The following is a 70143-nucleotide window of genomic DNA, read 5'->3' on the forward strand; positions in this document are numbered from 1 at the left end:
AAAACGGGTTAGGGGCGCCTGGGTGGCTCAGTGGGTCAAGCGTCCAACTCTTGATTTCGACTCAGGTCATGCATGATCTTAGCGTTGTGAGATCGAGCCCCGAGCCCCGCGTGGACGGACTCTGTGCTCAGTGGGGAGCCTGCTTGAGATTCTCAATCTCTCTCTCTCTCCCTCTGCCCCTCTCTCCCACTCTCTCTCTCTCTCAAGTAAATAAATCCTTGAAAAATAAAAAATAAATAAAAATGGTTAAAGCAGTCAATTTTATAGTAGGTATATTTGACCATAATGAACAATTTAGAGGCAGCAGATAGCCAGTGGGGTGGGGTGCTCCCATTAACATTGCCCGCCCCCAAAGGTGAAAGCCTGGCTCTGGAAGGACAGAGGAGACGAAGCACAGGTTCTGGAGGGAGGCTCCCTCAGACCCTGCCCTGTCGGAGTGCGCCAAGGCCTCTGCCTGGGTTCCGGTTCCGGTTTCCCCACACGCCAGATCGACCAAGTCACTTTCCTCCTTGAGCCTCAGTTTCCTCCCAGGTAAAATGGGGAGACTGGCCAGGCTTACCTTAGGGGGTCACACTGTTGTGCGGCACATGCTGCCATGTGTCTCGAGTGCTGGGGGCAGCCCTGGGCACGCGAAAAATACACAGGAAGGGTGACTCCTATCATGGCCTGACAGTCAGGCGGTACAAGGGAGGGGGCTAGACCATTCACCCCAATATGTTCACCTGCAATAAGGTTTGAGGAGGGGGTGCTTTGTGACCGGGAACTGGGATTCCAGTCCCTCAGGAGAGTCAGTGAATAGTAACTTCCGTGTGGGGAGTCCTGTCACAAGGTATGGGGCTCTAAGCCCCTGGAGCCCCAGTGCCTGGTGAGCCACCACCCAGAAACACACGTCTCAGGACTCTAAGGCCAAAGTCCTATGTGTGCTCAAGTTCTGTTTGTTGCCCAGCTCACTCTTGAGATTGACTCAGAAGGCAGAAATTCCAGGAATCCCTGTTCCTCCTGCCCCTTGGCACCCTCCTCATCCTCCTCCCTCCCCAACCCCCACTCATCCAATCCTCGGGCCCCTCTTTCATCTGCTGGACAAGTAGCCAATTGTCTCTGGGATCTTTACATCCCCTGGTGTCGGCCACACTGGGGCCAGATGGGGCTGTCGTAGGCACTGAACAGTGGGTCTAAATGAGGCCTTCCGGGGTTGCTTAGAGCAGCCAGGGGCTGAGGGAGGCTAGGGGAGGCAGGCTGGGGGAAAGGCTCCTGTGGGAGCCCCGTGTTCAGGCAATGCGGGAGGGGAGGCCAATTATCATGGGTGCCCAACTCCAGAATGGAGCAGGTCCCACAAACAGCAGGCAGGACGTAGGGGAGTTCCAAAAATTGTGACAGTCCCCCAAACCACAAAGCTCCCAACCCCTTCACACCTCCTGAGCCCTCCCTGCCTCTCACTGCCACTGTTCCTACCTTCCTTCTGGTCCCCACTGTCTCTCCCCACCCCCACCCCTGCCCCCGGCTCTGTTACTGCCCCCACTTTCTCAAGGACATAACTGATATCAAAACACTATTATCAAAATATTCTTTAAAGATAAACATTGTGTATAGGAATATATGTGCTTTTTCATTAACACATTATAAGTTACAGCAATGGGGCTAATGACATAATTTTGGAAACAATGTTTTGAGATACCTACTGCCACTTCATGGGGTCTGAAAATATGATATCTGTTGGTGACTATCTCTTGGTGACGAAGTCTCAGGTGCTGCTAATGCTACTGTGTTTATCACCTGCAGTTATTACTGAAGGTGACCTTAAGTTTCAGATGGAGAGGAGCACCTGGGTGGTTCAGTCGGTTAAGCGGCTGGTTTTTGATTTCAGCCCAGGTCATGATCTCTGGGTCCTGGGATCGAGCCCTGCGGCGGGCTTCCCACTCAGTGGGGGCTCTGCTTGAGGATTCTCTCTCACCCTCTCCCTCTGCCCCTCCCCCTGCTCATTCTCTCTCAAATGAATAAATCTTTAAAAAAAAATTCCAGATGGAGATTAGTGCAAATAAAGATATAAAATGTCTCTACATCCAAGTTCATGGAGCCTCTCAATTTTATCCATGGACCTCTTTACTACAGGTTAGAACCCCTTGTCATGACACCCCCTCCCCCTCCCCTGTGCTCTTCAGTGTATGTGCACATGCGTGTACACACACACACACACACACACACACACACACACACACACCCCGTCTTTGTAGCCCTGGGACTTGGTCTCTGGCTACCCCTCCCCTGAGCGCTAGTCTTGCTGAGTCTCCTGCAGCTGCTCAGCCCACCTCCTTGCTTTCTGCCTTCACGAAATTTCTCGCTTCTCCCCCCACCCAGTCCACCTGGTGAACTCTTACCTAGCTTCTAAAATGTCTATCAAGATCAGCTCCTCTTTGAAGTCACTCTTGACTCTATCCAGATGGAACTGATTCCCACGCCCACTTCTGTAATCCTTGGCTTCCCAACCCTAGGTGGACTTTTACTGCCCTTTTGTCTCCTGGTCATTCAAAGGCCCTTTGGGACAAAGATGGGGCCACATTACGCTGGAGCCTGGCACATAGTATTTGCTCAAAAAAACACGGAAGAGGGACACCTGTGTGGCTCAGTCCGTTAAACGTCTGCCTTCGGCTCAGGTCATGATCCCAGGGTCCTGGGATTGAGTCCCACATCGGGCTCCCTGCTCAGTGGGGAGCCTGCTTCTCCCTCTGCCTGCCACTCCCCCTGCTTGTGCTCCTTCTCTCTCTCAAATAAATAAATAAAATCTTTAAAAAAACATGGAAGAATGGATGAATGAATAAATAAATGCATGAATATGAGACATTATAAACAGTTGCCCAAAGACACTGGCAAGGTCAGCATGGGAGTCTCATCTCTACCTGCAGAAAACAGTTGATTCCACTGACAACTTCTTTCCAAAGCCCTTCTCTGTGTTCAGGGTGACCAGCAAAGGGAGCAGGCTGTAAGAGACCAGCAGGGACAGCCCACAATATCCAAAAGAAATCCTGCAGGCTACACAGGAGGTTGCTCACCGCAGGACAGAGACAAGAGAGGTAGCCCCACAGGCTGCCAGGTGCACCCAGTCATTCCCACAGTGAGCTGGGGAGGGCCTAGGCCAGCAGGGTGAAGATGCACAGTACAGAAGGAAACCAGGAGGCTTCAGGGGGAGCCAGAGGAGGCCATGGAAAGGGGGGATGGCGACAGCATGTGCTCAGGTCAGTGGGGACAAGCAGCCATGGACTCCGGACTCAGGTCACCCTGTACAAGATACCTCAAGCAAGTTACTTAACCTCTTTGAGCCTCAGCTTCCTCGTATGTAAAATGGGCTAATAACCCCCTGTAGTGTTATTGCAACGATTAAATGAGATAATAATAATAATAGTATGTTTTATTTATCTGCATTACCTCATTTAGTGTTTATTAAATATCTAGCACATAGGGAACACATAAAAAGTGCCTTATTATTATTGTTATAGGCAAATTTGTAAAGATATGTCAAATTTGCCCTGGTGCCCTACCCCGTTTCCGTTCTTCTTTCTTTCTTTCTTTCTTTCTTTCTTTCTTTCTTTCTTTCTTTCTTTCTTTCTTTCTTTCTTTTTCTTTCTTTCTTTCTTTCTTTCTTTAAAGATTATATTTATTTATTTGTCAGAGAGAGAGAGAGAGAGAGCACAAGCAGGGGGAGTGGCAGGCAGTGGGAGAAGCAGGCTCCCGGCCAAGCAGGGAGCCCAATGCTGTACTCGATCCCAGGACCCTGGGATCATGACCTGAGCCAAAAGCAGATGCTTAACCGACTGAGCCACCCAGGCATCCCTCCATTCACCAATTTTTCTTCTTCTATCCTCCTCATCAAACAGCTCTGCTCAGTCCCCCAAAACTCCCTGCCCAAGGAGTCGATGGAGTAGGCTAGCCAGGGGCAACTGTGGTGGGAGGTGAGGATGGGGTGTCCCTCTGAAACCACCAGAACTTGTGTAAAAATTTTGGTGGGTCTGTGCATGGGTGCATTTTTCCGAGGAAATCATAGATACTTGGGATGCCTGAGTGGCTCAGTTGTTAAGCGTCTGCCTTCAGCTCAGGTCATGATCCCGGGGTCCTGGGATCGAGCCCCGCGTCGGGCTCCCTGCTCAGCGGGAAGCCTGCTTCTCCCTCTCCCACTCCCCCTGCTTGTGCTCCCTCTCTCGCTGTGTCTCTGTCAAATAAATAAATAAAATCTTTAAAAAAAAAAAAAAGAAACTCTTTGGGAAAAAAAAACATAGATACTCAAAGTCGTGAAAACAAAACAAAAAAAGGTTAAGATCCACAGAAGTAAACTGTTAGAGTCTTAATGCCATCCCCCTTTCGTGGAGTTAAAAAGAGGTCTTAGGAAGAAGGCAATGTGTAACAGAAAGGCATGAGTCTCCAATATGGGTTTCAGGCATCAATGACAATTGGAGAGAAAGATTTGGGGTAAGTCCCAGAACTCACACCCTGCTGTGTCAACTCTAAAAATGACCCAGTCTAAAGAACAGCTCTGGGTGACCTCTGAACTGGCCAGACTGGGGGCTTCTTAACGAATTGTTTTTCCTGGCCATAGACATTTCAGATATTGTCCCACAACAGTGTAATTCTCATATTGCCATGCCCCCTTTTTAAGGAAAAGATTTTGAAATGGCTACAGAGATCTATCTGAAATCTTCCAGGACCAAAAATTCAGCATTGGTGCTTGAGGTCTGTTCTTAACTTACAAGGTTATGTTTCTCCACAGCTTTACAAGCTCTCAGAATGATGGACATGGAGCTTCAGTATTAAGAGTAACTGAAACCCTGCTGGAGGTTAATTACTGACTAATTCCCGCCACTTAGCCCTGTCACTCTCCTCAATGCCTGGCTAATCCTTGTAACTTCAAATATCTTACCTTGAATTTACAAGTTCAATTTTCACTAATTTTCACTGTGTGTGTGTCTGTGTGTGTTTACGTTAAACTTAACGTGTAATATAAAATCTACCATCTTTACCATTTTCAAGTGGACCCCACAGGAGTTGTCAATTACATGCACCTTATTCTGCAGCAAATCCTCTAGAAGTTTTTCATCTTAGGAAACTGGAACTCTATAACCATTGAGCAGCTCTTCCCGTCCCACCCCCACTCCCTGGCAACTTCTATTCTATTTTCTGTTTCTAAGAGTTCGGCCACTTTAAGATGCCTCAAATAAACGGAATCTTGCAGTATTTGTCTTCTTTGCGACTGGCTTATTTCACTTAGCGTTATGTCCTCATGGTCCATCCATGTTGTAGCATGTGTCAGAAATTCCTTTTTTTTTTTTATAAAGAGAACTTTAGTTCACTTTTTTTTTAAAGATTTTATTTATTTATTTGTCAGAGAGAGCACACGCACAGGCAGGGGTAGCAGCAGGCAGAGGGAGAAGCGGGCTCCCCGACAAGCAAGAAGCCCAACGCAGGACTGGATTCCAGGCCCCTAGGATCATGACATGAGCCAAAGGTAGACGCTTAACGGACTGAGCCACCCAGGTGTCCCAGAAGTTCCTTCTTTTTAAAGGCTGAATAATATTCCACTATACTTACACACCATTTTCACTACAACTTTATTGCTCTGTGATTTTATTTTGTTTTCCCTAGGATAAAACATGAAGGTTGTCATATCGGGTATATTGAATTTACTACTCAGACCCTTTCTAACTGAAGAGCCAAAGGATTAGTAGACATGAAAATTTAATAGATATTAAAGTAATTGACAATCTTTCATAATGCAAGCCATTTTATAAGGCATTTAAAACTGTCTATCCTTCAAGCAGCATGACAGGAACAAAAACGAAAATAAAACCTTTTGAACTTCTGAATTGACAGCTACAAAGTTTTTTCTAAAGAAACAAGGTTTTCAAGTGATTGTGTTGTTGAACCACTCGATGTTCTTAATGGCTTTTTATATGTCTCCTTAGATAATATGTGAATTTCAGAGGGGAATTATTCCCCTTGAAATCCCTAAAGAGAATATAAACAAATATTCCTAAAAAGAAATAAAGCAGTAAGTGTTATGAAAGGACTATCAGGGATGCCTGGGTGGCCCAGTGGGTTAAGCATCTGCCATTGGCTCAGGTCATGATCCCAGAGTCCTGGGATCGAGTACCACATTGGGCTCCCTGCTTGGCCGGGAGCCTGCTTCTCCGACTGCCTGCCCCTCCCCCTGCTTGTGCTCTCTCTCTCTCTGACAAATAAATAAATAAAATCTTAAAAAAAAAGATAATCAAAGATTCATTCACCAAGAGGATAACTCCTTCACCTAACTGAACCAAGGAAGAAAAAAGGTAAGTGTGGATCCTTCTGTGGCCAGAGCATGACTTGAAGGGAAACAACTGATCTGCTCTGTCAGTTTCTCCTAGGGGGGGACCCATGTAAATCTAGTGACCTGTTGCTATCAATGTGAAATTCAACTCCATTCTCAAAGCTGATTGCCTTTCAAAAGATGGCACTCTGAAATGATTATTAGCCGTGAGCATTGTATCAGTCAGTGTAGGGGCCAAGGGAAGGCCACCCCAAGATGGGCCACTTTACACAAAATCGTGAAGATTATTTTGAGTTAAAAAGCAATCAAAACCCAGCAGATTCAGGAAAGGCTCTTTACCTTCCCCCATCAACTGCCTAAAAAGAATTCAGATAGAGGATCTGTTCCAGGAAGAGAGCTATCACCACAGATATCTACATTACACTATGAACTAGCTATGGTAGACAGAGGAATCTGGCAAGGCCTGTTTGATCAAAGTCCTCTATGTCTCATTGTTTCTGAGTGACCTAGCAAACATTTGTTTACCAAACATTTACTCTTTTTCATCTTCCTGTGAATTGCAATCCTTCCCTTTGAAGTCCCAGACCCCTACCCCCTTCTTCTTAGTTCAAAATGACATGTGTACCTCATTTTGCCCAACTGTCTTTGGAATTTCCATGTCTGTGTGGACTTCCTGCAAATATGAAATTAAATTTGATTTTCTCCTCTTAATCTGTCTCATGTCAATTTGATTTTCTTAGTCCAGCTAGAAGGATCCAGAAGGGTACAGGAAATTCTTGCTTCCCAACATCAGCTTGTGTAAGAAAATATCCCTCCCCCACCTTTTACCTACTTTTACTTTTCCATCCTCGAGACTCAAGCAGTCTAATACTCATTGGTTCCAGCACAGTTATATTTCCAAAAGCACCCACTGGCTGTTGTGCAGAGAATGGCCATAGCTTCTGATCTCCATCAGAAATTGTTGACCCAAATGTGTGGATGGGGTCTGGGAGGGTGGAGGAAGTGAGGGGAGAGGAGAAGAAGTACAATCACTCTAGAAGGAGCCTGGGCAAGGGGAGAGAGGCACGAGAATGGAGAGCAAGTCAAGAGGTTTGGGAAGACACAGGAAGGTAAGGAACGGGACCATAGAAGGAGAGATGAGGAGAGAGTGAGCACCACACTGAGGGCAAGAGGGGAGTTGGGAAATGGAGAAATAGATAAAGTGGAAAGATAGAGAAACTGGAAGTTATAAAAACTTTGAATAAAACCTGATTCATCCCAAAGTATTCTGCAGTGTTTTTGTGAGACAGTGAAACTGAAATAGGAAGAGGCCCTTTATTTTCTTAGGAAAAGAACGCAGACCGGAGGTGGGAGAGGAACAGCGAAGAATTTTCCAAACAGAGAGAGAGCCTGTGGCCTCTCAAACTGCCCCCACCCCCGCTGGATGAACTGTTCACACCACAGTCCTTGACTTTCTTTCCAGACACAGGGGGTCTGGGACAGAAGCCTGGACTCCTTGTGGGCTGAGGGCTGAAGGGTGGGACTGCAGAGCTTGGGTGCAGGGTGGGTAGGAGGCAGACAGGAGTTACAGAAGAGGGATCTGCCTGGGGTAGGGCCTAGGCCTGGCTGGGGAGTGGGTGGGATCCAGAGGGAGCAACTTAGACGCCTTGTTGAGGGGACTTGCCTCCCTAAGTCCCCAGGGACACCGAATTAGGAAACACAGGGATTCCTGCCCCGGCCTCCTGGAGACACACACATGGTGCCATAAAGGAGAGACAGAAACATCCACAAACTCAGATCAATCCTTCAAACCTGTATCCCTAGACCCTCTGCTCCTGCCCAATTCAGACACATCACAGATACCTTCCCCCCCGCCCCCGCCCCACCACCCAGTAAAAACTGTCCTAACTCTTGACACCTGAGCAAAGTCCCTCACCTTCCCCATGTGGGGCGGGGAATAAAAGGCCTTGGCTAAAGGCCATGCACCAATTTGGCTCACTGCTGCCCTTACCCCCACAGAGGGTCCGGGCCAGCCCTTGGTACCAAGTGCCGGAATGTGCCACTCCAACTTCTGGCTGTTGCTGGTTGGAAATTTTGAACAAACTAATCCAACACAGCTTCAGTTTCCTCACTGCAAGGCTGTTATAATTAGAGACCCAGCTCATGATGCATAGAAAGAATGTGGTACTCCCTGAGGTTTATAGACGGCGCTAGATGAGCGAGAAACATCCTCAGTGTCTGTTTTTGACAAATTCATTCACTCTTTCATTGCACAAATGTTTATTGAGTGTCTACTATGTAAAGGTCTGAGGATATGTCATTGAACAGTCCAGATTCCCTACCCCCCAGCCGTCATTTTACTGTTATATATAGTACATTAGAGTTATATCGAATGCAGGAAGAAAATATTTCCCAACAAGGGGGATGAGTGCCCGTGTGTGGGTGTAGGTGAGAGTTGCAGTGTAGGCTTGGGAATATGGAGAGGTTGGGTATTTTCTGGAGAGTTATAGGGTGTGTGGCTGAGACGCGTCTACAACAGGACAGCCTCAACTGCTCCTTCCCGATGTGGGGTTCTGTCTCACCAGGGCAGGTGAGAATGGGGCAAGAGGGGAGAGTCTCGCCTTTGCGGCTGGATCCTGATATCCCGATTCTCTACAACCTCTCCAGTCCCCTTCTAATCTTACACTTTCCCCTGGTTTACAGGAGGGTGTAAGAGAAAGAGACTGACAGAATCAAGCTTTCCTGGCAGAAACGTCAGTGGATGAAAATTGAATTACAGTGAAAATAATAATAGTACTAACTTCCCGACCCTGGTCATTAGGTACACGCTCATCTTAGTTAATACCACCAGCACTAATAACAAACGCGAGTCCCGAAGACCCCAACCCCTCTGGCAGCGCGGGGCGCGCAGCCTCCCCTGGCGGCAGCCGGAGAAGTGCACGCAGCACCGAATTCCTCAGCGCGCACCTCTCGGCTACTATCCGGTCAGCCGCGGGGCCTACGCGGGGCGGGGCCTGCGCGGGGGCGGTGCAGGCGAGAGGGCGGGGCCTGCGCGGGCCCCTCCCCCGCGGGACCGGGCGCGGGAGGGCGCGCGCGAGGCGCTGGTTAAAGAGGCGCGCGGAGGCGGGCGCGGCGCACACTGCCGTGGCTCGCGGAGGACGGCCCACGTGTCTCTCCAGAGTCCGGCCTTGAGTTCCCCCAGCTCCTTTTACCCCCGCAAGCCAGGGCGCCCCCTTGCCCCCCGCTTGGTGTCCGCCCTCCCCCCGCCCCCCGCCTGCGGGAGCAAAGCTTCGTCCAGTTACCCGCGCTCGGTGGGCCAATTTGAAGGAGCAACTTTGTCCGGGGAGCGGCGCCGGCGGGTGGGGGGAATAGGGCACTGCGCATGCGGAGCTCCAAATTCAAACAGCTGTTTCCAGAGGCTGGAGGGCGCGTGGACCGGGAGCCGCTGGGGCTAGGGGAGGCTCTCTCCAGGAGGCGGCCGCTCAGGAGCCATGGTGGACCGGGGCCCACTGCTCACCTCGGCCATCATCTTCTACCTGGCCATCGGGGCAGCGATCTTCGAGGTGCTCGAGGAGCCGCACTGGAAAGAGGCCAAGAAAAACTACTATACACAGAAACTGCATCTGCTCAAGGAGTTCCCGTGCCTGGGCCAGGAGGGCCTGGACAAGATCTTACAGGTGAGCCGCCATCCGTGCCCCTACAGACACTTGAAGCTGGCCAGAGCGTTAGGAGTGCTGAAGGGAAGCCCTTCACAGCTTTGGATAACTCACAGTCCCCGTGGGTAGTCCTGGGGGGTGGCAGGAAAGGATGTCTCTCATGGGTCTGGCTGCTGGGATCTGTGGTTCACCCGTAGACACCGGAGTCACCCACGCACGGAGACTCTTTGGGAACCCAGTTTGTCCAGAGAGAAGAAGTTGGGGTTGACCCCGCAGTGAACCAGGCCCCGCGGTGGCTCGGTGTGAGTGTGCGGGTACCTCCCTGGTTAGAAGGGGGCTGGAGGGCGGATAAAGGCGTTTATCTTTACTTGGAGACGCTCCCGGAGTTCGGGAGTCGAGCCGGGCGCCACCCCTTCGCATCTCCACCTCCCAGCTCCAGGCCAGTGCCGCGCCCGCCCGGTTTTTTTCGCGAACGTGAGCCCAGCGGAGTTGCTGGAGGGTCCCCCAGCCCCAACCTGAGCAAAGCCTCCCCTCCCCCGCACCCGCTGGGCTCAGGAAGTGGATAGGGGGCTCTGTCCCGCCAGAGCTCCCGGGATGGGGGCCGATGGCTGGAATGCTGGGGACGCGCTCACGCTTCCGGCAGGGCTTATCTCGCGGAGACAGTCCCCCTCCTCCCCCAGGGCTTGGACTTAAAAGTTTGTGAAAGTAGCAGGTTGAACAAAGGAACAAAACCCTGGGCATCCTTTTTAGGGGGAAGGAGAGGTTGATTAGAATGGAAGGTGTTAGGGGGTAGTTTCTCCTCCGTGTTGGCATTGGGAGCCTCTTCTCCTTCCTGCTCTATGGATGGCTTTGACCTCACTCGGATAAACTAGGGCTGACTTTGGTGGTTGGGACCTTGGGTCCGTTTGGGGACCAGGGCCCTCTGCTCCAGTTTCTCAGAGGCTCTTAGCCTTAACCACCCACCCTCTTGGACTGCATTAATGGCCTCCCTCCAGTGGAAGGACCGGGACCTGGGTATAAGAGCTGGTGAAGGTTCTAGATTGTGGGGTGGACTTGGGATAGATTGTCCAAGGTGTTACATTTCTCTTGGGGCAAAAAATGCCAGAAAGGAGGTTTGATGAGGAACAGCACTTAATCTACAGCAGAATCCCAACATTTTATGGTTGTCTAGTTGTCTCTCATTTGACCCATCTCAAGTCTCCCCATGTGTGAAATGAGAACGAACCTGTCTTCATCTGTCTTCCCTGCCCTGGACTGTTGGAAAGTTGAAAGCTTTGGAATACGTGAGGAGGCCTTTCCTTTGCTACCTCCTTTTTGTCCTGAAATCAATGGACATTCACACACATGAGCATATAGGTACTTACCAGCAGCTGGGCAAGTAAAGACTTGACCTCTCAGAGGCCAGCAGAGGGGAGGTTGGGCAGGTTGGGTGTTGGATTTTAGTGGGGAGAGTCTCTGGACCTGCAGCCGTCCCCAGAGTGGGGGCCCAGGAGAGGTGAGGTTTGGTGGGGAGGATGAGCTTCAGAGGGCAATTGGGTGGTTTTGCCCCCGATAGCCGGAGCTCCTTTGGATGAGTGTCTGCCCTGTATGTGCGCATTGGGGAGTGGTCACTTTATAATTTCCCTTGAGGAAACAATTCCCCCGGAGAACTAGTTGCTGTTTAGTTTCTTCCAGGGCTTTGTTTAGAGGGGGAAGAGGGCAGGCGCGGGTGATGAAGAATCAAGCTGCCCTCGAAGTGTTTCCCTCTTTGCCACAGCAGGGGAAGGAAGGAAAGAATTCAAGGCTGAATGTGGGAAAATAAACTTCAAAACCCGAGGAGAGGGGAAGGGGGGTTGTCGGGGTAAGGCAGCCGGGTACAGCTGGTGGTAGTAGCTTTGGAAGTTAGACAGCTTTCTTAAGGTGTTCGAGCAAACAAAATGCCTCTTGTTTGGAGGTCCTCTTAAACCCGCCAATGATTGCCCCCCAAAAGTGGGCAGGTAATTTTTAGACTTGGGCATCAGGCCAGTCTGATTTGGAGATGATTATAGACAGCACTGTTCCTCATCCCTGGCCAGAAAACTCTCAAACCTTCTCCAAAAGGGCGAGTCCCCTCCCATCATAGGAAAAACCCAAGAAACGAAAACGGACCAGGGGAAGCATTTTTGCTAGCATTACTTTTTAGTCTGCAGAAATCTGCCTGGCTCTGCTTGTTGTTCTGCAACTTGAAGCATTGCCTTCAGCCCTAGGAAGTTGGCTTAAGGAAAAACGACGAAGACTCCATCTTTGAAAACTCAAACTTCTTTCCCATCTGGCCCTCCACTCGCACCTGAGGTTCTGTGTTTTGTCAGGTTCTGAATCACCTTTGTAATCCTAAAGAAGTCCCACCCTAGGAATTCCTGGGGTTGGGGTGGGCTCTTGGGAGGGGCTGTTAGAAGGGAGGGTGGGTGCAGTCTGGGCTAGGGTTTTTCTTACCCTGGAAATCCGCACGTGCTTTCCAAGGCACACGAAGGGAGTTAACGCAACACACCCCTCACCTTTTGTTAGATCTTCGGAAATAGGCCCCAAGTTGTCAGGTGCTTCCTACCTGTTCAAGCTGTGGTTTGAACTGAGGTGGAGGCCAACTTTCAAACCTCAAACCTCCCCACCCCCACTGGCCTCTGACCACATGGTCGCCCTCCTTCCTGCCTTCAGAACCACCTTGGAGCCTTGCTCCCAAGCCTTGCTCTCCCCCAGCCTCTCCCTAAATGCAGCGGTTCCCACAAAGGGCAGTTAGCATTGACTGAATGCCCCGTGCATTGGGCATTGTGGGTGGCATGTGCATTTTATGAGAGAGGGCACAGGCTGGTTTTGCCATCTGCCTTGGCCATTTACCCATCAGGCCATCTAACTTTGCCTCTTTCCCCCCTCTGCAAAATGAGGGGACAGTGAAGATCAGGTCTAGTAGAAGCGTTAGGCAAGGTGTGTACAGGTGTGGCTTGGGAGAGCCGGCTCGGCACGCCTCCCCCTGTTAGCATTTATCGAGCACACATTGACCAGGTGCTTTACCTGCCTTAGTTACTTCTTACAGCAACCTTACATATTCAGATAAGGAAACCGAAGCTCAGGGCAGTTGGGGTGGCCTTGGTGACGCAGGATTGCACAGTCTGCCTCCAGAGCCTGCTCCTTGTACACCTTTGCCCTCCTTGGGCATGTGAAGCTCTTGACTGGTTCGTCTGTAAGTGAGCTCAGTGAATTGGTTCAGGTGGACTCTGGCCGGCTGGGGAATTCTGTTTTCTCCTTCTGCTAGAACAGGCATTGGCACGCAGGCCTTCTGTGTGGGGCCTGGCCAAGCTAGCACCTCCTCTGTGGCTTCGGTAAGCATCAGTCCACCCCTCCCTTGGCAGCACAAGAAAGCAAAGGGTTGGGGTGAAGGGGAGCAGTGAACCTTCCTCAGCCTTCACCTCCTGTGTGCAGTGATCATAAACAGGAAGGATTTGAGAACTCACTGTGCACCAGAGCTTCCAATAACCACTTTATAGACATTCTTATTTTAATTTAATCTTGGTGACCAACCCCTTTTTATAGATGAGGACAGTGATATAACTTGCCCAGGATTATATGGCGCAAAGTCAGGTTTCACACTGTGTTGTTCCGGAGTACATGAGAATTAGTCGGCAAGCGTCTATTAAGTGCCCACTGTGTGCCAGGCACTAGGCAAGGCTCTGGAAGTGCAAAGATGGATTAAGACACCCACCAGGCTTGAACTGGCTGCTGGGAAGAAGGATGAATAAGCTCACCAGGACAGGGAGGCTCGTGAGGACCCCCAGGACCAGCCTGAGGGGTCAGGGAGGGCTCTCTGGAGGCGATGACTTCAAGTAGGGTCTTGGAATTAGGAGGGTTTGAGAGGGAGGAAAAGGGGCTCTTGAGATTCCCATGTCTCCTAGGGGTGAGGTAGGGATGGCTCTAGGCCCTGCCCTCCACTGGGATGCCCCATCCCTAATTCTGGGTTTTGCTAGACTGCTCACAAGCAGACCAGTTCCCAGAAGCCTTTTGGATCCTGCTGGCCTCCTCACAAGCTTCAAACTGCATTATCCTATTTGGAGATTTTCCATGTGTGTCAGACCCCTCTCCTTTTATTTACTGGAACCTTCCTACTCTATACCTGTTTCCGTCTATACCAGTCAAGCGGATGCCAGTTTTAAAGGTCTGACCTTAAGTCACTAATACCAATCCTCCTCCTGAAATTTGAAAGTATAACGAGGGATTATGTGCTAAAATTACATCTGACCAAAATGCTGAGAATGGAGCACATTAATTGAATTTTTTTGAGAATTGAGGGTTAACATGAAAACCTCTTTTGTTTCAAGCCTTGTTGGAAATTATAAAGCACACTGGTCCACTTAACTGCCTTTGTAAGTAAAGGGAACACAATAGATCTTTTGATTGTCCAAGATCACGGAGGCCTCCCCGTCATTAGCGTGAACTTGAATCCTCACCGTCTGGAACTGCAGAAGCACAAAGTAGAGAAGTCAGGTTTTTGAGAGGAGATGGAAGAAAGAGGTCCTCTCCTCACGGCTTGTCTGTTGATGTTCCCCTCAAAGTTGAGGGCAGCCAAAAAAAATAAGAATTCTTAAGTCAATAAATGTGCCTCAGTTAATTGCTCTAGTTAGAGTTTCAACAGTTAAAGTGAATTTTCATTGAATCATTTGGGAGGTTTTACTGGCGCCCTTAGGATGATTACAGATGGCATGGTATTAGAGACTTACCAGAGGGTGGGAATTAGCAAGTGTTACAAGGTTCTAGTCGGGGTCGGGAGAGTTCTATAGGAGGGGGTGCAAGGGAGGTGAGGACTGTTGCTTCTAAGTATTTCCTTGGGGTTTTGCCCTATTTATAGTCTGGTGTTTTGTTTTTTTTTTTTAAGATTTTATTTATTTATTTGACAGAGAGAGACACAGCGAGAGAGGGAAAACAAGCAGGGGGAGTGGGGAAGGGAGAAGCAGGCTTCCTGCGGAGGAGGGAGCCCAATGCGGGGCATCGATCCCAGGACCCTGGGATCATGACCTGAGCCGAAGGCAGACGCTTAACAACTGAGCCACCCAGGCGCCCCTAGTCTGGCGTTTAAAAGAAACAATCCTCCAGTTTTGGATGCTGTGCTTGGCTGGCCAAGGGCTTTCATCTTGAACTTGGCTGTATGCTGTTAGATTGGGCTCAGCCTCTGAACTCTATGTGTGGTGGGAGTGGGGAACAGGGAAGTATAAGGCTTTGGGGAACAGAGGAGCCATACTCCTGAGACAACCCCCAAGGGAGTCTTTCCACAAATTGGGGTGCTAAATCCAACCGGTGCTGAAGAACTACTTGGCCAGAACCGGGTGATACAAAGAGGCCAAGTGTGCTGGGTACTACAAGAAAGCATGTGACATAGGTTTGCCTCCTTCCTGTGTTCCTTTTGGGGAATGGAGCAGGTCGAGGTGAGTGTCCTTGGAGATTTCACTGAGAGTTCCCTGGGACTCTTTAAATAGGGCAGAGGAGGCCTGGCCTGTCCATCCTCCCCAAGGATGGGATGACATGGATAGAGGACAGTCAGCCCACCAACTGTGGGGCCCTTGCTCTTGCCGAAAGAGCCCCATCCATGCAGCTTGTGTGATGGTCATGGGCTGGCCTCTGAAGGCATGCCATGATAGCACCCTCGTTGTTTGCCTAGACCAGTGCGGGGCCCTTAGTGCTCATTAAGTGTTAGGTCCACTGCCACCGCTACTCTCCCTAGACACCCCTGCCCTGGGACGGGGCTGCCCACACAAGTCTGGCTCACACAGGATCAGGGGGACCTTCCTGAAGCAGAAGAAATGTCAAACTTTTTTTTTTTAATTGTGGTGAAAAACACATAACAGCGTTTACCATCTTATCCATTATTTATTCTGTCTTAACCACTTTTAAGAGTACAGTTCATTCGTGTTAAGTATATTCACAGTGTTGTGAAACAGACCTCCAGAACTTTTTCATCTTGCAAAACAGATTCTATCTCCGTTCAACAACTCCCCTTTCCCCTGGTAATGAGCAATCTACGTTCTGTTCCTGTGATTTTGACTACTTTAAATACCTTTCAAGTGGAATCATATAATATTTGTCTCTTTGAGTAAAACGGTGCAACCACTATGGAAAACAGTGTTGAGGTTCCTCAGGAAGTTAAAAGTGGAACCATATGATCCAGATTCCCTCTTCTGGGTGTGTATCAACCAGATTTTTAAAGAGCTAAACAAATAAAGGGGGATGGTGGATCTTTCTTGCCCACAGCCCTCAGGGAGGAGTAAAACTGCCTGATGGTCCTGGGCTGCCGCCACAGGGCTGAGAGGTGAGGGTCAGATGATGAAGCCCTCTGGGTTTAGCCAAGGAATTTGAACTCACCAAATTTTTGCAATTTTCAAGTAAGGGAGTGAACAGCATTTCAGAAAGCTCCCTCTTCCTTCACAGGCGTTGCAACTTAAAAAAAGTGGAGTATTCGACTCGAAATTAACAGCATTTCTGTGGGCTGATCCCTTCACCCCATGGGTGTTCTGATAAGGGTGGTTCCTCCCTTCCTCCTTCTGATGTGATGGAGTATGGGTTTTTCCACCAAAGCCCACAGAGGCCACAGCACCCCCCCCAAAACCCAACTTTCAGTTAGGGCACCTTCTCCCCTTACCATGAGCCCCTTGGGGATGATCAGGTCTGGGTCCCTACCAAAGCCACCCCCCATTTGATGACCTTTCCAAATTATGCCTTAGTTGTCCCTTCATGCAAAAGTGAGGGTGGTATATTCCAGATCTCTACAGCTGCCTGAGGCCTCTGGGTTTTTGGTGAGGAATTAATCTGGTCCCTAAATTTCGGAGATGTGGACAAAAGAAGGGGTGGGCTCACAGAGGGGCCTCCCTGCTGGCCAGCATTTTGGTGTGCGCTGAAGCCTCAGAAACCAGATAGGGACCTTAGCCCTCGGGAGTTCAGCCTCACTAGGGAGAGAAACGGTCACTGTGGTGAAATGAGGGGAAATGCGGTCCTGGTGCTGAGTGATGGGTTGCAGATGGTAGAGGCTGGAGAGATGGACGAGGGTCACAGGGCCTCAGAGGTTTCGGTTCCTGTTTCCTGAGGCCTGTAGCGCCCCTTGGCCTGCAGGGGCTCTGGCTCTGAACAACACATAACCCCTGCCCTCAGGGAGCCCCCAGTCTAGAGGAAGAAAAGTAAAGGACCTATCACTGGGTTGACATTGGTAAATGCACCTGGAGGTTCTAAGTGTGAACCATTGAGAGATTAATCTCCACTCTTGAATTTAAAGAAACAGGAATTTAAGGCAGGCTGGAAAGATGAGTGGTGTGGGTAGCAGCCCCTGTGAGCATCCTGCTGAATTCTTACTGCATGCCAGGCATTGGGCTGGGTCTTTAACCGTGTCTCCTGAAAACAGTCCAGTGGGTTAAATGTTACTGCTATGCCCATTTTCTAGGAAAATGGAGGCCAAGGGATTTGCCCGGGTCTACATGGCTAACTAGAGGCTGAGACTTAACCTGCCCTGTTGACTTCAGAGCCAGGAGTGGAGAAAGAACCTGGAGGTTAGAGTATGGGGGTGGGGGGTGGGGTGCAAGCTGAGCGCTTGCTTAGCCACAGGCTGTGTGAACTGTTTGGGGCTTCATCTCCTGAATCCATATGCAGCAGCCCTTTGCTGTAGGTACTCTTACCAGCGCTCCATCCTGGTAGGAGCCACAGAATGGACCACAGAAGTTCATCCTAGAGGTTGTACGTCTAGGAAGTGGAAGAATGAAGATTTGAACCTAGAGTCCACACTCTGGACCTTTCTGTTCTGTGTGGGGTGGAAAAACAAGGAGCAGAGGCCTGGAGGCAGGGAAGGGCAAGGCTTGCGTGGTATCTTCAGAGCCTTAGGGATGTGGGACGGCTTTCAGGATGCTCACCTAGCTGCGTGACCTTTGAGCAGGTCAGTCTCTTCACCTGCGAAATGGGACAGCAGTACAGTTTCTCCCTCATGTCCACAGAGTCCACATAAACGCACTTGGCAGAGTGCCTGGCACATGCAGTGGGTGACTTGCTGCCTGTTAGCTGCTGATCCTGTGCCCTGTCTCTCGGGGGGTGTGGGGGGAGGGCCTGTTTCTGATGCCTGCTTCAGGCCGCACCATGGGCTGAGCTGATCTGGTGATACCGATGATAAAGCCCACCAGATTCCTCCTAGTGGAGTTACCCACCATTTCCCATTTCTTTCAAGTTCACCCATAACCCTCCCCTCAAAAGAATTAATGGTCCACATCTAAACATACAGAAAGTTGACCCCCTCTTCCCTTCCAGCAGGGCCCTGGTTCCTGCTCTGGGGAAAGGTGGCAAGGTTTCTCTGCTCAGTCCTGGCTCGTCACAGGCCCCAGTCGAACCTTTTGCATTCTAGAGGATTCCAGGTGCAGATGGCCTCACGTGTATCCTCCCTGGGTGGTGATCGCGTAGGATCCCGGGTCTGAGTTGTACCCTCGTAGGGGGCAGGCACCCCCCCCCACTTCCCCTCTCAGAGGGCCCTTGGTAGACAAGTCCCTTTGACTGGCTTTTGAAATGTACATTCTGTTTTTCTATTTTTCCTCTTCTCCATCTAAATATTTGGGTTTCCTGCCGAAATATTTAGGCAGGATTGTGTACTGTGGCTGTTGTCACCTCCCATGTCCCAGTGTAATCTGGGTGCCGAAGCTTAGCTAGGCTCTTCCTGGGAGGGAGAAGCTTCCACTCCCCGCCCTTCCCCGGGCCCCAGGAGAAAAGCCCAGCAGGGTGCTTGATGGCCAAGCCAGTACCCTGTTGAAAGCCCCTCCCTTTGTCTGTGTAGACCTGTACTTGAGGCTGGGGCTGACAGACTTGGATCTGAATCACTTTGTGGGAAATAGCTGATTCTAACCTGGTTCCAATCCTGCCTACACTCCTGGTATGTGCTGTGTGACCCTGGCCAAATTTCACTTCTCAGGACTCCACTTCCTTCAAGTAAATTCATCCATTCACTCAAGAAGGCTTGGAGTGCCTATTAAATTAGGCCAAGCTAGACTGTAGGAGCCCTACCTGGGCAGGGACCTGTGTCCGCCCCCTCCCCCGCCCCCCGGCCCTAGTCCATAGACATGTGCAGTTTAATTGCACACTGCTGTGCCCCCAATGTCTGTTGGCCCCTAGATGCCCAGTGGTGAGTCTGGCTCTGAGGGGGACACTGAAAGCCCCATGGACCTTCCGTTTCCATGTCCAGTTGGGAGGCTGGGCTTCTTCAAGATCAAGGCACTTGTCTAGGTGAATTGAGCAGGCCCAGACGCTGGCCCCTGGTCTCATAGGCTGGGAATTGTGGAGAGGAAGAGGAGGGGGAATGCCATTATCAAAACGTGCTCCCACTTTCCCCTTCAAGCCTCATGAGGTGGGGCCACGTTGCCTAGTGGTCAAGGACAGGCTTTTCAAGTCACAGCACCTTTGCAAGCTGTATGACCCTGAGTGCGCCGCTCCGTCGGAAAGCGGGAGCAGTGTTACCCATCTCGGTGGGACGAAGATCGCAGGACGTCATAGGAGAATGGGAGCATGGAGGTCACTCACTGCGGCAGGGCTGCCAGCTCCAAGTTAACCTTTAGATTCAGTTTATTGCCGTCTCGTCCTCTTCGAGGAACTTGGAATGGCTCTCCCTCTCTGGGTCTTTATCTCTGGGAACCCCCTTCCCTGCTTCTACTCCCCATCCCTTATCTTATAAACTTTTCCTAAACTTTCTCCTGGGATTAACGAGGCCAATCTGTCCCCGCCCCGCCCCCCCCCCCCCCCGCTTCCCCCGGGCCAGGGGGCCAGGCTCGCTGTGGTTGCTGCTTTGAAGGAACTTCAGGCAGAGCAAATGGCCATCCAGTCCTTCCTTCAGCAGATCTTTACTAAGCACATACTATGTGCCCAAACCTGTTTGAGACCTGCTGCAGAGAGAACGAGCCCCATCCCTGCCTTTTGGGGAATGCCTTTGGACCATGGACTGTGGAAACCCAAGAGGGCAAGTGGGCACGCTGGGGGAGGGAAGCAGCACCCCCTGCCCCTCCCTCGTGGAGACGGTTCGAGGCCTTCAGAGCCTGCTGAGGAGGAACAGGAGCAAGGCTGGGCTGTTCCTGACCTGATCACTCTGGCTCGGCTGGAGCGCCCCCCTCACAGGGCAGCCCTCCACAGCGGACCAAGGGTGTCAACCCCAGGGAAGGGAGCAGGAGTGTTGCACAGTGTTGCCTGCAGCACCCAGAGGACCCCTGAGAAGCTTGCAGATACCCAGGCTTTGCACCCTTCCCAGATTTCACCCAGGGCCTTGCCTTGGGTCTTGCAGACCCGTTGATCTGAGGTGCTTTCCTGTGACCTCTCTGGGCCCGACTGAGGTGTGGCAGTGAAACACCATCCCATTTGCTAGGTAGGCCTGGTGAGGAGCTGAGTGGTGACAGACTGTTTGTGGAACTAAGCTCAGGGTACAGTGGCTCTGCTTGCCCAGGTCCAGAGCCTTTCTCCACCAAGCCATTTTTTATCCTGCCTCGAATCGCCTTTTTAAATGGCCTTGACATCAAAATCATGATGGGGTTTTGGGGTGCAGAGAACTAATCCTACGTACACTAACCTGGCCTGCCTGATTTCCTAGCCTGCCCAGGACACCCCTTCCTGGGACCTTGAGTCCCAGCTTCCCCACCCTAACTAGTGAGTTTTTTTGGGACAAGAAGCAGTTGAGATGGTGGTAACTGGAGGCTCTGAAAGGAGGATGTTTTTCGGGGCCATCCAGAGCCTGGAGCAGAAAGGATCTGATGCCTCCCAGGGAGTTGTCCTATCACAGGACCCTGTGCCCCAAGTGTTTGTGCCCAAGGAGCTGTTGTTGGCTGGTTTCTCCAGAGCCTGGAGCCCCCCCCCCCCCCCTTGGAGGCTGGCAGGGGTGGCTGATGGGGGAGGAGGATCAGGCCCTGGGCACCTCTCTTGGCAGTGAATCATAAATTGTGAGGCTGGAGGGAGCCTATGGTTACCTAACTGGCCTCCCAGTACGGCCCTGGAGCCAAGGCCCAATCCTTAGGAGGTTATGTAACTTTCCCCAGGTTACTGTGCTCACCAGGGGCAGGGAAGTACAGTGAAGGAGTAATTAGAGCTAAGTGGAGCAATTAGGGAAGGTTTCTTGGAAGCCGTGTCCCCAAGAGGTAGGTCGAAAGGTGACCGCCACACCTCCTAATAGCTGTCCTGGCAGTGTCACGGCAGTCAGGGGTCTTCATAGACTCAGGTCATGACCCCCAACTCAGAAAACCCTCAGTGGCTTCTCCCTCATCCAAGCCAGCATTCTTGCCATGGCCCATGTGATTTGGACTCTGCCGTAGCTGCGTGGTCTCGGCCTCTTTCTGGACCCTTCCCCTTGATCTCAGTCGGCCTCCATATAGACAGAAGGCCATCTCATGAGGGTGGAGAGACATTCTAAAATGCTGTAGACCCATCGCAAGTTTTCAGTTCTTACCAAGAACTCGAGGTGTGTGTCCGCCAATGACGTAAGTCACTCTGGGGAAGGGTGGCAGCGAGGGCAGGACCACAGTCACACCACAAGAGTAACAGTGGCCGGCACTTGGTGAGGGGAAGGGCTCCACAGGCCGGGGGAGGACCATCGCCACATCGCATCGACCCCCCAGCAATGGCAAGATAGGTGCTGTAGGGAACCTCATTTTGCAGATAAGTCATCTGAAGCAGAGAAATTAAATGACATAACCAAGTCAGCCACCTGGGCTTTCTGTGTCCAGAGCTCTGCAGAGGGGCCTCTCATTTAGACTGTGGTGTTCTAAATCGGTGCCAGTCCTACCCATCTTGCTAGGCTACCAGCCACTCCTTGGGGCTGGACTTTCTCCTTGGGGCCCATTGGCTCCTAGCACCCCAAAAGCACTCCATGCCTGCTTGCTGGCCTTTGCTGAGCACTGCATTCTGCAGCCTTGTGAGTTCTGACACCACTGTTTTCCTGACCACATTGACCATATATAGGTTTATTTGCCATTTTCAGCATGAAAAGTTTTAAAGCAGGAAATCTTGGGTCCTGTAAGTGGATGCCACGGTCCAGAGTCAGGGCTGTCAACTCCTTTCCTGCCCTCAGCCCCTTTCCTCCAGCATCCTTACAGACCTAACAGGCCCTGACCCTTCACTGCAGAATTTGTGGGTCGGGGGACCCAGAGACCGAGCCTTCAAGAAAGAATCAAGGAGCTGGAGGGAGGACGTGCAACTGCTTGTCAGCGGTGGGGTTTCCCATCTGAGTCCCCATATTACCTGCTACCTGCTCAGCCGCTAAACCTGTACTTGTGACCTGTTCCCCCATTTGGCTTCCCCAAGGAAAAGCCCCAGCAGGACTCTGGTCCGCATCTTGGAAGGGAATAGTTTTAGTCTTGCCATTCTCCTGGAGTAGAAATGCCACCCAGATCCTGCCTGCCTGGCTGATGACAGAGATCGGTGATCCTGCAGCATGCTAAGGACCCCAGAAGGGGGCCCTTCGTGGCCTTGAATGGTTATTTGGGCCTGGGTGTCCCTTGTGTCTAGTGCAACTTCCTTGGTCCTCCCACGTCCTGGGTGCAGGATGGCACCTGTTCACAGACCCTCCAGAGGAGAAAGAAAAGCAGCCCCAGACCTTCCCCGTCTCTGCTGTTCAAATAAAACTCTTGCCTCCCGGGGTGTGGAATGCATCCTGACAGTGTTAGCTTTGGAAGGCTGCCCTTCCCTTCTCAGCATCCCGGCCCCCTGGAGCAGTGGGTAGAAGGGCTGCCTCTCACTGAGGGATAAGTGCTGAGTGGGCTAAGTGGAGCAGGCTAATGCGGTAGTGTCTTGTCAGCACCCCCTGGGGAGCAGGAAAAGGGAGGGTGTCCTGATTATCAGCTTTTCAACACCCAGTCTCTCCCATCCCCCGGACGCTAGCCTTAGCCCAGAGATCTACTTAGGAGTGGCCCAGTGAGCTGGGGACTAGAGGGTCCCGGGGCTTGCTCAGCTGACTTACACTGCAACTGGACCAGGTTACTGCCCCTCTGTGAACGAAGGACTTGCTCACTAAGGCCAATTAGATAATTAGTGAGCACCTGCTGTACACCCAGTGCTGGCTTAAGTGTTGTGGAAATTTTGGGAAGGCTTAGACATTATCCCTGCTTTTGAGGTTGGGGCAGGGCCATGCAGTATATATTGAGGATTATTAAGTAGCAATGTGGCACATTGTGGGGGCCTCAAGGGCCCCAAGGTAGAAAAGTTGCTATAGGCTGTGGCTGTCAGGGAAGGCTCCCCATCCTTCTCAGGGCACCACCTCCCCTCAGAGCATGTTGCTGTGGGGGTTCTGCCTTGTCTGCACTCGTCCCCCGCTCTGCAAGGCCCTCAGCCTGTGCCCCATCACACTGCAAACCTAGCACCGTGTGAGGATTAATTATTAATGAACACCCTGAACCATGAGGCTGTATTTCTCTCTCCCTTGGCTTGTCTTCCACCAGCCCCCAAATCCCAGAGGCAGGACCCTCACAGCCCTCCTTTGCCTTCCAGTTAGGCCCACCTCTAGTCTGGAAAACCGTCCCTTGCCCTCCCTGTGGGGGTCTTGCCTGTCCGGATTCCGCATCCACCCAGCAGGCGCCGTGGGACCACCCACACCCCTGCGATCCTCCTGTGCACACTGCCCTCTTGGGACAGGTTGGTAGGTTGCCCAGCAAAGTGTCAGCATCTCCCTGGGTGTGTGCTGCATCCAGACCCAGGGCAGGCTCTGCGGTTCTGGGGCATGGCAATGTCAGGGTCATGGGGGGCACTTTTGGGTCCTGCTCTAGAAGGTTGCCCTCTGCACCAAGCCTGCTGAGGCTTCAGAATTCACAGACCTCTGTTTTGGCATGCCCTGTCTTGGAATCTTCCAGGGCTGAGAGCTACACGTGGTCAAACCCCCTGGCTTCCCTGCCTGCTCTGTGTCGGGTCATCATGTACAGGCCTTAAAAAAATCTCCCCTCCTGACACTGGCCTTGTGTCTGTGGACACAGCCCTCCACACCTCTCCCCCCCACTGCTCTGCACACATAGTGTGGTCCTTCCTTCTCGCCAGGCTGGGGCTGCGTGGCCTGTGGGTGGGATCCCCTCAGACAGACTGGCACAGGGATGCCTGGCGCAGGGGCTCCCCAGGCCCTGGGGTGGGGGTGGTCTCCCAGGGCTTCAGTTGGTGTTCCAAAGTGGGACTGAGCTGTAAGCCAGACTTCAAGTTAGGCAAAAACAAGACTGGGGGTGAGAGCAGCCAGGACGCCCAAGTTAGCAAGTGTGGTTCTGTTCGCATTGAGTCATAGAAACTCGACGTAAAAACAGAAAGCAGTTAGTGCTGAGCTGGAGGCAGGATGATTGCTGCCTTTTTCTTTCTCTGACTCCCCAGTTTTCTGAAATGCTGTTGAATTGCCTTTAAAAACAGACACTGAATTTATATCATTAGCCACTTCTAGACTCGCTATTTTTAACATCTGAGGAACACCAAGCACAGAGCCAAACAGGGTTTTAACAGAACACACTCTGAAACCTGGTATCAGTCCTGTGATTGCTGAACAGTCTTGTTATTACTTTTAAATTTAGCTGCCGAAGTGACTTCCGGGCATCAGTGCTGTTGAATACTTGGAGGGGAAGGCTTTCAAAGACTGGGGACACCAGCTGGGCCTTTGGTCTGCAGACCAAGCTGTTGGAGACTGGACTCATGTGAGTTGGCAGTCTCCAAGAAGAGAGCGTGGTTCCCCAAGAGATGCCTGGCAGACCCCAGGGGGAGCCCCAGCGGCTGGACCCAGTGCTGGGGTCCGCGTCCCCTACAAGGGGCGGTGTCTTCCAGAGGCCCACGGACCAGTGTTATGTTGCGTCCAGCTCCGGCAAGCCCCACAGGGCCACAGGGAGACCTTGCCCTGCCTTACCAATGAACAAAAAGGACAAGTCAGCAAGATTTGGGTCAGCATGCACATAATTCAGAATCAGGAGAGTGCTGCAGACTACAGCCTGAGGCTTGGGGTGAACCTGAGGGTCCAGGGGAAGGCACACCCTGCCTAGGAGAGAATTTGGGTAGGATCAGTATGGTAACCACTACCCACATGCTGCTAATTAATTTTATTTTAACGTGATATCATTAAATATCGTGGCTGTTTAATTTTAAATTAAAATTTAGTTCCTCGGTCACCCTGGCCACATTTCAAAGGCTTGGTAGCCACATGGGACTGCTCAGATATAGAACATTCCATCAGCACAGAGAGTTCTCTTGGACAGCACTGGCATGTTGATAGGAATCTGTGGAGGTTTCTAATGGCCCACTGGCTTCTCTCAGTGTCTAGTCAAATTCCATTCCTGCTCTGGGGTGGGAGAGGGGAGAGCTGGCCTGGCCTGGCCGCCTCGGAGCAGCGTGGAGTGTGATGTGCCGAGAACCTGCAAGGAGGTGGTTTCCCTGTCCCACCCACTGGAGACTTGCAAGCTCTTTTGAGGTGAGCACAACCCCCCTCACACCCCAGAAAGCACGAGATTGCAGAGAGCTGTGGACCTCCTTGCCCTCTGAGCCACATCAGACTCAGATGAGTGTGTATTTGGTGGGAGGGTCATTCCTGTTGTTGTTGGTCAGGCTCAGTTCAGGGGAGGTGGGGACCAGGCTGTGGAAATTTAGTCTTTTTTTTTTTTAAGATTTTATTTATTAGAGAGAGAGAGAACAAGCAGGGGGAGGGGCAGAGGGAGAAGCAGACATCCCGCTGAGCAGGGGGCCTGATGTGCGGCCCGAACCTGGGACTCTGGGATTATGACCTGAGCCGACGGCAGATGCTTAACTGACTGAGCCACCCAGGTGCCCCAAGTTAGTCGTTTTTCATGGATCTCCAGTTGTTGCTTCAGGGTCTCAATTCCTTCTGATCGCCAGCTCCACCCCCTTCCCTTCAGCCTGCCCATCTCCCATAAAGCATCAACTCTTCCCTGGTCCTTGGGAGGGAAGCCTGTACTTAAGGTTCAGGTTCACCACTTAGGTGAATCTTCCGGCTACAGAGGCACATCTTCCCCTTGGGATGAGACCTGTGAACATATCTTCCATCACAAATCTGGAAAAAATGAAAGAAGGGGTGACTGATGGAACTTGTAGGGGTTTTCCAGTATCCTTCTGGGGTCCGGCTCAGGGAAAGGTGGAGGACCCCGGCGGCGGGGGCAGGGTGAGGGGCGGGCCGGGAGTAGGGACAGGCAGTTTTCAGAGCTGGGGGTCGCGTCTGACTGAGAGATTGCTCTGCTGTAGTCATTTGTGTCTTGTGAGCCTCCATTTCCCCATCTGTGTTTGGACTTCTTGTCCTGCTTTGTGCTCAGTTGCTGGGACTTGGACAAGGGCATGGCTCGAGCCCTAGGGCTTGTCTTGGCCTCGACATTTGTCCACTGCTTTGTTGTGGTATCTCCTACCATCGAGTAACTTCCTATCTGCCTGCCTGTCTCTGGTGAGGACAGCGAGTCCTCCGAGGCAGGGCCTGTGCCTTGCACTTCGCTTGTTTGGCTCACAGAATCAGGGCATGTGGCCAATGTTCAGCAAATACCTAACCAGTAGACCCAGCTTTTAGCTGCACAGTGCATGGTCATCCATGCTTCTGGCCCCATCTTTCCTTGGGTTAAGTGAGGCTCCACATGGGGCTTGGGGCTGATGCCTGGCCAGATGTGGGCTTCATGGCAGGCACAGCTGCCCTCTTGCCCCTCCAAGGAGGGGCACACCCCAGGGCCCCCGGGGCGTGAGGGGGAAGGGAACCCTGTCCCCATCTTACCATCTTGTCTCGCCACTTTTCCTGGGAGGTGACGGGCTGTGTCCTGGAAGCCTACTGTTGGATCACTTGTTTGGCCCTCAGTGGCACAGGACAGACAGCCGTCTTCAGCAGGCTTGAGGGTAAACAGACCTCCCTGGACCAGCCTCCCACGTAGAGTGTTTCGTGGGAAACTGAGTTCTGCTGGGGGACAGGATGCAGCCACATGAGGAGCGGGTTTTGCTCTCCCGCCTGACCCCTGGGTGACTTGGAAATCTGGTGCCACTTCCCGTCCTGCCTTTGGGCCTTCCCTGGCCACACACAATGTACCGGGAGTCTGAAAGCAAGCCTATTCCAGCAACACTAGGTGTTTAGAAACTGTAAGTTTCTAAGCCAGGAGCATCTCTAGCTTTGCCTGTGCACCCGCTTCACGTCCACGTCCATGGAGCCTTTGGACCCAGAACCCTGAGACTTGGTAGGGAGGTGGTGTTATTCCCATTTTACAGGTGAAGAAATGGAGGTCATGACCTCTAGGGCGGGGGATAGCTGATCTTGTGCAGGCCTGAGTGCTCACTATTCCTGCACTTGGCTAAGAAGATTGAGGGCTGTCAGAGCCTGGGCTGGGGGCTGAGGGGTTAAGGAGACTTGAGAAATGCTTTTGCTTAAAATCACAGTCCTCGTGTAGGAGCGAGCGAGTGAACCGTAGTCCTGATACGTTCCGCCTCATGGGTTTCGTAATGGGGCTGTCTCCCAGGCACGATTCTCCTGCTGTGCCATCCTGGAGAGTTTCCATTTCCTGTCACCCAGCCTGTGCCTGGTCCTGGGCCCCAGGTCTGGGCCCGGGAGGCTTTTCCAGCCCCCACACCACTGCTCACCTCACCCAGCCTCTCTGCGTGAGGAGGGCCTGGCTGTACTTTTCCGTACCTTCAGCACAAAACGGCTTTCTGTTTCTTCACCCCGGTCATGTCCACACCCCAGTCGGCTGGGGATGGGAGGTGGGCCGGGGGGCCGTCCGTCCCTGCCAGGCAGAGAAGGCTGAGGCGGCTTTGCTGGGTCTGGCCCTGTGCTTTCATGACCTACGTGGGTAGGGGTGGCACTGGGGGTGGGGAGGGGCACTGGTTGCATATATCTGGCTCCTGTTCCTAGCCCCACACCGTTTGGGGATCCTGTTCGTATCTCACCTCTGTGATCTCCAAATAAGGGGCTTGTCGGCCAGAGCCCCTGATGCAACTGGTGTGTGAAATCCAGGGAGTCTGCCCTTTAGGACAGATCTCCCCTTGTATCTGGCCCAGGGATTCTCACAGTCGCCGCCAAGGCACTGCGGTCTTGACCCTTGTCTCTAACTGGGACTCTGTCTTCTGGTGGGATTTGATTTGGGCTTTGGGGGCCATGGAGGCAGAAGCTGCCTCCCACCCGCCCCCACCTCCCCACAGTGGGGGTTGTACCATCCACCCCAAAGTGCCCGTGCCACTTGGCCGGTAGTTTCTGGTACAATTTATTCCAGGGAGGATGGAGGCCAGCTGTTGTTCTTCTCCAGCTGGAGACTAAACCAGAGGAAATGGGCTTGGAGTGCAGCCGGAGGGATTTAGGTTAGAGTCCGACAAGAAGGAAGGATTTTGTGACAGGTGGTTGGCCCTCAGGAGGATCCCGCAGGGGGCTTTGTGCAGGGGCAGGTGGGATTATGCTCAGAGGTGGTGGGGCCAGGATTGGGTGCTGGGGGTGTGTGTGGAAGAAGCAGGTGGGGGGGGTTCCTACATAGTGGAGAAACTCAAACTGCCTGCTCCTCATGCAGAATTCCTGCCACCCACCCCCCAAGACCCCTCTGGGCTTTTTTTTTTTTTTTTTAATTAGTGAAGGGGTTTACAGTTTAACCATCTAAGCATCTTAAACAAATTATAATAAATGGGTAAGCTTAATAATTCCTTATCATCAGAACCCTAGGCTTCAAGGGTGGGTAGTTACTTATTACCCAGAGCCACCGGCCGCGGGTGAAGCAAGAGGGAAAGGAGGAAGGAGCAGGTGGAGGGGCTGCCCTTGAGGCCCCTGGGTGCAGAGGAGTGTGCCGGTGGTCTGGTGTGCTCTGCCGGACGACGAGAGGTGGGCGGTGTCAGCCACAGCTCTTCTCTCAAGGGTGTGGGTGTAACCAAGAGGCAGGAATGTGGCTGGTCTCATCGGGACAGGTTTTGTCTTTGCCCCATGGAGGCAAGAGTCCGGGGGTGCCAGTGGTGGGGAAACTCGTCCTCAGGATCCCAGCACGGGAGCCTCGGGAAGTGGGCAGCTGTGTCCAGAGGGACAGGGCTGGCAGCCACCAGGGCTCAAGAGAGCTTCGTGGAACAGAACGTCCTGTCCCCCCGCTGGGGTAGCGGGAAAGCAGGGTCATGCATGGGAAGACCTGTGGCCCTCACCCTGATGTGCCTCCTGGGCTCCCACCTTTCCCCACCCACCTGCCTCCTTCCTCTAAAATCCTGGTGGTTCCAGAGTCCGCAGGGCAGCTGACTCACCAGGGCTAGGACCTCTGGGGGCTTTGGCCTCGAAGACAGGTGGGGTGCGGTGACTCAGGGCAAAGGCAGTGGGGCAGGGAAAGAGCCATCAACGCGGGCTGCCCGCACCTACCGGGACTGCCCTCCTCATCCAGTGGAGCCAGAACCACCCTAAATACACCGGCACTGCTCCGTGTGCCCTGGAAGGGCTGGTTGTGAAAGACGTACGTCTCAGACACTCAGTTACTCATTAATATTGAGTGATTACTAGTGCCAGGTTCTGTTCTAGGGGTACGAGATGAGTGAGATCTGCCTTCTGAGCTCACAGTCATTTGGGGGAGATAAATGGGGGGCCAGATAACAGGTACCTTAGGAGAATGTCTGTAGCCATAAGTACTGTTCCAAGCCCTGATCTTCCAGGTGGTGGTAGCCAGGAAGGAAGGCATTGCTGTTGACAGCCCGTCTCTCATGTCCACAGCTCCGGAGGCCCCGTCCAGCAGGTGTATACCCCCAGAGTGGAGGTGGCCTGCCCATCCCCCCTGTTCTTCCCACGTTCACTTTTCTACCTCTAGTACCTGTCTCGGGAGCACCGCTTGTATGCCCAGCCGTGCATTGTTTTACGTAACCTGCACCCCAACCCAATGAAGTCTTGGCACCCCCACTTGCCAGATACGGAAAGTGAAGTTCAGAGAGGGGAGAGGACATGCCCTAGCTGACCCTCTGGTGAATAGGAGAGCCCAGATTTGAATCCAGGCATGTCTGCTTCAAAGCCCAGGCCTTTCCTGCTCTGTCCCCGTGCTGTTCGTGGAGGGTCCCAAACATGATCTTTATGATTTTGAAGTGGATTGGCCATCCCAGTTTGTGTTGTCCAGGCCAGCGTGCAGACCTGAGCTCTGGAGGATGGGAAGCAAGCTGGCAGTGTGGAGCGGGCGGGGGGTTCACCCCCACTGATGGTGAACTAGATCTCCCTCAGGTCATCAGCCCTGGATGGGGAGATGGCAAGTCAGCAGTTCCTGTGACCTCCTTTGTGGCCTGCTCCAAGGCTGTTTTTAGAAACCTTGCATGGATGGTGACTTCCCGTGTTTGCTCCTTCCACCCCGCTGCAAGGTCGGGGTAAATCCAAGAAGCATCCTGGGAGTTGGGGACAGGGAGTGTCAGCATACGCTCGTCCCAGATGACATCAAAAGTGGATCTGTGCAACACTTTCATAGCTCTTCACCACCAGTTACCTGTGCCTACCTGTCTGTTGTCCCCCTCCCTGTTCCACTTTGGTTGGCATTTCGCAGCCCAGTCCTGGGATGGGTGGTGGATGGTCTGGTTTTGGGTGGAGAGGGCCCTCAACTGGGAGTCGGGGGATTCTGGCTGTCTCTGCCCAGTGCTTTGCCATCACCTTGCTGTGTGACTTCTCACTAGCCCTCTCTGATCGATTTCCTCAGCTACAAAATGGGAATAGGACTATTTTGCCTTCCGACTGTCCATTTTGCCTTCCTTTCCTCCAGGGTCTCCGTCTTAAATGGCTTTGGGGCTAGAGGAGTTCTAGGTGGGAGAGGTGCCTGATGATTGTGGGTTTGGGCGAGGAGGAGGGAGACACCATCTCAGCGCCCTTCCTGGCTTCCTTGTTAGAGCCGTTGAGTGGGGCTCAACAGAGAGGTCTGCTGGCTTGCTTGGGGAGGACAAGCCAGAAGCTGAACACGGTGCAGGGTCCTCTTACTCTCTAGCCCCCACGTCCCTGTGGGGGAGGCAGGGCACTGTTCTGCCCCTCTGGCGTGCTGGAGTGGTCCTGGCTGAACAGTTTTCTCTGCATCTGTCAAGGCAGATGTCAGACACTCCCAGGATTTGGATTCTGGGGGCAGGGAAGGAGCGAAGTCATGACCCCAGGCCCCAGGGCACAGCATCCCAGGTAGGGAGCAGATAGCACAGGGCCACGGGCACCCCCAGCAGGACAGTGGGTGTGAACTGGTGGGTAGAGAAGCTGAGGTGGCTAAAGGGTGTCCCTCTTGTCATTAGGTGTCTCGGGACATCTTTCGGAAGATGAAGCTGGAGGTGGATTTTGAGGATATGGCTGCAGAGGGTCATCTTTGTGTGTGGGTGGGTGGGAGGAAACGCTTTCCTAGCCCCATGGCCAGCTCTCAGTTGGCAGTGCTGTGGGACCCGAACCACACCAGAGAGCTCCCCTGCGCCTGCACACGCAGGCATTTCCAGTCTTATGCATCTGCTGAGCCCTCCAGGTGCCTGAGAACACTTGCTGACGTCCCATCCTGAGCTCAACCCCCACCAGCCCTTCACTGTTTGCTTTAGCCAAACCTGCAGCCCTCCCAGGTCAGCCAGTCCCTGGGCTCAGCTCTCATGGGAGGGGCTCCCAGCTGCTGGGGGGTTACTGTCCCAGGCAGAGAACAATGGGGGCAGGGTCACCTGCCTTGTTTGTATTGTCCCTCCTGAGTACAGACAGGGCTCCCGGGCCTGAGAAAGTCGGAAACCCAGAGATTTCTGCTGAAAACGTGTTCACCTCTGGCATGGGCTTGCCCCCGTGAGCGTGAGATTGAGCAGTGCCTCTGCACTTCGCAAAGGCCACTGAGAGATGGTTCAGGAGTGCGTGTGAGGGGGAGGCCGGCGGCAGACTGGAGGCCAGCCGTCCTTCCAGGCCTGCTGCCCTGGAGCCAGGCTGGACTCCGGCCTCCTAACAGGAGGGAGGAGGATTTGGGTCTGGGGCAGTGGCTTTGAAATTGGCTGTATATATTAGAGTCACCTGGGGCTGCTTTAAGCATCCTGGTTCCATGCCCCAGACCATGTCTGGCTGATTCCTTGAGGTTAGGACCCAGGCAGGAGGACTTTCCCGAGCTCCCGCCAGACAATCTCTACGTGTAGTCCGGGTGAAGCAGTAGTTTAGTGACCCCTAAATGTGCACTGAGGGTGGGGTGGTGGGCCACTTGCCACTTTGCCTAATGAGGTTGCGTGGGTTTCTGTAGGTGTGACCAACACTGCAGGGGATTGTGTTTTGTACACAGCCCCACCCGAGACACCTGGGCTGTGGGAGGACAGCTCGGACCAGCACTGGCAGTTTACTTTAAGGACCAGAGAGGAGGGGAGGCAGTGAGGCGCCTTCTCCGTCCTGTAGTGGATCCAGGGGATGCGAGGAAAGAAGTGTGATTGAGGAGCAGGGCTCACTCCTGACATGGGCGGCCTGACTTGCTGGTGGCTCGGGAGGAACTGGAGCTGGTGGCCAGTGAGCTGAGTCTTGAGAATGAGAATGTATTTTCTCGAATGTGCTGTGGATGGGGGCGCTTCGGAAGGGCTGAATTGGGCTCAGAAGTCACGGTTCTGGGCAGAGGAAAATATGACATGTACAGACAGGGGGACCCCAGCAGTCTTAGGCCAGCCTCATTTTACGAGAAGGAAGCAGGCAGAGGTCAAGCGTTCCTGGAGAATCTCGGCAAGTGACTGGCAGAGCGGAGCTGAACCTGGGTCTTCAGCCATGCGTTGCCGTCCTAGCATACCTCCAACAGTTTGTCTTTCCTTCTTCTAAAAACATTATAATTACTCCAGGTAGGCACTGAAGCAAAGCTGAAAGTTGCAGATAAGCAAAAAAGAAGTTAACAAAGTCCACACCACAGTAGCTGAGGTCTGGTCTCAACTGAGACGCGGTGCGGCCCAGCCCCCTTGGGTTCTGGCACCTGCCACAGACACCTGCTCCTTCCCCGGGAGCGACAGGGCCTGGTGAGCCAGGTTTCAGGGTGGCACCACCTGGCCCTTGCCAGTCCCCTGCTCCTAAGGCACGCCTGCCCTCCCAGCCACACCCTGGTCACCTGGGCTGAGGTGAGAGGTCGGCGGGAATGCTCAGGACAGGGAGGTGGCAGCTTGGAGCCCCGTGGACACACCCGTCACCCTGCATGAGGCAGTGAGGGGCCACCCATCAGAACCCCCGGTGGAGCTTGTTCTCTGCCCAGGGCAGCTGCCGAGGACATCTGCCGGGGCGGCCCAGGCACCACAGACATGTAAACTCCCCGGTGGTTCTGTTGGGCAGCCTGGACTGAGAGCCACTGCCTCGAGACCTGTGTGGTATCTCAGTCCCTGAGCCTCAGTTTCCTCATCTGATAACAAGCCCAGGAGCCCCCTCCCCCACCCCATCCCCAGTGAGGGAAAGCTAGAGAAAGCTGAGCAGTGCAGAGAGAGAGAGGGTGGAGTTCAGGGAGGGTTTCACTAACAGTCTTCAAGTCTCATTAGTCTTAGGAATAAGATCATTAACGAGTGCTCACCTTTGGGCCAAGATACTTGTGATCTGCCAGTAGTCCGAGAAAGGACTAGCCCGGCAGCTGGACAGACTCGCCCCCAACACGTCCACTCCCGCTTCTCAAACTGCTCTAGGGGGTCCCCACACAGGCTCTGGGGTCCTCCTCCCCTCCTCCTTTATCTGTTCATTAGTTCAGGTGTTAAAGGATTTGAAAAACATTGTTCTAAACAAGCCCAAACTGCAAATACTTGCTTGGAAAGCACCCGAGATAGGTTTACTAACCTCTACTTCCGTCTGTCCTGTTCAGAACACCCCACCCATGGCCCCCTGTTCTGAGGGGTTCTTTGTTAGACTAGATGGATATAGGGACAACACGGACATGCAGGGAGAACCCAGCAGGGGCCGGGTGGTAGGTGGACATCGTGAAGCTGGGGGCAGTGGGGCGGCGAGCTGGGACTGGGGCTCAGACAGGCTCGGCCCCTCCTGGCAGGCACAGTGTCGGGGGTCATAGCGTGTGGCATTGTTTCCTTCCCAGCCTGCCTGCCTTGCTTGGCTGTTCGGGAAACCAGCCAGGGTGCCTGGGAGCCTCTGGGTGGCAGAGACCAGGAGAGATGGGCCTCCGGAGGGAGGAAACAGGACATCTTGGGTGGCGCTTCTGCTTCCTCCAGGGAGAGCTTTAACACACACCTGCGCCCCCAGCCCCTCTGACTCCAACTGATCCCCTGTCCCCCTCTTGAGTTGTTTTGGTCCCCATCGATGTCGGAGAAGTCACCCTGTGCCCCAAGGGAGCAGACTGATCAGACTGAGGAAGGGCAGCTTTCACTCTTAGAACAGAAAGGTGGGAAAAGGTGGCAGCTGTGAGGAAGCTTGGGGACAGTGTCCTGTTCTCATCCAGGCCTGCCCTCCAGGTGCAGGGGAGTTAACTCCTCACCTTTTGATGTAACCTTGGGGACGTGTGGTCTTTCCCGCCGGGTCTCAGGTCCTCACAGGGTCTGGTCTCCTGATGGACACACGTACCAAGTCATAGCACTGACTGCAGATCCATTCATTCAGTGCTGACGATGATGTCCTGCCTACTTTCCGTATGCTCAGGGTGGGTGTTATTCTTGGCAGATGGAGAAACTGAGGCTGATAGGCTACGTTACTTACCCAGAGACTTGCTGTTAGCAATTGGGAGCTCCCCTAGATTCACTGCCAGGTCAGTGCCACAGAGCGGGCATGAGAGCCGTCTGCCTTCTTAGATGCAAGGCTCAGGCTGAGCTGCAGAGGGGCTTTGTAAGCGTTCCCTGAGAAAGGTATGGGCTTCTTACTAAAGTATTGCTACCAGGGATGACTTAGATTCCTTTTTCTCCTCCCTGCTCACCTGCTGCCCACAGGACAGTTTGCCCAGGGGACCACCTCCCCTTCCCGCAGAAAAGACAGTCCTTCAAGTCTCCCCAAGGACTCTCCCAGCCCCACTGCCACTTGGTCTGTCATCTTGGCCTTGGCCGAGGGGGCTTTCACCTGCCTCCCTCACCCCACCCCTTCCCCAGCCCTTTGCCCCTCTCCAAGTCTAGCAACTGCTCCCTCCCACCCCGCCCTCAGTTCCACTTTGTGGCGGGTGGTTTCTGTGGCCCCTGTAGCCAGCCCTCAACCCCACCAGCCCCTACTCTTGCTGGGGTCTGCTTCTGCTTCCCGCTCTCCTGCTGGATAAAGACCTCCACCTTGTCGCTAATGAATTTAGTTAAACCCAGCTGCAGAATGATGCTGGGAAAGTGTTGAAGGAAGGACACCGGAGATAAGTTAGTCTAGGCCAGAGAACATGCACCCATTTCAGTTAATTTCCTCACCCACGCTCAAGTATTTGTTGAGCATCTACTATGTGCCAGGCAGTGTTCTAGGCACTGGGAATACAGCAGCAGAAAACAGATCAAAAAGCCCTGCCCTCGTGACGCTTACATTCTAGGGGAGTCTGCATTCCTGCAGACATTTCTCTCGCAGTTGCTTGGGAAATTGTGTTCTCGAGACCCGGCTCCACTCCTTGTAGCTAAGAAGCACCCCCCCTGCATCCCCTGCACCCCCTCTCCCCATCCGTAGGTGGTACGGGGGGCTGAGAGCCAGACCACCCCAGTTCACTCCCCAGTTCCACCGCTGACGAGCTGTGTGACCTTGGGCACACTACTTCATTAGCCTGTGTGCCTCATTGTCCTCATCTGTAATTGAGGGTAACGGCCCCCACGTTTTAGGGTTGTAAAGATTCAGTGAGCTAAGTGATTTTAGATGCTTGGGTGGTATCTGTCATTTCAGTGCTCAAAATCAGCTGCTATTCAAATATCAACTATTCTATCTATGAAATAAAGATTAATAAGCGTTTGCCCTGCCCACCTCAAGGCGGTGCCAGGAGGGCCGGGGGGGGGAGGAATGATAAAAGTCCTTTCTGGCTTGCCGAGCACCTTGCCAGTGCGTGGACCTCAGGGTGAAATGCAGCCAGGGACGGGTAAAGGTTGGTCGGCTTGCACCCCCTCCACAGCCTGTGGGTCCAGGGGAGGTTGGCATCGAGGAGGCTCCTTACGGCTGCATCCCGCATAGCAGGAAAGAGCTCTGTGGCCCATACGGGATGTCTGCCTGGAAGCTGGAGGCAAGGTGGGGAGTAGCTCCCTGGGTGCCAGTTAGCTGCCATCGCCAGCCCGGCTGCCACCCCAACTCCGGTGCCCCGTCCCCGTGCGCCCCGGGTGGATGAGGGGAGAGGCCTGACCTCAGCCCCACCTGCCCGGGTCTGAAGGTGGGCTTCAGCCCTGGGACTGCGCACTCGTCAGGCTGAGTCTCTCCAGGAAGGGGAGGCCTGGCAGCTGCCTCTGCCTGAGAAACTCCGGATCCCCGGGGGGTGCAGAGCTGTCCGGGAACCCGTGTTTCGCAGACAGTGAGAGCCCAGGAGGGTGGGGTCAGGGCAGCTGGTTGCCTGAAGCCAAGGCAAGGGCATGTTGCCTCCCTGGAGGCCTGGCCAGAAATGCTGAGCTTGGGTCAGAGTGCATGGACTGGTTTTAGGGCACTGTTTTCTCAGCTGGTGCAGAGGGATGGAAGTGTGCACTGGCCTCCTTCCTGTGGCCTTTGTGGGAAGGGGCGGCAGGGGAGTGGAGGCAGGATAACCGCATCTAGTCAGGGCTTTGAGCATTCTGACGTTAGGCTACTTACTTAACCTAAGGCTTAAATTTTCATTTGCAAAATGGAAAAAATTATGGTTTCTTCCCAGCAGGATTCTGTCCTCATTGAACGCGCTGAAGGCAGTAAAAGGTGTTAGCACCCAACACTTGGTGCATAGAAAGCCCTCAATAAATCACAGCTACTTGATGATGAGGGTGACCCAGGAGGGCACTCTGTTCCTCCCCCGAACAAGAGCTGGGCCCGGGCTGTGTGCAGTACCCTCTTCTCCCAACACTCTCCTGGGTTCTGTGGCAAAGGAAAATATTGTCTCGTGTGAATTTGGGAGCCAAGTTAAAGAATCCTGTGAGCGAACAGGGGCCACCGCCTCCTGTGAGAGCTATTTCCCTAACCCTGGGGACAGGGTTGGTCTGGCTCCCCCGTGCCACTCTCCATAACCCAGGGATGACCTCAGTCCTGGGTCACTTTCCTCACCTGCCGAGTGACACCTGGCAGGATCACAGGAAGAGCCAGTTAGGTGACGTGTGTATATACACCCCAGCAAGGGGTGTCCACCATTCAGGAGCACAAAAATCCTACTTCATGCCCCAGCATTGGGATGGAGCCAGGCTGATTCCCAGGCTAGCTGCTGGGTGCCCGTGGGCAGAGAGGAGGCAACAGCAGGGGGTGTTGGGCGTGTCCAGGGGACAGCTGGAGCCGTGAAGGGAGGCGGGGGGAGCCCCACTGACTTACAACCAGACAGTCCAGAAACTAGCCCGGTTCTGCCATGTAACCTCTCTGAGCCTGTTTTGTGACCTGACCAGTGGGCAGAACTGCCACAGGATTGTTGTAAGGGCTGGTGGTGCGTCTAACCCTGGGGACACTGGGACCCTTCTGAGTGCCCTTCTCTGGATGACCGTGGAGAGGTAACAGAGGTCCTGGGGAAAGCACATGGGACTGTGGCCCCCTGATAACCCAGGGCCAGAGGCTGAGGCTGCAGGCTGTGCCCCAAAGGGCATAGCATTGGCGGGGGGGAAGGCAAGAGACCCAGCTTGTCTACCGCAGGGCCCCCAACCGTAATGCCCTCTTTGGTTACCCTGTTTTGCCACTCTTCCGTTTGTGGTGTCTCCTCAGCACTTACTAACTGATCCCCAAGTCACAGATTGCCTTTGGGCAGGCTGTGTTTCTCAGCGGGGGCAGTGTCAGCACCGTGGGTTGGGCTGTCTTGTGCGTCCGGGGGCGTCCGGCGCCATCACCTGGCATAGATGGGTGGGAGGACAGGGATCTCATCTCCTCGCAGTGCCTCCAAGGTGCCTGTGGCAGCGTCTCACACAGACACCCCTCCCCACTCAGCATTTCCAGACACTCCCAGAGGGGGCTGCCACCCCACTGAGCACCCCTGGGTCCAGTCACACCTTCAGCATCCCTGTTGTGCTGTGCTCTAAACACTATTACCGGAAGTGGGGCACTGCCCAGAGCCGTGCATTCTCAGGTAGCTCGTTATCCAAAAACGCCACCCCGGCTCCCTCTCGGTTAGCAGATCATGTGAGGTCCGACACCCAGAGGGGAGCACAGGTCCCCGTGTGTGGCCCAGCCCTCAAGGGAGAAGGTGTTGACACTGCCTGAGATTTTATTTACTTTTCTAGTGTTTGCTAGTTTGTGGTCAGCTGAAACCCAAGGACTTCTCCTGTGGATCCTAGACTGACCTTTTCTAACCCAAAGTGTATGACATGAAAATAGTAAAAGAGAATGCTGTCTTGTTAGTTCGGGCCCATCTTCCCCAGGCGAGCTGGTTTTGAGTTCAAACTGCTGTTGCCGCGTGTTCGCTCTCTCCCCCATCCCAGCCTCGTCCCCAGCTTTGCATCCCTTGCCGATTAGACTGGTCAGCCCTCCACGTATGTCTTTTCTGTGTTGTTGATTAAAATATGGAAGAGGCCAGGCCTTTAGCCTGATCGTGGAGGCCTCAGGCCAGGTTGATAAAGATCAGTACCTCTTGGTTGTTTATTTGCCTTTGAAGGGGCCCAAATTAATCCCAGCTCCACCCTGCATCTCTCTGTCTTGTCCACATGAAATATCTGCAAGCCCATCTGTTCAGCTGCCTTGCTGAAATCTAGATTTACTGCATTCCACCCAATTTCAAGGGTTTGCAACCCCTTTGGAGCGGGAGATGCACTTAGCTGAGCATGACGGGTTCTTGACGAACCTGTGCTCACTTCTAGTGCCCACCAGTTCCTCTTTTGAATGTGCCAAACATTCTGCTATCCCCATTTAGACATCTGTGAGGACTCTGGTTTGAGTTTCTAGAATACACCCCTTTCGTCTGTGTGAGAAGAGGGACAGCGCTCATGTCGCCGAGACTCCATGGGGAGGACCAGACTCAGTGCCCCATATGCATCGTCCTCTGCTCAGTGGTGCAGCTTCCCTTTAAATGTTACTTTCGTCTGTCAGGCTGAGCTCCCCTTCGTCTGTCATTTTGCACTCTACCCTCTCCACCCTACAACGGGCAGCTGAGATGACAAAGGGCCAAAGGGAGCCACCATCTGTTTAACATTAAGACATGGGACCCTGCTCCTGCTCATTTTCCTGCCTCGGACATAGGTTTAATTTTTTTAGAAAACCTTTCAGATGGACCCAGAGGCCCCTTGGCATCTAGATGTGCTGGCGCTCGCCCCTGGAAGTGGCCCGGCTGGCTAGACAGCCAGCTCTCTGAGGGGAGGGCTGCAGGGAGACCGCTCCCTGGCCTGCAGGGAGATATTCTGGAAACGCCGCGAGGAGGCCGGGCAGCGGGTGGTGTGATTTGATGGCCTGTCAGATGAGCATGTCATCATGGAAAATTCTTTATGGAATCTGCAGATCCGTTTACACGGGTCTGCTGCTGCTGGGGCAAACTGCTCGTGCCTTCAGAACAGCCCCAGCCCCTCCCTTGTTTCCCACTGGACTTCAGTCGCACCGCGGAGGGTTAGAATTGCGGGCTTTCTGTCTCCCTCTTCCATCCCTCGCCCTTCTGTCTTCCCTCAGTCCCAGGCTTCAGTTTTGTAGAGAATTGGACTGAGTCTCCTGATGTCTGGATTGGGTGGCCCACCCTAGGGTCCCCCTCAGGGGCAGAACTGGAACTCCTAGCTTAAATCCCGGGCCCTGTTGGGGTCCATGCCCTGCCATCTGCAGGTTGCAGTGAACGGTGGCAGGACTGAAGGTTGGGGAGGGTAGAGGCTGTTCTCAGCAGGTTGAAGCAGGTTTGGCAGCTATTAAAGTTCCTGGAATAGATAAGGTTTCTTCTGGGGCCACCAGTGGACTTCCCCAGGTGGCCTCTCACCTGCTGCCCACAGTTGCTGGGAGCCCTGTGGGGACTGAACTGATCGCATGATTTTGAGTCACCCTGAAATGTACACACCACTTCTGGTGATCTGTCCTGGCCTACACCTTGAAATTGCTTGGCCCAGGGCAGAGAGGGGGATCCAGACAAGAGAGGGAAGGGGGAGCTTGTAGGGAAAGAGGGTAGAGTCCCAAGCACGGGGAAAAGGAAGCCAGCTGATGCAGTGCGTACTCCCTCAGAAGACAGATCCAGGAGGGCACTGAGCTGGGGCGAGGGGTGATAGGGGTCCCTCCCAGGTCTGTCCCGCGGTAGAAGACTTCTCTGTGGAGGACTGGATAGGGCATAGGCATCCCGTGTTTCTGAATCACATGTGCCTTCTTTGAGGCAGAACCGTCTAGAACAGTGGTTCTCAAAGTGTGGTCACTGGCCCAGTAGCAGCAGCAGCATCACCTGGAAACTCATTAGAAATGCAAATTCTCTGACCCCTTCCCAGACCTGCTGAATCAGACTCTGGAGGTGGGGCCCAGCAGTCTGTATTTAACAAGCTCTCTGGGTGACGCTGGTACATGCTAGTAAGTTTGAGAAGCACTGACTCCGTGAGAGAATGGACTTTAGGGACAGAGTGCCTGAGTTCACATTCTTACCAGCTGTGTGACCCTGGGCAAATCACTTAACCTCTCTGATTCTCTATAAAATGTTTCATCATCTATAAACTGGAGACAGTAATTGCCACCTTGTTATTGTGATAATTCAATAAGAATGCTCATATGGAGTTGCATCCACTGCTGGCACTTTGAAATCACTTCGCCACTTTGTGTCTCTTGTTCTAGGTAGTATCTGATGCTGCAGGACAGGGCGTGGCCATTACGGGGAATCAGACGTTCAACAACTGGAATTGGCCTAATGCAATGATTTTTGCCGCCACGGTCATCACTACCATTGGTAAGTCTTCAGGGACCTCAGGACACCCATGTCCATGCCCTCGCTCCACAGAACCTTGTAAGAGTCCAGCTCTGGTCCCATGGCCTTCAGTTGCATTGTGTTCTTTGAACACTTTGCTGGGGATTTAGTAAGTTCTTGGCGACTGGCCACGCTTGGGAGACTTCTCCAGGAGTGCTCACCTGGGCTGTTGGAGCAGAAATGACACAGCCTGATAGCCCGAGCCATGCAGGGGGTTGAGCAGGTTGCGCACTGCACCACTCCAGCCCATGCTTGCTCACTGGGCTGGGTGTCTCTTTTGGTTATCTATGGCTGCATGACCAACCACCCCAGACTTAGTGGCTTTTAAAACACAACTTATTATCTTCCGCCGCTCTGTGGCTTGGCTGGGTTCAGCCGGTTGGTTCTTCCTGGAGGTCAGTAATGGCAGTGGCAGTCCTGTGTCTGAGGCTGGAGTCAGCCAAAAGCACTACTGGCTAGACATCTAGGACTGCTTCTTCCATCACACGTTTGACAGTGGACCGTGGCTGTTGGCTGAGAGCACGGCTGGGGGTGAAAACACAGTGACTCGGGCAGCTTGCAGTATGGCAGCTGGGTCCAAGTGGGGAATTCCCAGAGAGAACCTTCCAGGCCATCCCGGAGAGAAGCAACAGGGCTTGTTAGACCTAGCCTATCCAGCACCATTGCGCCACGTCTGCTGGCCAGGCCGGCCACTGCAGCCCAGCTTCTGACGCCGGCCTGGCCTGAGCAGCAACATGCTCTCACAGGAAGGGATGGGATTAAGAATGGCCATCTTTAGAGACCACCTCCCGTGGTGCCTCTAGGGTGTCTCCCCAGAGAGGGCTCTTGGTAATTTGCACAGTGGTGCCATATAGACTAGTGGAAGGCTTGCTAATGATGAAAGCTTTGTCCAGCAGGAAGCTCCCAGTCTGATGGAGGAGACATAGCCCATGCCATCCTACTTGCTTTATAAATGATCACAACCAAAGTGTAATGAAGTGAAATTTCATTTCTTAAGGAGTGATACTAGATCAATAGCAAGTAATCGTCAAGAACGTGGCTGTGTGGATGTGGGTGTAGGTATGGGTGCATAGTGGAGGCAGGGTGAATCTGGGTGCATCACCCCCGCTGTGACTTTCTGTGCCTCACTCTCTTCTTCTTCCTCAGGCTATGGCAATGTGGCCCCCAAGACCCCTGCTGGGCGCCTCTTCTGTGTCTTCTATGGTCTCTTTGGGGTGCCGCTCTGCCTGACGTGGATCAGTGCCCTGGGCAAGTTCTTCGGGGGACGTGCCAAGAGGCTGGGCCAGTTCCTCACCAAGAGAGGCGTGAGCCTGGTATGTCCCCAAACCCTGGGGGCTGGGCAGTGCTGGGGGGACCCTGGCAGGTGATGGGAGGATGGGAAAGATTCGAGAATGGACAGAGGTGCTAGAGTGGGGACGGGAGGGCAGTTTCGGGGCCCCCCGGCCCCTGGGTGAGGCTGGGAATGGTGCTCCTCGCCCTTTGCTAGGCGGGTGAGCCTCCTCCTGGGCCTGGTGCCAGCTGGCCTCCTGCCTGGCTGCCTCCCCGGCCTTCCGGGCGCCCCTGCCATGCCCCGGGTCCCTGCCGTGGCTCTGACTTGGTCTCCCCACCCCCACCCCATCAGCGGCAGGCGCAGATCACATGCACAGCCATCTTCATTGTATGGGGCGTCCTGGTCCACCTTGTGATCCCACCCTTCGTGTTCATGGTGACCGAGGAGTGGGACTACATCGAGGGCCTCTACTACTCCTTCATCACCATCTCCACCATCGGCTTCGGGGACTTCGTGGCTGGTGAGTCCTGCCCTCCTCCCCGTGCCTCTGCCTCTCCGCCTTCTCTTTCTCTGCTTCTCCACGTGCAGTTCAGCTGACCTTAATGAGACCCCAGCAGGTGCTCAGTGTCCTGGGCAGCAACCCTCCCCCCGCCCCCGAGGGGTCTTCTGTTTCCCTTTCTTTCTTGGGTCATAGCTTTTCCTGCTTCTCCCTCTGTTCTCCCCTGTCTCCTAGGCCTAGGTTCACTAGGGGCTGGGGATAGGTCCTTCCCCACCCCCTGAAGGGTTTGAGCCTGTTACCCAGAAAGCCCCGGAGCCAAGCCAGGGGCCCCCTTCCTGTCCCAGAGTTGCCGGCCTTACCTCCCGTCACAGGAGCGGAGGGAGCTGGTCTAGAGGTTTGGCTCACAGGCCTGAAACTTTACTCTTGCCACAGGCAGTTTAGAGACAAGAGAGGCCTTCTCCTAAACTGCCCCACCCTCTGGGGGCTGGGGCAGCCCCTCCCACTCCTCCCCTACTTAATCCAGGCAGGTGATAAAATTCTTTGGCCCCAGCCTCTCCGAGACTTGTGCCTGTGGCCTGCCCTGCATCTTGGCCCTTCATCGTTTTGACCCCTGTTTGGCTGCATTGACCCAGTGTTCTCTCAGTGCCTCCTGCCCAGCCGATCCCAACCTTTGCTCCAGGGGCCTCCGGTCCCCCTACCCCCCCCCTCGGCCAGGGGCAGGCGCAGGTCACTATCCTTCTCATTGTAAGGGGAGACTCCAAATGTGAGGAGGGGCGGCTGAGTGGTGCGGGGAACAGGAAAGAGGCCCAAACACTCTCCTGACCTCGGCAGATCAAGGCCTGCTGTCTTGGGAGATAAAGTTAGACAGAGGCACAGCCCTGCCATTGTCTGAGGGACCCTGCGCGAACAAGGAGAAGCCTTTGCACTGGAGAAGTGGGGTGTATTTTAGCCATACTTTCTCAGCTCCAGCAAGACCTCAGACCTCTCCCTGTTTCCTCATCTCTAAGCTTGGTTTAAAAAGAACAGCTCCTACCTAACAGGGTGGTAGAAGATCAAATGAGTGCTAAGGATAGGGCCCAGCTATGCTAGCATGCGCCCTGCTTATCATCACACCCTGCCTGTGACCAAGAGCCCCGAGCATTCCTCAGAGACACCTCTTGTCTCCAGGGGCAAACACAGCACCTGTCTTCAAGGGACCTCTCATTTTATGAGGGTGGTATAGTCCCTGCCCTGCGGGAGCCCCCTTCTGGAAGAAGCCCCCTTCCCCTAGTCCCTTTTCCAGACTGCTCCCAGTTGAAAGGTGGGGTGGGGGCAGGATATATAATAACGCAGATTAGTGTGCCTAGAAATGTAAAGTTAAGCTAGAAATCTCATAATGCTGGAGTGTAGGAGGTCAGTCAGAGCTGTGCAGGGTGACCCGGGAGGACTCCCTGGAGCAGGTGTTGGGAGCCTGGCCCCAGAGGAGGAGGAGGTGGAGTGGCAGAGCCCTCTAGACCACGGGAAGGGCCAGCCTGAAGAGGACAGAAACAGGAAGTCAGGGGGCAGCCAGACCCCACCGAAGGAGAATCAAGGCTTTCCAGAATAGTATATGCTGGGACCGGTGCACACAGACCTCTTGGCCCAACCACCAGCCCAATTCATATTAAAGCAGTGAGTCCATCCCCAGCAGTGAAGATGCCAGCCACTCACTCACTTAATTTCCATCCTGGTTTTAACTGAACTATAACATATATGCCCCCGAAAGTGCACAAAACAGCTAGATGTGGTACAGTGAATAATCGAAAGGCAAACATGCATGAACAATTGTCTGACCTGTGTGTTGGCTGCATTAACAACCTCCCCATCGCCTTGGACCTGGAACCTACCTTACCCTAAGGAACCACTCTCCTGACTTCTGACAGTTGAGGACACTGAGGCTCAGGCAGGTTGGGGACTAAGATAGGGACATGAATGACTGGACCGTCAGGATGATAGAACAGTCTGGTTTCTAGTCCTTTCTTTCACCGTGCATCCCATTCTGTGTTCTGACGCTGTGCCTGCTCTCAGAGAACCTGGCTTTGGCCTTGACATGCATCCAGGTCCCTGCTGACCTTCTTCTGACCCTCGGGGCTTCCTGTCCCATCTGCAGGTGTGAACCCCAGCGCCAACTACCACGCCCTGTACCGCTACTTTGTGGAGCTCTGGATCTACCTGGGGCTGGCCTGGCTTTCCCTCTTCGTCAACTGGAAGGTGAGCATGTTCGTGGAGGTCCACAAGGCCATCAAAAAGCGGCGGCGGCGGCGGAAGGAGTCCTTTGAGAGCTCCCCACACTCCAAAAAGGCTCTGCAGATGACTGGGAGTACAGCGTCCAAGGACGTCAACATCTTCAGCTTTCTGTCCAAGAAGGAGGAGACCTACAATGACCTCATCAAGCAGATCGGGAAGAAGGCAATGAAGACGAGCGGGGCTGGGGAGAGGGTCCCAGCACCGGGGCTGGGGCCTCAGGGGGGTGGGCTGCCAGCCCTCCCCACTTCCCTGTCCCCTCTGGTGGTTTACTCCAAGAACCGGGTGCCCAGCTTGGAAGAGGTGTCTCAGACGCTGAAGAGCAAAGGCCATGTGTCGCGGCCCCCCAGCGATGAGGCCGGGGCAGGGGCCCCCAAGGAAGGCTCCCCGACCTCCGAGGTGTTCATTAACCAGCTGGACCGAATCAGCGAGGAGGGTGAGCCATGGGACGCCCAGGACTACCACCCGCTCATCTTCCAGAACGTCAGCATCACCTTTGCGGACGAGGAGGCTGGCCTCTCGGACGAAGAGACATCCAAGTCCTCCATAGAGGACAACCTGGCTGGGGAGGAGAGGCCCCAGGAGGGGGCCGAAGCTGAGGTGCCCCTGAACCTGGGCGAGTTCCCCTCATCGGACGAGTCCACCTTCACCAGCACCGAGTCTGAGCTCTCTGTGCCTTACGAACAGCTTATGAACGAGTACAGTCCGTCCGACTGCCCCAGGGGCACGTGAGGCGGGGCCGGCTCCCCACCCCACCTCCGATGGCTTCTGTCCCCCTCATCCTGGGGCGTCCTACCATGGCTGGGACCTCCGGCCCCTGGTGGGGGGCAGCCCTGGAACTGGGAGTGGGGGGCCAGGGGCCTTCCTCACCTTCCATCCCCTCCGGCTAGATGCTGTGGGTCAAACTCAGCGTGCACCCAGGACAGTGCCTCAGTTCTCTGGCTGAGTGGGCACCCTGGCGGTGGGAGGCATCTGGCCTGAGCACGGCTGGTGTATTTGATGGTTCAGAGACATGTATGGGCTGGCAGGTGACCCTCTGGGAGGCCTGCACCTGCATGGGTCTTCAGACGTCCTTCGGCTGAGCATGTCACACGGTTCTCTGAGGCTCGGGGCCCCAGCCATTTGAGTTCACCAGTATTAATGAGTTCCTCTGTGCCCAGCACAGAGCTAGCTATTTCAGAAAGAGAGGAAGCGGGGGGCACTGTGAGCCCTGGGTCCTGCCTTTGCAGGAGGTACAGCAATGGTATGGGGGCACTGAGCACTTCAGCTCCTCAGCAAATAGCAGGGTGCTGTGTGGGGTGCATGTATAAGCATCCCCCAACCCCACCTTATCTGCCTATCAGGCCCTACTGCAAAGCTCAGTAGGGAAGAGGCGCCCAGGGGAAGGGAAAGGGGAGAGATCCTGGGCAGACACTGAAACACTCCTATCCTAATACACAGGACCCCGAGCAAGCTCTGAGTTGGCCCGGGGTTCTAGGCCTTCTGGTTCTGCTCAGACCAAGCCACCCGGAGCCCAGTTCCCTGACTCACCCTTTGGCCAGGTGATGGCAGATGCAGGCTTTCTCCCTCCCTGAGAACGCTGTGGGAAGAGAGGGTATCAGTAGCCAGGGAGCTGCAGGAGGAAGCTCGGCTCTGGCGCTTTCTGTCCCCAGCCTCCCCTGTGCCCTGAACAAGGACCTCATGGCTCCCTGGCCCTCGTGGCCCCCATGGTGGGGGAGGCCGAGTCCCTCTTGGCTTACACGTGGGATGGGCCAAAGATGTGAATCAGCTCCCTTGCTGCAGCCACGGTTTGGCATTTGTGTGCGTGGGTGCACATGTGTGTTTAAGAAAAGACAGGGACACGGGGAGCAAATGATAATGTGAAACTGTATACAGACTGTTTCTGGTGAGGGGCTGGCAGAGTTCTCGGGGTCTCCGCGATACGCACCCTTAGGGCTGGCCCTCTCTGCCCTGTATGTTTTGTTATTTTTTAAATAAACTGCTGTTTTGATATACCTGGCATCCATTGTTGGCCTCAGAGCCAGAGGGGAGAGGAGGCAAAAGAGCCGGCCCCCAAGGAATGGATTGTTACGTGTTCGCCCTCCCACCCCCAGCTCTGCTGGGCCTTTCTTGGTGAGCTCAGCCAGAGTCACGCTGTCAAGAGCCCCCACATAGAGCGGGGGTGAAGGCACCGAGAAGTGAGTGTGCACGGTTGGGGCGAGGCATCCCTCACAGGTGACTGACGCCGGCCAGGAGGCGAGTGATCACCCTCTCTGCCTCTCAGCCCCCTCCCCAGGACTGTGGGGCCGGACCCCACCCCAGCCCCTCCCCCCGACATGTGAAGACAGTGATGGGCGTGTGTGTCCACACCTGCGTTCATCCTGTGACCCAGGGCTGTGCTGGGTTTCCTTGCCCCACCTTGCTGGCGTGTTGCTGGCCGTCCTGGACTCACACACTGTATGTACATACTGGCAATGATGTCAAATGTAATTTATTTTAACATTTTTACAATAAAGCCTTGAAGATGGACAGGCCAGCCTGGCGTGTGCTGTGTGGGGGCAGTCTGGGAGAATTGGGGGTAGGGAGAACAGACGACGGTGCGAGGGTCACAGTGAGGATTGGTCCGGAAGGGAAAGAAAAAAAAAAAAAGAGGCAAGGAGGTGGGGGAGGGGCCAGCTAGTTAAGATGAGGTGGTCAGGATGGGCTTCTTGGGGCAGGTGACAGCTAACCAGTCTAAATGCGGATGGGGAGGAGCCTTGCGGGAAGGATCCTAGAACCGGGAAGGAGTCAGAAGCCAGGGGAGAGTGATGGGTTGGGGGTGGGTTGGGGGTAGTGGTGGGGATCGTGCAAACTGTCCGCAGTCTGCTTTATGCTCATGCTCCACAAATGAGCTCCTTTGATCTTGCAACAGAGCCATGCGGTAGGTGTATGTGCCCATTTTACAGGCCAGGAAATAAGGCTCGGAGAAGTGACGGGCAAGAGCTCAAGAGACAGCCTGGATTCAAACTCACGCAGCCACACTCCTGCATCTGTCCCCAGCCACTGGGATGGGAGGAGGAAGTGAGCCTGTGCTTTGTGGCCACTGACATGCCCTGGAAGGGCTCCTGTCTTGGAAGGTGGGCCAGAGAATAACTCGACGATGGACCAGGCTTGAGTTCGAGGGGTGGACCCTGGGGACCAGAAAGAATGTGAACGAAGGACTGACCAGGCTCAGCTGGACATGTCTGCATTCATTTAAAGGGAGGTTCGGCCAGGCTTCGTTGTCTCAACTGGTTGGAGATTGGTCTCTTCTGTGGTTCCAGGGCCGCCTGACCAGGACCAAACAGGACATTTGTTAAAAGTTGGAGTCTGTTGGGTGCCTGGGTGGCTCAGTTGGTTAAGTGACTGCCTTCGGCTCAGGTCATGATCCTGGAGTCCTGGGATGGAGTCCCGCATCGGGCTCCCTGCTCAGCAGGGAGTCTGCTTCTCCCTCTGACCCTCTTCCCTCTCGTGCTCTCTCTCTCTCTCTCTCTCTCTCTCAAATAAATAAAATTAAAAAAAAAAGTTGGAGTCTGTTGGAAAAATGTAAAATTCTGTGGTTTCAGGAGTGAGTCACAGTTTTCACTCAGGCATGGATGTGTTTACAAAGGGTCCTATGTGTTTAACATACCAACCAATTCTAGAGCTACTTGATATCATCCCTACCTCTGCCAAAACATCTCTCCACCTCTCTCCCTCTCCTCCCTTCCCTGCACCCCCCCCTCCTGCCCCCACACACAGGTCCAAGATTCTCTGATTTTGCTTTAGCCCCGTTCAGCCTCAAGGTAACTAAGTTCTACCTTTATTTAGCGCTTGACCACTTCACAAAGCCCTTTGACAAATATACCTCAGAGCATCCACAGGGGACACAGGTCACTTGGCCCCATTTTCAGCTAAGGAGATGAAGGCTCAGAGAGTCGGCTTTTCCCAGGGCACAGTGACACACAGACAGAAGCACAAATACAAGATTGGGGTGGAGGTGTGGTCTTAGGCCACTGTGGCTAAGATGAGTCAGGAGCTTTCCGAGTTAAAGGCCTGGAAACAGGAAGGTGGGACCGCAGCTGGAGCAGAAGGTGGGGCCCGGAAGGCCCCAAGTTGCTGGGGGATTGAGCGCAGAGGAGGGGTGCCACGTGGTGGGTGGGGGGATTGAGCGCAGAGGAGGGGTGCCACGTGGTGGGTGGGAGCATGGTGACACCTCACGTCATGGGTCCTTGTTGGTCATGAACTGCTAGGCATGGAAGGTAGAAGAGGTGGGGGGGGTCTGGGGAAAGGACCCCGATAGGGGAATCCCCTTGTTGACACCAGATTCATAACCTGCGTCAGTGAGACCCTGATAATGTTACAGGATTTCCTCTCCTCTAAGTGCCCACGGTTCTTGGTCAGGCCGCTTCGAAGAATGAAAAGGTAGACCGGACAGAGGGGTGGGCAGCGAAGCAAGGTGTGTGTGGGCGATAGCAAAGTGATAGCACAAAGCTCCCGAGGAGGGAGGGGACCCCAGGGGGCTGTCACGGAGTTTCTATGTCTAGGGGTTTTTATGGGCTTGTTGGCTGGCTGTTTTCATCTGATGAACCCTTCCTGCGCCTGTCACCCAATCAGGTTTTTGTCACCTCTCTATCACATGGGAAAGGGTGGAGGGCTCCTTCCAGGGCGGTGTAAAATCCTTTTAAGGGCGGTTTCCTCCGACCTTGGGTGTCATCCTGGAGGAGTCCCGTGGCTCCATGCCAGTTAAGAGTTTCACCCCCTGCTTGCAGAGGCCGGTCAAGCTTCTCCCAGCCACCCTGGCACTGAAGCTTTCTTGAGCCTGGGGCAGAGTAAGGAAAGGAGGCAGGCTGGACTGGGCTGCTCTGGGTGGGGTCTCTGCGAATGGCTGTCCTTCTGTGGGGCCCCAGAGGTTTGAGCTCAGCCCCGAAATAACAGCTCTTCACCCCTGAAGCAACAGGTCCCCAACTTCCAAATTCATACACAACTGGTTCAGGAAGCCAGTGTGAGAGCCTCCAGGATGTGTTTGTGTAACACAGCGAGAACTAAAATCTCTGCCCCTTCCCTCTGTCCAGGCCCCCGCGGCCCCTCGCCTGGAGCCACACACCAGCACAGGGCCAGGCACCTGAAAGGGGCTCTACAGATGTTTGTTGAATGAGTGAATGAGGCCCCTTAGCTGGTCTCCCTGCCTCTAACACGGACCTCTCCTACCTGGCCATCACTGCACCCAGCAGGGAGAGTCCTGAAGTCAAATCTGACCCATTTTCTGTCCTGCTTTAAACTCCTCTGGGCTCCCATTGTTCTTCTGGGCACCACACCCCGCCCCCAGCCTCCTCTAACGGCCACCCCCACCTCTTTCTGGGCTCCAGCCACAGAAAACTTTCTCCAGTGAGCCAGGCCACCCAGGTCTTTGCCCCACGCTGTTTCCGGGATGTGTCTGTCCTCTCTTCCGGTGTCGTCCTAAGGCCTGGTGGGATTGATAGTGGCCATCAGTTTCTCTGGGAAGAGTTCAGCAAGCATCTCCTTCCATGCGGTTCGAGTTGCGTGTCTCCTGGTCTAACAGCCCAGGTCCCTGACTGGGAGCCCGAAAAGAGAGCGGGTGGTGGCTTGTTCACCTTCGGCTCCTTCCCACAGGACCCAGCACAGAGAAGGGCTCAGTTTTTCAGGGGTTCCTGAGAGGAAGGTGAATGAACCAGAGTCCTGGACCCTCCCAGGGGTAACTCCATCCCTCTTCTTGTGGTAGAAGCCAAATCAGGAGGTAGATCTTATCCCACAAGGGCAAGTCTCAGCAGAGCCGGGTGGATGATCTTGAGGGACCTTGTCCCAGGCTGTGGTGACCTGGTGAGTCACGTAGTTGTGCCAAGTCACCTCCATCTGGCAGGCAGGACAGGGACACGGGACACCTTGTTTTTCCACACCCTCTCTGGCAGCTCCCCTCACCTCTCATCACCCCCACAGCAGCCCCAGTCACAGCTAACGGATGACCCCGGGGACTGGGCCTCCCACCCCAGCAGCCCCCAAGTCCCGCACTTCCCTAGGGAGTAATACCTCCGCTCGCAGTGACCCCTCACATCAGAAGCCAGCTGCCCACTCTACAAAGCTCGTTCACATCAGTTCTTGTGGGATTATTCAACAGCTTTGAGAGGCAGGTGCAATATTTTACAGCCCCATTTAAGGGGCTTTTTCAAGTGAGGAAACTGAGTGTCTTGGTTTGTTTTCCCAGGAGAGCAAGGCCTAAGAGTAGAACTGGGAGATGGTTGGAGGAAGTACAGAAAGGGAGGGGAGACAAAGATGGGGAAAGCAAAAGGTAATTCAGTGGGCACTGTTGAGAGGTTGAAATTGGGGTTCAGTCCTGCTGGGATCCGCCTGAAAAGCCTGGCCAGTACACCTCGGAACTGTCCCTCTGAAGGACAAGAGCCCTGCATTTACCCACCAAATGCCACCCTCACTGGTTGAGGATGCCTCCAGGGGTGTTAATCCCACCTTCCTCCCATACAGGCTGGATGTGGCAGATGGCATTGTCTGAAGATGGCCAAGACAGTGTCTCCGCTCCCACGTAGTTGGCAAAGTGACCTCACCACTCCCCCAGTAAGACGTGGAGTCTATTCCCTCGGCATGTGGCTGGGACTGTGGAAATGACCTTCTGTGCTTTCTGAACCTACCTGTTAAGAGGCCTGGCAGCTTCCACTTTTGTGCTCTTGGGGAAGCCAGCTGAAATGTAAGGAACCCAAGTACCTTGAGCCCCGTGCTGCGAAGAACCAAACTAGGCACGTGGGGAAGGCCCAGGGACAGAGAATCTGCCCCGCCAAGGCACCATCTTGGACATCCAACACCCAGCTTGAGGTCACGTGGAAGAGAGTCTGGCAGACTGCAGAATCGTGAGCGAATAAATAATTGGTATTGTTTTGAGCCTGTCAGTGTTTGGGGTGGTTTGTGACACAGCGGTAGATAATGAGAACACGGGATGGGCTTGCCCTGAGCTAAGCAACTTTCTGCCAGGCTTTAGAGGGAGCTCTGAGGTAGAGAAGCAGAGAGGCCCCAAAGCACACTGGGGAAGCTCTTGGGCAGCATGCGTGCGGATGTCCACTGCAGCGGGGCTGACACCCAGAGCAGGCGGAGGGATGGGGACATGGGACACAAATAACATCTTCCCTGAATCCAAAACTCTTTGAAGAAGTAGCACAGCTGAGACCAAATGCCGGCAGGTTTCATAATTCCTCACCTAAGATCAAAGTTTTTTACTTTCAAGATATCAAAGCCCCTTCTATTATGGGGTCTCTAACTATGTTTATCCCCTCTCTGCTAGGTTTCAACAGTCCTGGGAGGCCTGGGGGCTGCTACCATGTAGGCAGTGTGACCTATATAGCCACGTCTGCCATTTTTGGGATCCTTACCACACACGGGCCCTGACAGGGACACTTTAGGCCCATGGTCTCATTTAATCCCCACAACATTAGCTGCATTTGGAAGTGGAGGCTCAGAGCGGTTATGTAACTTGCCCAAAGTCACACAGCTAGAAGCCTCGCCTCAATTCTAAGCTGAGAAGCCCTGGCTTGGGCTACTAACTACCACACGAGGCTGCCATAACAAGGCTCTCTCCTGCTCACAGGAGAGGTGACCAGGGAAGGTGCCCTGGCTGCATTTCCCAGCCAATCGTCACCTGTAAGACCAGTGAAGTGACCCAATAAGTAGATCCCAGCCCTTGTGGCGACTACCCCCTAAAATCACCAGGGGATTCCTGGGCTCCACCTTGGGAGATTCTGAATCAGAACGTCTGGGGTAAAACCTTGGAAATACCCAGGTTCTGGGAACACCTGGCTGGAGACCTCAGAGGTCAGGTCCCTCAGTGTTTCTGGCAACCTCTGGCAATCCATCCCTGCCCGTGTTTTCATTCTGCATTGAAATCCATGTTTACTTCCAGTTCTATGAAACTTCCTTGTCATTCTTTGGTTCCTTCACCTGCAGTGCTGGCCAGCTGAGCAGCTCTGTTTGGGGTGTTGACATCACACTCCATTCAATTCAAATCACCTCTATTTGTTGTCTCTCTTAGGTTACCTGGAACAGCTGATGTTGGTGAAGGAGGAAGGAAAATGAGGAACAGATACTGACCTGCCAGGCAGTCAGGACCCTCTCCGTCTCTCGATCCACTCAGATTCCCACCCTCAATAGTTCACTCCAGGGGAAAGGTTCTGACTCAGTGCCCTGGAGCCTGTTCGTACTGGCTCAGGAGAGCCAATGGTTCCAGTTTCAGACATTTTATGAGCTGATTGTATTAGACATTAAATTATGTAAACACACAAATTATATTAAGAACCAATGTAATAACTATGCAAAACTCCTCATTTCCTAATTGCATGTCACTGTTACCCAGGCTTTTGAGGATATTTGCATCTACTGGAGGTATGTGGAGGGACTATTATATAATAGTTAGCTACTGTGTTTCTCTCCCCAACTTCACGTTTTGTGACATTGTGTTGGTAGCTTAAAATTGGCCATAACGGGAGCATTGACACCATGCAAATGGACAGACACTACAAATTCGGGCTCTCCCCTCCTCGGAGAGCCGGATGTTCAACATGGCCAGATGTGTCACGTGTCCAGCACATCATTGCACTGAGCTCCTTCTGGACTGGCCAAGTGGACTAAGTGGGGTGGGAGGGACACTGAGGTTTTGCCTAACTTGGAAAGGAGCAAGCATGTCTGGGTTTCAGGGAGATCATAGCTCATGAAGAGCCACTTGTATCCCCTGGGGCCCCTCAGACCATTGCTTATAGCTGTGAACCATGTGACACCCCCCCCAACCTTGGCAATGCTGATTGGACTGGGAGAGGAAACCGGAACCGAGATGCACCAGTGGGATGACCTGGCTAGGCATTCGAAGCTAGGATGTTGAGAGACGGAGACAGTGAGCTGTAGGGAGCAGAGCCGTGAGGTCACAGAGGCTTGGGAGTGGTGGCCAACCTCTGTGGTCATGTGTGAACCAGAGGATGAAGGTGTGCAGAGAGAAGCAGAAGGATAGAGAAGACACATAGTAAGAAAGGCAGAGATAAGGAACTGGATGGGCTTTGCTTCCCTTGAGAGCTGCATCCTTCCGTGGAACTTCACCTTTTATAACTAATGGGCCTTGATCAATATAATAGGCTTTGAACAGCCCCTACAAAAGCCTGTAAGCACTAAAGACCCCTATGTGCCTGTCCCTTTGCCCCCAAACCCCCACATTGTCCCTCTAAGACACTGAGTTCCCTGTCACTCAGCATACTCAGGCAAAGGGTCAGTGGCCACTCCTTGGAGATATTGGCAGTTGACCTCATAGGTCCTGCTTAAACACATGATTCTGAATTTCCACAATGGGAAGGCATAGGGGTATTTTAAGATTGTTTTTTCTCCTTGGCACCCAGTGCCCCCTGCCTAACACCTGGTCCCTGGCAAGGAAGTCTATATCCCTGGGGATGGGAGTGGGGCACGCAGTAAACAAAGAGCACAAGAAAGATTCTTCTGTCCCTGCTCCCCACATCAGTGCACACATCGCCATGGTGGGAGAATGGCAAGGGGGGTGGAAACAATGGGAACCTATGAGTCATGGGGGTAGGCAGGATAATGTTTCTCCAAAAAAGCTCCTCCAGCCATGTCCGGAGTTGCTGACGTAGGCAACTGCCAGGCAGTGACACCTGGAATGACCCTCAGTTCTGGGCATTCACTTACCCTGCCCTGGATGACCTGGGTTTTCTTTTTATCTTTTAATTCAATTTTTATTTTTAGCAAAATGATATATATATAAAAATACTTCCAAAAAGTAAAAAAAAAAAAAAAAAATTTACTACACAGACGGTAGCGGAAAACGGCAATTGCCTGCCTCACCCTTCCCCATCCCCAGTCCCCAGAGGCAACTTCTTTTAGACTTTTCAACCGTTTCTTATTTTTCTTCCACTTCTCCGAATAACATACAGCTATTTTTGTACCCCATTATTATTTTTGTTATCCTGCTTTAGCAATGATCATCTCCCTACTAGAAAAGATGGGGATTAGCTCTGCACGACGTCCAACACACAAACTTTTTCCCCAGCCCTTCTACTATAGTTAGATTCAATTTATGGTTAGATCCCTATTCTGTGTTCACATTACTATTAAATACTACCTAATGTACTTGGTTACCCTTTCTTGCATTCATTTTGTTTTCCATGTGTTTTGTTTGTTTAATTTTGTATATTCCTGTCCCTGATTAATTTCCAAGGCCGGCTACAATTGCAAAACTCCTCCCAGGATTATCCATCAGTCACATTTGTTTATTTCTTGGTGAATTTCTTTAAGAACCAAACATCTTCCAGGGGCTATAGAGCTAGCAGGCTCAAGTGTCATTTCACTACTCATTGGGGATTCCTTTTGCCTCCTTCCTGCATTGAAGCCCCTGTTTTCTGTATCCAATGTCTTCCGTCTTTCTTTGTTTACTTCCTTGTCTGATGGAGCACTACCTTCAGTAGCTTTCTAAGAAATGGTGCAAGGGAGGTACAATATTTGAGATCTTGTATGTCTAAAGAGATCTTTATTCTACCTTCATCTTGATTGATAGCTGGGCTGGGTATCTAACCCTAGGTTGGAAATTGTTTCCTTCAGAATTTCGAGAGCTTTTCTCCTTTGTTTTCTAGCTTCCTGTGTGGTTGCAGAGAAGTTCAGTGAAATAGTCCTGGGCCTTTGTATGTGACCTTTGTTGTTGCTGTCTTTTCACCCTGGGAACTTTTTATGGTCTCTTTAACTATCTGTGCACTGGTCTGTATATTCTTGAGTTCACTGTTTAGCCCTCAGGCTTCCCTTCAATCTAGAAGCTCATGCTGTTTGGCTCCTTTCTGTGCTTATTATGTTCTATATATTTTCAGTTAGGACTCTGGGGGTGGTTCTCTGATTTTCTAATCTTTACTTTTTGTCTTCTTATCCTACTTTCTTTCTTTCTTTTTAAGATTTTATTTATTTATTTGTCAAAGAGAGAGAGAGCATAACCAGGGGGAGCGGAAGGCAGAGGGAGAAGCAGGCTCCCTGCTGAGCAAGGAGCCCAGTGTGGGACTTGATCCCAGGACCCTGGGATCATGACCTGAGCCGAAGGCAGACGCTTAACTGACTGAGCCACCCAGGCGTCCCCTTATCCTACTTTCAAGAGGATTTTCCAAACTTTATTGTCAATACTCTTATTGATTAAAAAGAAAGTCTTCTACCTTATTATTTTTTCTTTTTCTAACTTTTTATTAAGACAATTGCAAAAAGAAAGTCTTCTACCTTATTATTTTTTCTTTTTCTAACTTTTTATTAAGACAAATGCAGAAAAGTTGAAAAAAATAATATAGTTAACATTCTTTTCCTGACATTTAGATCAGTATTGTTTAATAGAAATATAATGTGAGCCATATAGGTGATTTTAAACCTTCTAATAGTGGGCACCTGCATGGCTCAGTCGATTAAGCATTTGCTTTCAGCTCAGGTCATGATCCCAGGGTCTTCGGACTGAGTCCCACATCAAGCTCCCTGCTCAGTGGGGAGTCTACTTCTCCCTCTACCCCTCTCTCTTGCTCACGCTCTCTCTCACACATGCTTTCTCTCTCTCTCAAATAAATAAAATCTTCAAAAAAAACCTTCTAGTAGCCACATTAAAAAGGTAAAAAGAAATGTGAAATTAAATTTAATATTTTATTTCAAAATATATTTTAGTAAATAATTATTAAAACAATTATTAAGATAAATTTACATTCCTTTTTTTGTACTAAGTCTTTGAAATCCAGTGTGTACTTTATGATCACAGCATATCTCAATTCAGATGATGTCAAGTGCTTCGTAGCCACACGTGACTAGTAGTTACTGTATTAGACAGCACAGGACTAGATTGAACGTATCTATCTATGAACTATTTTGGTAGAGTCATTTGAAAGGAATTTGCAGGTCATATTACACTATTTTTTTATTTTTTAAAAGATTTATTTAAGAGAGAGGGAGTAAGTGGGGGATGGGGGAGAGGGGCACAGGGAGAGGGAGTGAATCTCAAGCAGACTCCCTGCTGAGCACAGAGCCCAACTCGGGGCTCCATCCCACCACCTCAGGATCACGACCTGAGCCAAAACCAAGAGCAGGACGCCCAACCAACTGAGCCACCCAGGTGCCCCTACACTAGATTTTTAAATATCTTAGCCTGCAGATCCTAAGATTAAAAATGTTCTGGTACACAATCCCACCACTATTAACACCCCTAACAAAATTAACAATAATCCCATAATATATTTAATATCTTGTCCAGATCCCAATTTCCCCAATTGTGTCCACATTTTCTTTTATAGGTGGTCTATTTGAACTGAGATCCTGTCTAGTTTTATTTGGTTGTTGGATCTCCTTAGTCTTTTTAAAAACCATGATAGTTTCTCTTTTTGTTTCTCTTACAACATTGACAATTTAAGAGTCTAGGCAGGTTGTCTTACAGAATGTCCTACATTCTGGATTTGTCTGATTATTTCCTTGTGATGTCATTTAATTCACCCCTCCACCCCCTGCATTCACTGGAGACTGGAAGTAAGATCATGGTGAGATTCAGGTTAAATATTTTTAGCAAAGATGCAAATAGGTTGCTATCATATTTTTAGTTTTCAAGAGCTATTTTTTATTCTGTGAATGTTCCTTTTTTATAGCGTCCTATTCTTGTTTCAAAGGCTACAGCAGTTCTCTTATCTCTGAGAATATTATCTCAAAGAGACAAAAAAAGATTCTGCCTTCTGCATCATCTCTGAGTTATGTTTTTTTTTTTTCTTATTTGCTTATTTTGGTTTCCGTTTCCATAGCAATGCCTCTTTCCCATTACCCAGCGACCCCTGGTTGTCTGTTGATCTTTAAGACTGAATCTCTGATTATATGACCAGGGCTTGTGCCTAGCGGACTTGGTGGCAAGCTGAACTTTTCATCGAGAACTCCCCTAAATGTCAGTGTCTGTAATTTTCCTAAAGAGAGTCCCCAGAATGTGTCAGGATATGTACACCTGTTTTCAATATTCCTATGTGGAGTGGGGAAGGGATTCAGGGAACTTACTATTCATGTTCAGGGTAGTGGCACTTAACTCCCTGCCTCAGCTGTGTAAACGTCTTTGATGGTCAGCAAGCCTATTTTCTGCTAAGGTGGGGAAGCCGGTGTCTAGCTATGTAAGATGCAAGAGGAGGCCTGGGGCTGTCACTCCTCCTTTACCTACTTCCAACCAGTCCTCTTCAGCCCCACCTGTACCTCCTTTCAGAGGGATCTCGTGTTGCCCAATGCTGAGGCGTTCAAGACACTTGCAGCTCCAAGCAGTCTGTTTCTTTTCTTTTCTTTTTTTTTAAGATTTTATTTATTTATTTGACAGAGAAAGAGAAAGAGCACAAGCAGGAAGAGTGGCAGGCAGAGGGAGAGGGAGAAGTAGACTCCCCGCTGAGCAAGGAGTCCAACTCGGGGCCGATCCCAGGACCCTGGGATCATGACCCAAGCCAAAGGCAGACACTTAACCGACTGAGCCACCCATGTGCCCCCCAAGCAGCCTGCTTCTCATTACCAGCCTGCCCATCTTCCATCCCCCTACCCCAGGCAGTGAAGGTGCAGCTTTGGCCAGGCTAACTGCCCATCCCTTTGCAGCTTCCAGAATTTTGCTGCCTCCAGTCCAGCTCCACTCTTTTTGTCCTTGTGGGAGATGCCTTATTGTGATCATCTTTGTGGGGTTCTAGGAGAGAGCAGGCATCCTCCATGCTTTCTGTCCAGCAATGGCCCATTCTCTGCAGGTGAAAATTGAGGCTTAGAGAAACTTTGAGGAGATCCCATATACAAATTCCAACCCCACAAAGAAAGCAGCATGTCCAGAGACCTGGGAGAATTTTGACCCCTAAAAGCTCCGTGGCCTGGCATCTGGAGAGTGGGGTGCCAGGATCTCGGTTTTGACCATGACACTAGAGTTCTGAGATGGTCCCTTTGCCCCAAGCCAGTTCCTGCATGGCCCCATTATATCCCCAGACTCCCGCACAATCTCCGGGGCCTGTTTGTGCTCCCCTGCCTTCCAGGGCCTGGCCCTCACTCTGGCCCTCCACACCTGCTTTTCTCTTTCACTCCTTTCATTTTTTTCCTCTTTTTATCTCATTTTCTCACTCTCGCTATCTCTTCTTCCTTTTTTCTCTCGCACCTATTTTTCTCTTTCCCCCTTTCCCCCATTCTCTCTCCCCTCTTTTTCTTCATCCATCCCCGACTTCTTCCCTCAGGAAATCAGGACACTTTCAATCTATTCCGGTGGCTCTCAACTAGGGCTGATTTCCCCCCGCTCCCCCAGGAAACATCTGGCAACTGGGGAGGGACTTGGTGCTACTAATACCTAGAGGGGAGAGACCAGGGATGTTGCCAAACATTGTTCGATGCAAAGGACAGCCCCCCAGGACAAAGAATTATCTGGCCCCAAGAGGTCAACAGTGCCAAGGTTGAGAAACCCCGATCCCCTATAACCCCGACTTCATACACACTTCCCCAGTTCCTCTTGGAGAAAACAAGAGGTGAGAACAGAGGCCCAGAAGGCCAGCCATTGCCAGCAGCCAGCCGTGATGAGCATCCCAGAGAGTGGACAAGATGCAGCCCCGGGAGTCCCCGCTGTCGGTTTTGGCCTTCTCGGGGTCAATCTGGTGGGAAAGTGCTCCTTAGCCTCTACAGCTGCTGCCCCCAGCAGTTTACCTGGCCATGGGACCGCCCCGGTCCTGGCTCAGGGGCAGATAATGAAATCACAGCCAGCCCACTCCCCAGCCCCCTGGCCTCTCCTACCACTCTGAGGACAGATGGAGTCACCTCTGATGAGTGTGAGCAGTGGAAAGCTCCTTCTTCCTGAGCCTGTCCGCCCAGCCTGCCACAAACCCTCCTAAACCCCAGTGTGTGGTGTCATGGGGGGGCCAGGCAAGAGCTGGGGCCACCTCCTATACTACCAAAGCCTCCACAGGCGGCGTCCACTTCCCGAAGTTGGTAGGAAGGGGGACAGATTGTGGACAGGACAGAGCCTAGCCCTGATGAGCTCAGTGAAGGGGGCCACGGCAGCTCAAAGCCAAGAGGAGAATCCTAGAGACACCTGGTTGGGTGCCCTCACTCCAGCTGGACCTTCAGATTCTGTGTCACCCTCTGTGGCCCCTCAATATCCATTCTCCCACTTTCACATAGTAGTAAAATTTTCAGCTGGGCACACACAGCCCAGCTTCAGACTTCAATTCCCAGACCCTCTTGTGGCTAGGTGTGGCCACATGACTAAGTTCCGGCCAATGAGATATGAGCAGAAGGGCTGGGCGCAACATCTAGCTAGAGGAAGGAGGGTCCAAATGTGATGGCAGGAGCTGCAGCCTCCATTTTGGATCCTATGAAGCTATGTGTTGAGGATGGGAGATCAAAACGGAGGAAGACACCTGGCTCTCCATCACCACTCAGCTGCCCTCCTCACTGTACCATCTACTCAGACTTCTACATGAGCGGGAAAGGAAATTGTTTCCTACTTCAAGTCACTATATTTGGGAGTCTCTCTTTTTTTAAAGAAGAGAGAGAGCAGGGGGAGGGGCAGGGGGAGAGGGAGTTGCAGACTCTCTGCTGAGCACGGAGCCAGATGTGAGGCTCGATCTCTGTAGGGGATATCATGACCTGAGCTGCGCCACCTAGGCGCGCCTGGGGGGGGTCTCTTTTTTGTAGCAGCCTAAATGTTTCCTAGCTAAATTAACTCCTCATTAAAGTCTTAACACAAGTTACTCCTAGCCCAGGCAAAGTAGGTGTCACTTCTTGGACTTTTCAGACGAAAAATTCATGACCCAAGTCACCATTACAGTTCATTCATGATGGAGCTGAGGCTTGAAGACAGGTTCAAAGCTCTGGCATGGACAAAGCCCAATGTTCTTTCCATTTCTGGCATTCTAGGATTAGCTGAAACCTATTCTGAATCAAAGAGTGTGGCAGGCACCCAGGAACTCTGGCTCACCGGAGCCTTTTACACTCAGTGTCATCTGATACAGTGGTCCTGCCCCCTTTCTGCCCTCCAGCCACAGTGATCTTTAGTTCCTCAAACCGGCCATGTTCCTTCTTACCACAAGGCCTTTGTTTATGCTGTTCCCTCTGCCTGGAATAGGCTTCTCTCCCCCTTTCACCAAAGTAACGTTTTCAAATGCAAAAATCAAGTGACACTTCAGGAAAGCCTTATCTGTCAGTCCCACTAGCCCGAGAACTCCACAAGGGCAGGCACCCTGTCTGGCTTTTGCTTACTCCTGTATCTCCCACACCTAACACGGTGCTGCAGTAAACACCTGGGATGAATGAATGCATCCGTCTGGGAGGCCAGACATGCAGCCATGACCAGGAGGCTGGGAAATGGCTAGGCTGACTTCAGTGAGGGGCCTTTCAGAATTGCAGTGAAGTCCGTTGTGATGACATTGTCATCTGTGCCTTGCTCACAGGGAAACTCATCCGGGGCCCAGGAAGCTCCCAGAGAAGTGCCTCCACAGCCTGATTATGTAAATGGATAATCAGTGGGTCTGGGTTGGACCCAAGACTCTGCATTTCTGAGATGCTCCCACGTCATGTTGCTGTCTATGAATTACACTTGGAGGAGCAAGGCCCAAGGGAGCCTCAGATTCCCTCTGGGGGTCCATCTGTCCATCTGTGCCCTCTCCTGTTCTGTCCGTACACAGGGCCCCAGAGCCTGGATCGTTAGTCCAGGGAGGCAGGTCCCTTGTCCTTTCAGTCTTCCAGGACAGCACCCAGGATCAAGCGAGGCCCAGTGCATTAACTCCAGAGGTGCCACACCACACACCGGGCAGCGGCACCCTGTGTGCCCTGTCCCCTACCGCCAGTTACCACCTCCTTCCCTCTCTGCGCCAATTTCTGCCAGCTCGGCATTGGGGGCCACTGTGACACCCTTGGACCCGAGCCACCCCTTTAAAACAAAAAGGCTCTGTATGTAAGTGTCTCTGTCTCTGGGTGTGTGTGTATGTATTGTGTGTGCAATTAGGAAGGTTATATCAGAAAAGTGAACATAGCCTTGTCCACAGGTGTCCCCTTGTTGTACGTGTGTGTGTGTGTGTGTGTGTGTGTGTGTATCTGTCTGTAATGTCCATCATGGATCCTTTGGTGTTGACGTCCGAGCATGCACGCCGGGGCCTCTGTCTCTAGTGCAGTGCTTTCACCGTGTGTGGCCGGGGGACGGGAAGGCAGGCAGGAAGGGCCGAGGCACCAGCAGCTTCATCCCCGAACCGCCGCATTCACCTTTACTGAATAAACATCTTGTTTGTCCACCAGACAGTAGCTCCAGGGCTTACACTCCTCCTTCTGCCCCCCAGGGCTCAGGACTGGCTAGACCTGCACAGGAAGTCTGGCTGGACCCCAATCCGGCGTGAGCAATGCCAAGGCAAGGAGACACCACGCCAGGCCTGTGGATGGGACCGGCCAGGGCTGAGGCCAGATGTACCTTCATCACGTGGTGGCTCTGAATGCAGCCTTCTCGCCTCACCACCCCCACCTCCCTGGCTCCACCCAAGAGCACAATGGGGCTGCCTCAGAGCAAAATCCCATCTGTGAAAGCTGTCTTCCCAGGACGAGTTCCCAGACGCAGCCAGGAAGGCTCTGGGCCTCCGAGCAAAACGGAGCGTGGACTCCAGTGCCCCATCCTCTGTGCCAGGACCTGCAGTGACAGGTGGAGGGCAGGGGACCCAGCAGCCTCACAATCCATACCCCCCCCAACGCCGTGAGAGGCATCTAGTGAAAGCAAAGGCAGCTTCAAAAGAGAGCGAGCTCCCTGTCACTGGAGAGGTGACCTATCTGGGAGATGGGCGGTCTTGCCACGTGCTTCTGCAGTTAAAGACATCAATTCTTCATTCCTCTGCCTCTAGCCTGAACGAACTACAAGGAAAGCAACTGGTCCTGAGTTTAGAGAGTGCCAGAAAGGCTGACTTCACAGCTTCTCCAAATCCCTTGACTTCATGGGACATCATGGCTTCCTTCTGCCTGGCTCTCATTTGAACCGTGTCACTTCTGGGGGACAGAATCTAGTCTCCATGTTTATAAATGAATTGAGTGGCCCTTTTCTCGGGACAGAAAGTGACTAGGGCGTGTAAGTGACAGAAGGGTGTTTTCTAAACATTATTGGAATTGAACTCTATTTGGGGTCCTTTCCTGCCCATCCCTGGGCCCTCCCCAGCATAGAGCTCCAAACAAGGACAATGGAGCACATCCTTGGAAGATACCAAGGCCTGGGTTCTCTCCCCTCTGGGATCTAGAAGTCAAGGCAGTGTATGTGTGCATGTGTGAGGTGGGGATTCTCTGTTTCTTGGCCCGGCCTCATGGGGAGCTTGGACAGCTAGTAGTCAGCTCCACGGCTCCCAACACCCCTTTCCCTAAGATGTCTTCAGTCACTGTTTTCCTCACCCTTCCAGGTCCTGCTTCCTTAGCAGCCAGATGATGTATCAGGACCGCTGATTATGGGAGGAAACTGCTCCAAGGGGGGAAGGTTCACACCCCAACCCAGTGACCCACAGAGGATACATCTGCTGGAGAAGGCAGTCACACTCAGAGCCTCAGAAGGCCCATTGGATTCAAGGCCCCTGAGTTCAGGTGAGCTCTGGAGCCTTACCCCTAGCAGCTCAACCTCAAGATCTTACTTGACACATCCCTGAGTCTGGGTCTCCATAGTTCTTAGAGTTTGGACTGTGTTTTAGCATTTATTGAGATTTGGTCTTGAGTGTTTTTAAGTCTTCTTCTGAATGTCTGCATGGGGGTGTGTGCATGTCTGTGTTTCTGCATGTGCACACACATGAGGAAGAGGAAGATGCAGAGAGACAGAAAGAAATAGAGGCAAGACAGTGGCAGGAAGACAGAAGGATATCCTCTCAGAGACCCTTGGAGATCAGAAATTGTGTCTCTCCCCTCAGACTGTATCTCTTCCCTCAGCAGGGCGGTGTCTTCCTCCTTTGGACAGAAGCTCCTTGAAGACAGGGCTGTGCCTCCCCTCAGACTGGGGGCTCCCTGAGGGCAGGGCTGTGTCTCCCCCTCAGACCGGGGCTCCCTGAGGGCAGGGCTGTGTCTCCCCCTCAGACGGGGGCTTCCCGAGGGCAGGGCTCTGTCTCCCCCCTCAGACTGGGGCTCCCTGAGGCAGGGCTGTGTCTCCCCCTCAGACTGGAATTCCCTGGGGAAGGACTGTTCCTTTCCCTCAGTCTAGGGCTCCCTGAGAAGCTGATCTACCAGGGAATAAAGAACCACAAGTACTGTGTGTGTTTACCATGATTTATGTGACTGGTACACTTTTATTAAGGTCAGAAGCTTCTGTAGAAATACCCAGGAAATGCACTCTGTTTCTGGGCTGGAGTTTAGGGAGGTCCAGCCTGAATGTCCTCATTCACAAAGATGACTTGGACGGGCTTTGGACCTGGGGCTCTCCCCTCCCCCCCCCCCCCCGCCCCCCCCCCCCCCCACCCCAGCCCAGGGCTCCAACTGAATCCTGCCCCTCCCTCCTATTCCTTTGCTTTTCCCCTCCCTCTGCCATGGGGTGTGGATGGTTGAGTCTGAGACCTGTAACCATGGCTGTCCCTGACAGAGGGGTCCTTCTCCGGAAGCGTCCCCACCAATGATGGGCCGAGGGGCAGCCTGCTCCAGGCTTCGCACAGCAGGACCTCTGGCTTCCTCCCTTCCGCCTGGCCTCCCACGTGAATGGCTCTCTCAGGGTTCATCCCTTGGCCCTGCATGGATCCAGAAGGGCAGGCCCCTTCTTGCCTGTCATGATGCCTTTGGAGGAGGAAGAGAATGGATCCAGGAAGCAGGAAAGCTATGGAAGAGATGGGTCAGGGGTTCTAAGAAAACAGAGGACAGATCATGACAAGGGTGGCATTCAGGCACCGCAACTATAAAATTGGATAAGGTGGAGGTGAGCTTTTAATCCTCTGTCTTGCCATTTTTGCTTTGTCACAGAACAAACAGAACTCCCACTAGAACTTAAGCTCCTTGAAGGCTGGGATCCTTGTTTTATTCACTGTTGTTTTGTTCACTGTGCCTGGCACATAGCAGGTGCTCAATTAACACTTGTTGAGTGAGTGACAGATTCTCACCTGGTGTGGTTTCATGGACTTCTGGACCCTTCTATCTCGTTCCTGACAGTTATGGGAGTTTCCTCTGCTCCTCACCCTCACCCCACTCACATACCCCACATGCCCATGGCGGGCTCTGTGGGGTGGGCCTGGTGGCCAGGAGACCTGAGTTTCAGGTTTGACCCTGCTCCTCTTGAGGTGCGTGTTCAGGCAAGTCTCAGCCCTTGGGTCTCAGTCAGTGTTTCCAACAAAAGGAGACTCGATTAGTTCAGTGATTTGCAAAGACTTCTCCTCTGCCCTCCCAATGGTGGTGCCCTTTCTTCAAAAGAAATCTTAAGAAAGCACTCAAAATACAAAATAGCCAATACTAGAAGGTCTCTAAAGGGAGTCGCTAGACTCCAGTCCACCCCCTTCCACTCTCCCTTCCCCTCAGATTCCCTGGATCCAATAAGCCCTGTTTGAGCCCAGTTTGAGAATCCCTGGAGGGGCTGATCTCTCAGAATTCTCAGATCCTGAGGAAGGGTAGAGAAGGAGGGAGCAGGAAGGGTTGGAGCAGACCCTCTCCGCCCACAGTGCCCAGGGAGCAGCAGAGGAGGTTGTGGATGTGGACTTCATCTTAACTCTGTCCCCAGGGAGGCAGAGGGAAGGGCTCTAAGGATTTCGGGTCAAGGCTGAATGTGTGTGTTCCCGGTGGGAAACGGGGGAATCCTCCAGCTTCAAAACCAGCCCCAGCTCAGGAAATGTTGGAACAACCAATTTGAGTCAAATTTATACACCCTGAAGGGTGATGAGACTCTCCGTGGAGGAAGGGGATCTGGGAAGGGTCCTGGCAGCTCTGAGAACATCTGGGGAAGCAGAGCCCCTCCCCACTTCTGCAGACCGGGAACTCTAACAGCCGGCAGATCATCACGGGGGTGCTCCTGCCCCCTTGTGGTCACTCTGACAGCACCGCTGAAGCCTCTGTCCCTCAGGGAGGCTCAAAGTGCGTGGGGAGGAAGACCTCCCAGGAGCCAGACTTTCTGGCAGGGGTCAGGACTGGGAAACACAGGGTAACTGCCTCTGGCCTCATTTTCTCTCTCGGGTCAAGCCTCCCAGCACGGCAACCACCAAAAAACAAAGCCATGTGGTGTGGAGAGCCCAGCTCTGGGCTGGAGTCTAGATACCGGAAGCTTAAACACGGCTCCCTTCAACATGCTATGTGTCCTGGTTAAGCCCGACAACAGTCTCTGAGCCTCCACATCCTCATTTATAAGATGAGGCTAACAGTTTCCATCCTGCTAGTGTCAGGACCTGTGGTGAGGGCTGGTGAAACACCCTTTGCATAAAGCCCTGGGGCAGGTACCAGGGGAGGGGAGTGGAAAGCAGGGTTGGGAGGGGCAACCTGGAGAAATCAGTGCTGGGGGAGTTTGCAGGAGACTACAGGAAAAGGAAAGCAGGAAGGAGGAACTCAGCCAGGGCGACCCCCGAGACAATCCCCTAGAATCCCTCACCCCTTGCCTTTAAAAGAAACTCATCTTGTCGTCAAAGCTTCTTATGCCCCTGTCCCTCCAGTCCTCCCCTGTTGAGCCTCACGCTGACCCCTTGGCGAGACACCGTAAGGGGACATCAGAGCCCTCATGTCTGCTGCACACCCGATGTCCAGGGACCATTGCATTTATTCTCCCCAGCCCTAGGGTACATAGAGCAAGGGTCGCCCTTCCTCCAGTTTCCAGCAACGTGTTCCTCCTTCCCATCTGAGACCTCACCTTGAACACGTGGCTATCTAGCAACAGTCTCTTTCACGGCCAAGTTAGGCTTCTATCAGTCGCCTTCAAACTCCTCCAGCCTCAGCCTATTACCCAATTCCAAAGGTATTTCCACATTTTTGGGTATTTGTTGCAGCAGCATCCCAGAACCCCCAGAAGCTAGGAGAGAAGCATGGACACATAGATTCTTCCTCTCAGCCCTCCAAAGGAACCAACCCCACTGGCACCTTATCTGGGACTTCTGGCTTAATTTGGACTGTTGTTTTAAGCCACCTGGTTTGTGGTTACTGTGTTTCAGAAGCCCTGCAAACTAATAGCCACCACTCCATCCTCTTCTAGCTACCTGTTCTGCTCCTGTACCCAGGACAGCCCCCCTTCTTCCATCTCTGCAGCCGGCCCCATTTACTCCTGCGACATCCCTCCGTGCATCTCTGCAATGGTCCTAAATCAGATCCTCAGTCCCCTCGTGGTTCCATGCGTTGGGTCCCCATCAGTCTCGACAATAATTGTCCCAGCTCACACTTCCCACCCTTGTCATGTGCCAGGCTTAGGGTCGGATGTTTTACTTGCTTTCTCTTATTGAGTCCTCTCATGAGGTTAAGTGCCAACATTATCCCAATTTCCTAGATGAAACTGAGGTTCAGAGAGGCTGAGTAACTTGCCAAAGTCACACACACAGCTGGGATATGCCCACAGGTTCCTCTTGGTTGAAAGTCTGCTCCTTTACGTCGACATGGATGGAACTGTAGGGGATTATGCTAAGTGAACTATGTTGCTCAGAGAAACACAATTATGATCTGGTTTCACTCATATATGGAACATAAAGAATAGTGCAGAGGACAATAGGGGTAGGGGGACAAAACTGAATGGGAAGAAATCAGAGAGAGAGAGACAGACCATATGAGACTCTTGACTCTGGGAAACAAACTGAGAGTCGCTGGAGGGGAAGTGGGTGGGGGGATGGGGTAACTAGGTGATGGGCATAAAGGAGGGCATGTGATATGATGAGCACTGGGTGATATACTCAACTAATGAATCATTGAACATTATATCAAAAACTAATGATGTACTATACCTTGACTAATTGAATTTAAATTAGAAAAAAAAAGAAAGTCTGCTCATAACCACCTGCTCCCTCCAACCTCCCACACCGTCCTCTTTCTCCAAGTCACCATTTCCACCACCTGCTGCACATTTCCGCCTAGGTAGCCTGAGGTGTCCTCAAGTTCATAGTGTCTGGAACAAGCTTGATAGCCTTTCCTCCTTCATCCCCCAGCCCCCCGGCCCCACAGAGGCACAGCAGCTCCTCCTGCCACGTCCTGTAATAGCCTCCGAATCCCCTGGGCTGGAGAACTGGCTTCCCCTTAGCTTTGCTCTGAGTGGGACCACGTCTCATTTTGAGAGTCCAGTATTTTTTTTTAATTTAAAAATTTTACTGATCAATTTTTTGAAAATTTAAATGCAGGGACGCCTGGGTGGCTCAGTCCATTAAGTGCCCACCTTCGGCTCAAGTCATGATCTCAGGGTCTTGGGATCCAGCCCAGCACCTGGTTCCCGCTACCTGCTCAGGGGAGGGTCTGCTTCTCCCTTTCTCTCCCTCTGCCCCCCTCCCCACTTGTGCTTTCTCACTCTCAAATAAAAAAATAAAATCTATAAAAAAATAAAAAATAAAAATTTAAATACAGTAGTACTTACTTTTTTGGTGTACAGTTTTCTGAATTTTAACATGTGCCTAAATTATTGGTTTTTTTATTGAGGTATAATTAACATACATTATATATGTTTCAGGTGTACAATATAGTGACTCAATATATGTATATGTTGCAAAATGATCACCATAATAAATCTAGTTAACATCTGTCACCAGATTTTTTTTCATGTGATGAGAACTTTAAGATCTACTTTCTTAGCAAATTTCAAATACACAACACAGTATTATTAGCTATAGTACATTCCATCCCCAGGACTTATTAATTTTATGACTGTAAGTTTGTGCCTTTTGAGTCCCCTTTATTCATTTTCCCCACCCCTCCTCCCACCTTAGGCAACCATCAATCTGTTTTCTGTGTCTATGAGCCCGTTTTTTGTTTGTTTGTTTTAGATTCACATGTAAGTGAGATCACACATTTTCTTCTATGTCTAACTTATTTCACTTAGCATAATGCCCTCAAAGTCCATTTATGTTGTCACAAATGGCAAGACTTCTTTCTCTTTTATGGCTGTGAATAATATCCCATTTTATATATATATATATATATATATCTCACATTTACTTTATCCATTCATCCACGGATGGACAATTAGGTTGTTTCTGTATCTTGGCTTTTTAAATAATGCCTCAATGAATATGGGGGTGAACATATCTTTTCAAGTTAGTGTTTTAATTTCCTTCAGATTCCTTCAAATACCCAGAAGTAGAATTGCTAGATCATATAGTAGTTCTATTTTTTATTTCTGAGGAATCTCCATACTGTTTTCCACTGTGGCTACACCAATTTGCATTCCTACCAACAAGGCACAAAGGTTCTCTTTCCTCCACATCCTTGCCCATTCTTGTTATTTCTTGTTTTTTGATAACATTTATTTTGCATTTCCCTGATTAGTGATGCTGAGCCCCTTCTCATGTACCTATTGGCCATCTGCATGTCTTTTTTGGAATTGTGTTTATTCAGATACTCTGTTCATTTTTAAATCAGATTGTTTTTGTTATTGACTTGTATGAGTTCTTTGTATATTTTGATATTAACTCCTTATCAGATATAAGATTTGCACATATCTTCTCCCATTTAGGAGGTTGCCTTTTCATTTTATTGATGGTTTCCTTTGCTGTGCAGAAGCTTTTTAGTTTGACGAAGTCCCACTTGTTTATTTTTGCTTTTGTTGCCTTTGCTTTTGGTGTCAACTCCAAAAAATCATCGCCAACACTGATGTCAAGGAATTTACTGCCTATGTTTTCTTCTGGGAGTTTTATGGTTTCAGATCAAGTCTTTAATCGATTTTGAGGTAATTTTTGTGTATGGTGTAAGGTAGTGGTTGAGTGTTCTTTTGCTTTGGCTGTCCAGTTTTCCCAACACCATTTATTGAAGATATTGACCTTTCCCCCATTGTATATCCTTGGCTACTTTGTTGTAAATTAATTGACCATTTATGTGTGAATTAATTCTGGGCCTTCTAGTCTTTTCCATTGATTTGTGCATCTGTTTTTATGGCAATACCATACTATTTTGATTATTATAGTTTGTACTATAGCTTAAAATCAAGGAGTGTGATGCCTCCAGCATTGTTCTTCTTTCTCAAGATTCCTTTGACTAATCAGGGTCTTATTTTGTGTGGTTGCATGCAAATTTTAGGATTGTTTGTTCTTTTATGAATCACCATTTTGGTGTCATATCTAAGAACTCTTTGCCAAACTCAAGGTCACAAAGATTTTATGATGTTTTCTTGTAAGAATTTTATTGCTTTACATTTTATATTTGGATCCATGATTCATTTCGGTTAATTTTTATATATGGTGTGAGGTAGGTTGAGGTTGAGGTTTAATATATGGAAATCCAGTGGTCCCAGCACCATTTGTTGAAAACATACCACTGAATTGCCTATACACCTTTGCCAAAAATCA

The 70143-nt window shown here is 52.2% G+C and overlaps 1 protein-coding gene and 1 long non-coding RNA gene across 2 annotated transcripts; one reads left to right on the forward strand and one right to left on the reverse strand.

Annotated features, from left to right (window-relative positions):
* The first annotated feature begins 9305 nt into the window (after positions 1 to 9305).
* On the forward strand, positions 9306 to 47248 carry KCNK5 (potassium two pore domain channel subfamily K member 5). The gene is made up of 5 exons (XM_025862538.2): positions 9306 to 9948; positions 40580 to 40691; positions 41856 to 42022; positions 42331 to 42499; positions 44607 to 47248. The coding sequence occupies exons 1-5, from the start codon at positions 9763 to 9765 to the stop codon at positions 45470 to 45472; spliced, it is 1500 nt and encodes a 499-aa protein (XP_025718323.1). The 5' UTR covers positions 9306 to 9762; the 3' UTR covers positions 45473 to 47248.
* Positions 25556 to 29187, reverse strand: LOC141371187 (uncharacterized). Its single transcript, XR_012375942.1, has 3 exons — positions 29113 to 29187; positions 26636 to 26815; positions 25556 to 25936 (listed from the first exon to the last, which is right to left on the reverse strand). It is a non-coding gene; the product is annotated as an uncharacterized lncRNA (long non-coding RNA).
* Positions 47249 to 70143: the final 22895 nt, after the last annotated feature.

This window comes from Callorhinus ursinus, unplaced genomic scaffold (assembly GCF_003265705.2).
Source record: "Callorhinus ursinus isolate GAN/ISIS: 27379988/994484 unplaced genomic scaffold, GSC_fseal_2.0 scaffold59, whole genome shotgun sequence".
Taxonomy (NCBI): Eukaryota; Metazoa; Chordata; class Mammalia; order Carnivora; family Otariidae; genus Callorhinus; species Callorhinus ursinus.

What these genes read in the sequence shown, in the direction of transcription:
- KCNK5 (XM_025862538.2), top strand. Translation starts at nt 9,763, where the DNA reads ATGGTGGACCGGGGCCCACTGCTCACCTCGGCCATCATCTTCTACCTG. An exon ending in CACGGTCATCACTACCATTG is followed by an intron (nt 40,692 to 41,855) that starts GTAAGTCTTCAG and finishes CTTCTTCCTCAG; the next exon opens with GCTATGGCAATGTGGCCCCC. An exon ending in CTTCGGGGACTTCGTGGCTG is followed by an intron (nt 42,500 to 44,606) that starts GTGAGTCCTGCC and finishes TCCCATCTGCAG; the next exon opens with GTGTGAACCCCAGCGCCAAC.